This window comes from Miscanthus floridulus, chromosome 1, assembly GCF_019320115.1.
Source record: "Miscanthus floridulus cultivar M001 chromosome 1, ASM1932011v1, whole genome shotgun sequence".
Taxonomy (NCBI): domain Eukaryota; kingdom Viridiplantae; phylum Streptophyta; class Magnoliopsida; order Poales; family Poaceae; genus Miscanthus; species Miscanthus floridulus.
The window spans coordinates 153,630,951-153,702,197 of record NC_089580.1 but is presented as its reverse complement, the minus strand read 5'-3'; the positions used below and the strand labels follow the sequence as shown (position 1 = coordinate 153,702,197).

Here is a 71,247-nt window from a genome sequence, read left to right as displayed (position 1 = left end):
CACCATGTCGCTGCCTTGCGTTGCATTGCATCGTGTCTGCACTGCGCTATTCCACTTTGACCAGGTGGGTGTAGTCCGTGTGGCCTTGCATGCCATCATGACGCCATTAATGGCACCGCAGCATGCGAGCCATGACCTGTCACTGACGCGCTCGCTCATGCAATGCATTTGGGGCGACGATCCCTCAGCCATGGCACCCGCACCCCACCAAGACGCTCCCCAATTGATGTCTGATAGGTCCCATAGCTGTCCCATCCGCTCGCGTGCCCCTGCTTCTCTCTCTGCCACTGACGTCGCCTTGGGCCCATGAGCACGCTAGAAAGAAGTCACCTCTCTTCAATTTGCCTCGTCCGCACCTATGCTCTCTTGTCCTCTCACCGCCTGTGCCACCCACAGCCTTGATGATGGCCGGTTGGGCTACAATTTGGTGTTTCTGCCCTGGCAACACTACTAAATTTTGACCCTATTGCACCAGTCAATTTTTTATGTTATAGGTCTAAAATAGATGCAATAGTTCGGTTTCGCATCAATTTCTCGTTTGATGCCAGCCGATGCAAGTGGTCTTGATGCAATAGCCTTTCGCATTGGTTACTTGTGGTTGATGCGAGAAGCAGCTATTGCATCGTCCATCCGTTGTCTATTGCATCAAAATTGAGAGATGCAATAGCTTGTTGCATCCAAATCATGTTGATGCAATACATCTATTACAACAGCCAACGTTCGGTGCAATAGACTATATTGCATCGATATTAGGTTCGATGCAATAGAACCTATTGCATCACCATTTCAATCTGCAGATGGGTCAGCAATTGCCAAGAAATTCAAACTCAAATGCTAATGAATAGCTGCTCAGAGTAACCAAAATGATGAAAAATCAATTTGGTTTAAAACCAAAAGGGTAGACCTTTTCGTACAAACGCCCATATCTAGAGTGGTATGATTTGGTGGCCCTTCCTACAAACTACAGGCTTCCAAAATTTGCTAAGTTCACTGGTCAAGATAGCACAAGTATAATAGAACATGTCAGTCGATATCTTATTTAGTTGGGTGAAGCCTCTGTCGAAGAAGCATATCGAGTTTATTTCTTCTCTTTGTCCCTGTCAGGACCAGCTTTTACTTGGTTTTCATCACTAGTGGTTAATTCTATTACCAATTGGAGTGATCTTGAAAAGAATTTTTATACATATTTCTACATCGGGATGGGGGAAGAAAGATCACATTTTTGACAACTATAAAGCAAAGAGCTAATGAATCAGGTGTTGAGTTTCTTCAGAGGTTCCAAGAAACAAGAAACTTATGCTTTTCGTTGAATTTAACTAATGATCAGCTAGCTATGTTGGCCATTCAAGGAATGTTGCCAACATGGAGAGAGAAGTTGCTTGGGCAAGAATTTGATAATTTAGGCCAATTGGCTCAACGAGTGACATCACTTAATAGCCAATTTCAGAATATGCGTAGAGATATCCGATTCCAGAAGAATGTTGCAATCGCTGAAGCTTATAATCCATATTTAGTCGATGATGATGATGAAGAAGAGAAAATTATCGTAGCTAAATGGAATTGGGGTAAAAAGATAGTAATGGTTCCAAATCCTTGGGAAAAAGAAGTTGAAGAAAGTTATGATTTTAATGTTACAAAAGCAGACAAACTTTTTGATCTCTTGCTTGAGAAGGGACAGATTAAACAGCATGCCAATCATATGTCATATTACCTCCCGATCAGTTGAAGAATAAGAAGTTCTGCAAGTACCATAACACTACTTCTCATTCTACTAATGATTGCAGGATTTTTCGGCAGCATATTCAGAGCGCTATTCAACAAGGGAAGCTTAAATTTGATACAACTCGAAAAATGAAAGTTGATGATAATCCTTTCCCAAAGGATCAGAACATGGTTGATGCTAAGTTGTTCAAAGGGAAAGCTAAAGTTTTAACATCAGCTAGGGCAAGAGAAACTAGAATAGTTAATCCAAAGATGCAAATATTAGCTGATGAATATAGAGAAATTAAAAGGCGTCGTAACCAACAAAAGAGCCGATATGAGCAGGGAGAAACATCGAGAGATGGTGCGATGAGACCATGTGTTACATCTCAAATTCTATTGAATAAATGTCAACGGCAGAAGGAGAAAGATTATCAGCGCTGGTTAGAAGAGAAGAAATATCAACGTCAACAAGAAGAGAGATATGAAATAGAACAAGCTGAGTCACATTGGAATTGCCTTTTCTTCAGACATTGTTGAAACAAAGGTTTGAGATTGCCTACTAGAAATAATTGCCCAGAATATAGCGAACAATATTAGGAGTTTAGGCAATCTTAAATCAACCGTCGGTCTATCCATGATCGAATTGAATATCAATGTAATGATATGGATCGATGCTTAAAAAATAGAAGCATTCATGATCGGCTTGGAAAGCGAGTTGTTGATTAGAACTGGGCCAATTATGAAGAAGATGATGAAGAGTATGTCTGGCAAGAAGGACTGTGGTGTCTAGGAGGTTTAATAAGAAGTCAGAAGAGAAGAGTACAACGCCTAAGGAGCAGAGAATTAGAACAGGCTCAGAAATCTAGTAAACTATAAGTATGGCGTGCTAAACAAGTAGTCGATAAAGGTCGACCATCGGCTAATATTTAAATGGCTTTTCTTTTACTATCTGAATTTAAAGCTCCAGCAGATCAAGAAGTCTATTCAGATTTTGATGAATCAGAGTATGAAGAGATGACAGCCTAGTTGACATTGATACAACAAGCTATATTTGATAAACCAGTTAAGCATCGGCATTTGAAGGCTTTATATGTGAAATGTTTTGTTGATGGGAAGCCGATAAGTAAAATGTTGGTTGATGGAGGTGCCTCTGTTAATCTAATGCCTTATACTACTTTTCACAAGCTTGGTAAAGGACTAGAAGATCTGATTGAGACTGACATGATGCTTAAGGATTTTAGGGGTAATGCGTCCAAGACCAGGGGGCAATAAATGTTGAATTGACAATTTGAAGCAAGACTTTGCTCACTACATTCTTTATCATTGATGGAAAGGGTTCATACAGTTTACTCCTTCATCGTGATTGGATTCATGCCAATTGTTGTGTACCATTGACTATGCATCAATGCATGATTCAGTGCCATGGAGACAATGTTGAGCTAGTTCATGCTGATGATTCTGTGAGTACAACAATAGCTAATCCAATGTATTGGGAACTAGAAGATTTTGAGTGTTTTTCTGGCAAGCAATGGGAAAGATGCTTCATTAGAATCAATGATGAAGGCCAACAGCCGATCCAAGCAGTCAGCTCTGAAAGTTTGTTTTAATGGATAATCCAATAGATGGTATAGATGGTAAACTAGGACATGGCTTTATGTCAGACGATGAGTTAAAAGAAATAGAAATTAGTCCAGGAGATAAGCCTAGGCCAACATATGTAAGTGCAAAGTTGGATACTGAGTATAAACAAGAATTGATAGATTTATTAAAGGAATTTAAAGATTGTTTTGCTTGGTAATATTATGAAATGCCTGGTTTAGATCGGTCAATTGTTGAACATTGGTTGCCAATCAAACCTGGATATCGGCCATTTAAACAAGCTCCAAGGAGATTTAATCCAAATGTTCTTGATGATATTAAGAAGGAGACTAAAAGACTACTAGAAGAAAAATTTATCCAACCTTACCGATATGCAGATTGGATATCGAGTGTAGTTCCTATGTATAAGAAAAATGCGAAGTTGAGAGTTTGTATTGATTTCAAAGATTTGAACAAGACTACACCAATGGATGGTTATCCGATGTCAATAGCCGATATGTTGGTAGATACAGCGGCCGGACACAAGGTAATTAGTTTTATGGATGGTAATGTAGGTTATAATCAATTTTTTATGGCTAAAGAAGATATAGCAAAAACAGCCTTTAGGTGCCCCAGCGCAATCGACTTATTTGAATGGGTTGTTATGACTTTTGGATTGAAGAATGCTGGTGCAACTTATCAGAGGACAATGAATTATATTTTCCATAAGTTGATCGGCAAGATTGTTGAAATCTATATTGATGATGTGGTGGTGAAATCCAAAGGGTACAAAGAACATCTGGCTGATCTGCGGGAGACTTTGGAGTGCACAACAAAACATGGTTTAAAGATGAATCCTAATAAGTGTGCCTTTGTAGTGTCAGCTGGATAATTTTTTGGTTTTATGGTCCACGAGAGAGGAATTGAGATTAGTTAAAAAAGTATGAAAGCAATTGATGAGGCAATATCTTCAACTAATAAAATAGAATTACAATCTCTACTTGGTAAGATTAATTTCATTAGAAGGTTTATTTCAAATATGTCAAAAAGGATTATGTCATTTTCTCCTTTGTTGAAGTTAAAAAATGATCAAGAATTTAAATGGGGTGATGTACAACAAAAAGCGTTTCAGAAGATAAAAGAGTATATGAAATCTCTACCTGTGTTGGTTCCTCCTCAGCAAGGTAAGCCTTTTAAGTTGTACATGTCGGCCAATAGCCAAACGATTAGATCGGCCTTGATACAAGAGTTTGAGGGAAAGGAACGGGTTGTTTTCTATTTAAGTAGGAGACTTTTGGATCCGGAAACAAGATATTCTCCTATTGAAAAGTTATGCTTATGCTTATATTTCTCCTTCACTAAATTGCAATATTATTTATTATCAGCTGAGTGTACAGTTGTGTCTAAAGCTGATGTGATCAAACACATGTTGTCAATGCCGATATTAAATGGGAGAATGGGAAAGTGGATTCTTGCATTATCAGAATTTGACTCGAGGTATGAATCGGCTAAAGCAGTCAACGGGCAAGTGATGGCCAATTTTATTACTCAACACCATAAACCAAGCATTGGCTATGTGGAACCTATGCCTTGGACATTGTTCTTCGATGGATCATCATGCAAGCAAGGTGGTGGCATTGGTATTGTTATTATTTCACCTCGAGGGACAAGTTTTGAGTTTGCATTTCAAACCAAACCAATGACCACCAATAATCAAGCAGAATATGAAGCTATTCTTAAGGGACTTCAACTTCTTTAGGAAATAAAGGCCGAGTCAATTGAAATATTTGGAGATTCATAGTTAGTTATTAATCAGTTGATCGACCTATATGAATGTAAAGATGATATTCTGAAGGGATACCATGATAAATGTCGAAAGTTACTTGAGGGGTTTCCTCTTACTTCTCTTCAGCATATTTCAAGAGCACAGAATCAAGAGGCCAATCGGTTAGCTCAGAATGTGTCAGGCTATCGAAGGTTCCAAGAAATCTTAAGTAGTGAGACCTTGGTTAATAATTGGAGAGTTAAAATAGCCAATTACCTCAAGAATCCATCACAGAAGGTTACCAGAAAATTGAGATATAAATCGACTAAGTATGTTTTGTTGGATGATCAGTTGTATTACAAAACAGTCGATAGAGTTTTGCTTAAATATTAGGAGAAGTACAAAGCAAGAGTATTGATAGGAGAAGTACATGAAGGAATATGCGGAGCTCATCAATCATCTTATAAAATGAAATGGGTTATTGTAACACCCTAAAATTTGCTTCTTTGGAAATAGAGCTAAATTGATTTAATTTTGTATTTTTGTGCTCATAGAACATAGCAAAATAATAATTTTCATTAAATTAAAATTTATTATAGGGCTTAGCAGCATTGATGGTGCATTCATGCTAGTGCATTTGATTTATTTGGTTGAGTGATTTTGATTAAAATTCAAAATGGTTTGAATTGCCTTTGAAAATGAATTTGAAAATGGCTTTGAAACAAAAGAAAAGAAAAAGGGGAAATAAAAGAATTTAAAAGGTTGTAAAAATTTATTTTTGAAAGCCTACTAAAATTGTCCATTTTGATTTGAATTGAAAATTATATCTAAAATAATATTTGAATTTGGTTTTGGTTCAAGGTTCAAATGAATTCAAAACCTATTTGAAAAAATATTAGGAAAAATAATTTGGAAAAAGAAAAGAGCAAGCCCTCTCCCCTTCTGGCCCACGGCCTGCTCCAGCCCAGCCTCTCTCCTTCCCCCTCGGCCCATCTCCTGATCTTCTCTCGCGAAGCCTAGCAGCACGGCGTCTCCCTCTCTCCCGCGTGGCCCACACCAAGCCAGCCCAGCACCGCACCGCTCCTTTCCCTCTCTCTCGGTCACCGACCAGTGGGCCCTAGCTATTAGTCGTCCCCTACATCCAACCACATCGGACTCTACCGCGGCCGAGTCCATCTCCTCCCTATACCGCATTTGGCGTGCACCCCAAGCCGCGCTGGGCCTTAAATATCGATCTCCCGGCACCGCTCCTCCCTCACCTAACCCTATCTCGCTTTGCCTCGCCCCGAGCTAGCCTAGCACCGCTGCTTGGATCTTGCCATGTGGAGCTCGACGCCGTCGAGAAGCCTCCGTAGCTTCACCACCGCCCTGATCCCCTATCGAGCTACGTGTGGTGGTAAGGAACCTCTGAAGCCATCTTCCTCTCACTCTGCCGCTCTCTACTGCATGCACGACCTTGACGTCATTGCTGAGCCGCCTTCGCAACCCTCCCGCTACCCCTACACCCTCACGGTCATCTCTGAGGACCCCCATCGAGTTCGTGAGCTCGAGGTACGCATCTCCGTGCCCTCGCTTTGCTCAGCCATGGCCTGTAGGCCATGTACCCCATGCGCCTCTCATTGCTAACCATGGCGCCGCTGCCAAGTTCACCGCCGGCCATGCCAGTCCGCGCTCTCTCTCTCTGATCTATTCCTAGCCGTTCGAATATAGATCAATGGTCAAGATTAGATCACATTAATTCATACCCTTTCGGTCCACAGCATAGTGGTCGACTTAGTCCACTTTCCCATGTCAGTCGGTCCACGGTCAGCTCACCACCCCGATCCACTCCTGCATTGCCACGTGGCGCCCACATGGACAACGACCTAGTCAACCCTGCCAGCGCCAGCACTTTTGTGAAAAAGCCCCGAGTTTCCTTAAAAACAACCCGCGGTCCACCCTCTGTTGAAAGTATTTCAACATATGCCCTTAGATCTTCTATTTTAGCCCCTTAGTTTTTATTAAAATGAGGCCCGGTCTAGTTAATCTTTTATTTTAGTTTTCTTTTAGTTTAAATACGAAATTGATTTCCAAGTATTTATAAAAATGCCATTGATCTTATTTTATGCGTAGTTTCTCCGTTTTAACTCTGATTTGACCCGTTTAAGTTACGTTAGATTCGTAATTGTGTAATCTACATGTTTATACTATTGTTAAATATATTTTCAACTTTTAAAATTTGAGGTTAGATTTAATCTATTATTTTATTAAAGGAAATCTTATTTAATTCATAACTTTTTCGTTATAGCTCTGATTAGAGTGCTTTCTACGTCTGTGTGTTCATAGTAACGTGTAGAACATCTTTAAAACTTTTTTACCAATGGTTTATTATGTTTGGTGTATTGTTCTAATTTAGTTCTATTGTTTGCTTTGTGTATGATTGCATGGATGCTTGTGTGGTGCTTTATGATCATGTCCAGTCGGTGAGCTTTGCGTTGGTGATATAAAAGAAGTTGGTGATCCAGAAGAAGTCGTTTGGAGGTTACAATTCAATAGAAGAAGGATTTGAGTTTAAGGCAAGTATAGCATGGGATCTTCCTTGCTGTCCTATACACCTTTAATCATTTAATTCATACTACATGTGTCTACCTTGGCAACCGTAGTAATTTTCCTAGCTATTTAATATCCTGGATTCCTTGTCACCTATGGGGTATTGCATTGGTTAGTATGATGCTAGTGCTCAACTAAAGCCATGATCTTGTAACTTGACTAATTATATGCAATAAACTTTAAAAGATGTTTTTTAGCAACATGGAATAAGGGGGCTAGAGCATTAGGTTGTATTTATGGTGCTCTAGATTTCTCTCCCTAAGGACTTATCTGTAAGTGATCATCAGGGACTTACAGTATAGCTGTGAGGGCTATATGGCTCTGGCTTTAGCTTAGTATGAGGGCCTTTTCTAGCTTGTTAGTGGTTACCTTTATTGGCGTAAGAATGGCTTGATGAATCGGGTATAGGACAGCCTATGTCCCCTTGTGTATAGGCTCCATGTCATTGTGCCATCGGGAAGGGGGTTTCCTACATCTGTTTCCCGAGTGAATCTAACGGCCCTAACTTGTTAGACGAACCTTTGAAAGGCTTCATAGTGAACCCTACCGACCTTCCTTGGTAGTGGGTCAAGAGGCTTATCACCTTGGGCGAAAGGGTAAATCACGACTCATAGTGAAAGTGTAAAACCTCTGCAGAGTGTAAAACTGTTATATCAGCCGTGCTCACGGTCATGAGCGGCCTTAGAACCCTTACGGAATAAATGATGAACATCGATGATACTGATGATAAAGATGCTCACTAATGATTACTGTTTATGCTATTCATTATTCATGTTTACCTGATCATGCGTTTATATGGGCTTGTGATAAACTTGTTGCTACTCCTATGCTAAAATTATGACAATTAAAAGCTAATCGTAGTTAAACCAGTGTCAGCCTTTTGAGCCTCATGAACCCCATGTTATATTTGTTAAGTACGACATGTACTTACGCTTGCTTTATTCTTCAATTATTTGGATAAAAATCCCGGATGGGTACCAGATTGCTAGATTTTAGAGGAATTAGGCTTGTGATCAACTAGTCAGTTGTCCCTATGGAATTGGAGTCTCCACCCGAAGATCAGAGTTGTCTTTCCACTGTTTACTATCTAAGATTATATTCTTTATACTTAGTATGTTATATATTGAGCATTGTCTTTCGATATTACCCTTATTTGTAGCTATATGTGAGATTTGACTTCCTGGGTTCACATATGGTGTGTATCTGGTTTTGTTCTTAAAATCGTGCGCTGCAGTTATTCGCAGGTTTGGTTATTCCTGGCCAACAATATTAGAAGATTATTTTGAATATTACAAGGGGTGTTAGGATTGTTAGTGTTTTGGTAATGTTCAGAAATCGCCTGCATTAGCTATGAACCCAATAATTAAGCCATGGTCATTCCGAGGCTGGGGAATTGATTTAATTGGCCAGATTTTTTCACCTTCAAGTAGGGGGCATAAGTTTGTATCGGTAGCAACAGATTATTTTACTAAGTGGATTGAGGCGATTCCTTTTAAAACAGTAACTTCAAAGAATATGGTTGATTTTATCAGGGAGCATATTGTTTATCGTTTTGGGATTCCTCAAACCATTACTACTGATCAAGGGACAATGTTCACATAAGAAGAATTTAGAGATTTTACTGCCAGTATGGGAATTAAATTACTAAATTCTTCTCCTTATTATGCTCAAGCTAATGGCCAGGTAGAGGCATCTAATCAAATTTTGATTAAGTGGATTAAGAAGAAAATTGAAGAACAACCAAGGAAGTGGTACCTGACACTTAATGAAGCATTGTGGGCATATAGGATGGCTTGCCATGGAATGATTAAATCATCACCTTATGAGTTAGAATATGGGCATAATGCAGTTCTCCCTTGGAAGATTCAGATTGGATCAAGACATGTTACATTGGAAAATGATTTGACAGCCGAAGTCTATAAAAACCTTATGATGGATGATTTGGAGGACTTAAGTTGTCATCGTCTACGCACTTTTGAAAATATTGAGGCCAATAAATTAAGGGTTGCAAGGCATTATAATAAAAGGTCAAGAATAAACAGTTTTGTGAAGGAGGGTTAGTTTGGAAAGTAAGATTGCCGATTAGGTCTAAAGACAACAGGTTTGGCAAATGGTCGCCTAATTGGGAAGGTCATTATCAGATTCAACGTTATGTGCCTGACAATGCTTATATTTTGGAAATGGTAGAAGGGGAAGAGGAGTTTGATAGAGCAATCAATGGAAAATTCCTAAAGAAGTATTACCCAGGCGTTTGGATTAATACTTGATAGTCGATTTATTTAGTCATCAGCTCTAATAGCTGGTACCAGGAGGGTATCGCCTTTAGTTTAAAAAAAATTAACCAAAGGGGTAAAAGCCGATATGATATGTATCGCCTATAGAGCAAAAACACATATAAGGACAATCATGATTCATATTATGGTAGTTTCAGAGATAAATTCATAAGGAAAAGATAAAAACTTTGTTTATTCATTGTTTGCTCCTAGTACAGACTAATCGAACACTTTGTTCACAACATCTTGGGCTGGTGTGATATCCACAATGGCCGCCGCGGCGTCATCGAAGTCCTCAATCAGCTCCTTGTGCATGTCGGGATCATTGGCCATTGGGAAGCCCGGCTCCATGGTGCGAAGGTCATGCTCGGTCTAGACTTGCGCCACGGCCAAAGCCACCGCTACGCCACGACAAATGCCATGGAGGGCAATCTACTAGGCATGCACCGAGATGTCATGCAGATAGTTGATGAGCAGAGGGCCCCGGGCATCGATGGCCGTCGTAGCTCCATTCGCCGCCAGTTGGAGGTTTTCCAGCTGTACCATTAAGGCTAGCAATCAAAGAGGCAAGAAGATTGTGAAGAAAGGGGCAGTAAAGATAAGAATGAGGGTTTTCATGGAACTAAGGTTACTTGCCACCATGGCATCGGACTCGGCCAACCTCGCTCGAGCGGCGTTGGTTTCCTCCTCTACGGCGAGGACGGTGGCCTAGGAGGCCTCGAGATGGATCTCAAGCTGATCGTTTTCCTGAGTTGCCTCAGAATAACGGTCCTTGGTAGCCCTCCACTCTTAGAGGATCACCGGGCGTCATCACCGGTGTATGAGTTGGAGGAGTCCGATGACGAGTCCGACGTGGGGGCAGCAGCAGGCGCGACATTTGGGGGCTCACTGACCCTAGGAGGAGGAGGAAAGAGTCTGTTATTCAAGACAAATCAGTGGGCAAGTTAGAGGATGATTCATTACCATGAGCAGAGGGCATTTGGTATTACCTCATGCAGTGGAGGCGCTGGTTCATTGGCATCTCCTTTTCTAGGATCTCCTTTGTTGCACGCTTGCCACGGTTATCTTCGTCGGCTATGGGTGCGGGTTTAGATCTTGAGAGGAGGAGAAGAGGAAACCGCTACAGGGTTCTTGAAGGTAGAAGGACACAAGAGAATGAGAACAGTTGTGGGTGTAGATGTGTTTGAGGCCGAAGCCCTTGACTAGTATTTATAGCCACAAAGGTGAGACGATAGAAGTCTTGGGATGTGTGAAAGCAACCCCAATTGATGGAAGGGGAAGCGTCGCTTCACTAATACCGAGGGGAACACGGCGTTGATGACTGAGAAGGAATTCGAAGGGTTTTGTGATAAAAGCCATTTTTAGATTTAGTTAAGTCAGAGTAAAGTCATAAATTGGAAATCGGCTAATTCAAATCGGCCCTTCTAGCCGAACCAAAAAGTACAATTATCATCAGATTTGCTTGTATTTTTGCTAAGATAGATAGGTATACTCAAGCAAGCACTTGATAATTAATAGGCCTAGTTGGACATAGGCATTTACAGTAAGAACACTGAACATATGTAGAAAACCAAGACATCAGCAGAAAACCAACCAGTGCCACCTCCTAGTTCTTTTCATCAGCATTGGCCTAACTAGATCTGCAATGCTACAATGTTCCTTGTATACCTCATATTCAAGCAAGGACCAAAATAGTGAAGGAAATAGGAAAAGGCGAGAAAGGAGACCTACGGATCGGATCTGTCGCCTCTGCCATGGCACACAATGGACATGGACACCAATGTCACGTGCTCCACCAGGAAGACCCGCTGCCTAGCCTCCAGAAGGATGCCTGAGCCACCATAGCACACCGGGGATCCACCGCCACCGCAAATCCAACGGGCATAGATTTGGTCCACCTGCAGGGGATACATCCAATATAGAAGTCAACCTGTTCACATAGAGAACATATACTACTATTAGGACTCCAAAGACATGTCAACACAACCAGGCGTCTAGCGCGATGGTGAAGACGGTCTACTCCTTGATCTGGGTATCGGGTTCGACTCCCAGGTCTCATGGTTTTTTTAGTTTAAATTTATTAAACCCTGGCAACAACAAGTGACACGCAAGCCATCGGACCCATAGGTCAGATGGAGATGGAGAAAGGTCCCACAGGTACATGTGACATGTGAGTCATCGAGTCCCACAGTTACATGTGACACGCAAGCCATCGGGTCCCACAGGTCGGATGGAGATGGAGAATGGTCCCACAGGTACACGTGAGACATAAGCCGTCGAGTCCCACAGGTCGGATGCTAAAGGGTCCCAAAGGTACACGTCGGGTAGAGAAAGGACTGAGCGGAGACTTTTTTGATGAACTGCAAGCGTCATGGATGAGTAACTATAGGTCCCATAGGTACACGTTGGATGGAGAAGGGTCCCATAGGTACACGTCGCATGAAGATATGTTCGAGCCGAGACTTTTATGATGAATTACAAGCGTCACGGATGAGTAACTATAGGTCTCATAGGTACATGTCAGATGGAGAAAGTACTGTGTGGAGATCTATAATGAAGCCGTTCATTACATATCGAATATTGTTTGTCATAGATGTGTAATTAGTTCAATGACGAAGCCCTATTTGTCATAGTTTTAAAGGAGATCATCACAGTTGAGTCACACTAGTGATCTGTGATGAAACCCTACGCTCTTCTATGATGGTTTTTGTGATGATGCCTGATTTCATCCTAGAAAAGGAGGGTTGCAGGATCGTCATCGATGATCTATGACGAAACCAAAATCTTCGTCATAAAAAGTGATCTTCTATGACAATTTTGCATTCGTCATTAAGATTTTCGTCATAGAAGTGGATATTTCTAGTAGTGCCCCTTAGGCCCACCTATCACCCTCTCCTTCCTACGTTGGTTCTCCACCACCTTAGGGTTTTCATCTACGTCGTTCTTTCAAGTCGGTTTGATCCAAGGGCTCAAGATTGATGCTCCTCCCTATATATCAGCCCCTGCCACCCCCTAGGGCATCCTCCATCATTCAAGCAGTCATTCAATCAAGAGATCAAACCATAATCATCCTCAAAGCTCCACCATATTCTAGGGCATAGCTAGCTAGGCTAGATCTATAGGGAGGCAAGCTTCGCTTGGATTCCTAATCTTATCAAAAGCATGGCTTGGTATAGCCCCTTGTATCATCTTTTGTATCTTCCATTATTCATATGTTTGCTACAATTGATTCGACATTGTTCTTAATATTATTCATGTTCCTAATTATCGTGTTCATTGTTTACTTTGATTATATGCTTAGTATGGCTAGATTATCATCATGTTCAAGCATAAGTTCATATAGCGCTCGCTCTAAAGTACAAGGGGTGAGTAGTCAACATTGTGTAAGCATGGTGCTTATACATTATTTACCTACGGATGCACCCTATATTCTGGGCCATGTGGTAGATCGCATGTGTACACTCCTGTTGAGTCCTTTGTAGTCCACTCCCCGAATATAGATCAAGTAGGATCTAGTTACGAAGGAAGTCATGCTCTATTCTTGATCTTCCTTAGTAATATCCCTTATGTGTAGATATGAAGTTGATCTTAGCCATGATTATTAAGTGTAATTGCACTAATCAACGTATGCTTTGACTTGTAATTAAGAATGACTTAGGAATTATTCCTCTAATATCTACTTAGTCATGCTAATGCCATAGAAAGGAGTACTCTGAGTGATCAATTATCATTTACCATTCATATAACATTTATCTCTTGACTTACCCTTGTTGTGAGTAGAAGTTTGGTTATGGTTTATTTCTCCATCATGTGTATAAGTTATCAATATATTCCTTTGCCCGTCTTTCCCTGTGGTAAAATATAAATAACGATACCAAGAATACTCCCGTGTGAAATGCTATAATGGTATATTATCTGTGTGCTTGCAGATACCTTCATATATATATTCTTTCTAGTCACAATAAAATACTTAAGTACTTCTTAGTATCATTTTAGAAGTGACGCTAGGTAGTACTAACAAGCATTTATGCCATCACAGCTAGGGATGACAACTTAGCAAAAGTGATGTTAAGAAATGTCAATAATATTATGTGTCTAGTTAAACAAGTGACATGTTAATAAATACCAACAAGTATTTCTGGTGCCGTTGCTGGGGACTAGACTCAACTCTGTTCTTAGTAGCGACGCTAAGGAATGTCAACAAAGACTGATTTCTCAAATCGGTCAAGCTAGTTGTGAACAAAAATTGTAGCACACATATAAAGATGGAGTGTTGATTCCTTAACCATTAATACATCAAAATCCTCATTGGTGGAGGATGTGTGCTGGTTTAGCTCACTATGAGCAATGATGTGCCCCTCAGAGCCGATTGAGCTATGACCAATCGAGCTACCAGTAAGGCAGGACCGATTAAGCCAGTTTTGGTTAAACTTGCTAATCAAGTCTAACAAAAGGGTAAGGCATCAGTAGAGCAAGTGTATGTGTTAAGGGACAAGAAAGTTCTCACTAATCCTATAGAAAAGGCCGCTGAGCAAATTATCATCAAAATCAATTATGTAGATGTTCCCGGTGTTGTTGATCTGGTCCCTACTGGTGTTGATGAGCTTTCTGGAGATCAAGATGACTTTACACCATAGAGTGCTACTTTCCAAAAGCTAGCGAACCACGTGAATCACCTCAAGCAACTGCATGTGAAGGGCCACATTAATGGCAAACCGGTCAACAATATGTTGGTGGATAATGGAGCCATGGCGAATCTAATGCCGTATTCACTTTATAAGAAGCTTAGCGGATCTGATGAGGAATTGATTAAGACCAAGAGGATGGTCAAAGGTATTGGAGGAAAACCTATTTTGGCCAAGGGATTGGCTTTAATGAAGCTTACCATCGGGAGCAAAACATTGGCCACCGTCTTCTTTGTTGTAGAGGTGCAAGGGAGCTACAATTTGATTCTTGGGCGTAAATGGATTCATGGCAATCGATGTGTGCCTTCTAGCTGGCATCAGTTCCTCATTTAGTGGGTGAACAATGAAGTTGAGATCATCCATGCGGACTCATCGGCTTATACCATGGCCGATGCCCCTTTGCTTAGGGGGCATGATGATATGATTCGCTTGCCATGGAGAGACCTTGCTGGTTTTGAGTCACTAGAGGCGGTTTTGTTCCCGTTTCTCTAGAGACGATTGATGATCAACTCCATATCATCATGTAGTATAAATTTTGTTTGGACTGGGGATTGCGTCGGCCAACCCATGTGAGCAAATTGTCGTTGGGTTTGGCATTAGACCACGGCCGACGTATGTAGGACAAAATTGAGAAGCCGATTATAAATAAGTTAATCGCGCTTTTCATGAATTTTCTATCAACACCACCGGTTCTTCGTGCATCTAGGAGTGGAGCTCCATTCACATTATAAATTATTACCAAAGAGGGTGTATTGGTGTTCGTTGATTCAAGAAGACAAAAGGAAAGGATGTGTTATCATCTATATTGATTGATGTCTTCATGATCCTATGATAAGGTATGCCCATATTGAAAAATTATGCTTGTCACTATACTATGCTTGTGCTAAGATGAGACATTATCTTTTGTTAAGTACATGTGTTGTTGCATGCCAGGCCGATATGATAAAGCACATGTTATATCGGCCAATCATCAGTTGTAGGATAGGCAAGTGGGCATATGCTTTGATTGAATATGACTTGACTTTTGAACTATTGAGAACATTAAAAGTCAAGTCCTTGTTGATTTTATTGTTGAGCATGGAACTGATTTAGGATATGAGATCAATTACCTGTTTGCTACCCATGGAGGCTTTATTTCAATTAATCGGCTTGCAAAGAGGGCCAAGGTGTTGGCATAATCATTTTTTTCTTACAATGGTGTTGTTTGAGACATTAAGCCGATTAAAATTATATTTGCACCAACATTCAAGCCGAATGTGAAGTTCTTTTATTCGGCTTGGAGATAGTGCATTCCATGGAGGTGAAACATGTTAAGGCCTTTAGTGATTCCTTGCTGGTGGTACAGCAAAAGGGGTCACTACTTGATATGCATCTTGATATTTTCCTTGACATTATAAATACATTTGCTGAATTTTGAATTCGGCATATTCCAAGGCATGAGGATTTAAAGGCCAACATGTTAGCTCAACAAGCATCTAGCTTTAGCGTCGGTGGATGTAAATTTCACATCAAAGAAAAGTCGATGCAAGAAAATTCATTTGTTTTGTATGCAGGAGCAACAAAATTGGCTCAGCCAACTCCTAGAGTCGCCCTAGCCGAGTTGCAGGGTCGGCCAAGCCGACTACCAGGGCCAGCCAGGCCGGTTTGACCAGTGGGGTCCCAAATCGGCTTGTCTCAAACTCCAGCGATGTTAGAGGCGATTTGGATGCTTGGAGAACTCCCATTATGGATTAATTAAGTAATCCAAGTGCTAAAGTTGATAAGAATTTTTGGCAAATGGCATGCAACAGTATTATGATCAATGATGACTTAATTGACTTTTTGTCGAATGCTTGCCATTGACATGCTTGAATTTAGGATGTTGATGCCCACTTGAAGCTTGCCACTTTAACACATCCTATTGTCAAGTTATGGTGTTTGGGAGTTCGACCTTTTAGTCTATTTAAGCAATATTGTGGTTCGGACTTGTTATGGACCGAATTCATTAATTATATTCTGCTTTGGAAGAACATAGAGGCTAGATGTTGGCTCCACCAAACCCAATTTCATATTTAAGATCGAGAAAGATTATGGATGATGACAATTGCTCGGTGCATATGCAAGAATTTGATGAAAACAGCTGAGGACATCATTTTGAAAAGTTCAAGATAGCAAACAGAAGATATCAGTGAAGGCAGAAAATAGAATTTGTCACCTCAAAGCTGAAATTGAGTTTGAGACTGACGAAGGTGTTTTTAATACGCAAGCTTTACTAAAAACAGGAGGGCATATGTTGACACCCAAAAGTGTCCAAAGTGTATAATGGACTCCTCCGTCAAGGAAACAGCTTCTTCAGGGCCTGACCAGCCAGAGTCGTCTTAGCCGACTCCCTTGACCAACTTCCTCAAGTGCAAGAATGGACTTCACCATTGCGTTCCTCTCGTCGAGCTGATCGAAAAACATATATGGTTCGCCTCGTTTGGAGTCCGGATGAATTAATTATGAATTTTGGAATCTTTTTACCCGAATTTCCCACGGCCAAGTCGGCTTAACCGAGTCCCCTAGTCGACTAAGCCAACTCTCCCGCCCGAAAACAGGACCTCGGGCCCATGGAAGTCGGCTTAGCCGACTTTGTCAGGTCTAGAATGGATCCAAACACGTTTTGACGTGATTTGGAAGGGGTTTCGATTCCTTGAGGGATAAGGCCACCCCCAGCTTATTAATATAAGGTCCACGGCCGATTAAGGTGCCCAACACATGCAATCCTACCAAAAACCAATCTACTACCTGTCTTTTACCCTATCTTCCCCTCTACTTCTCCTCGTTCTTCATCGGCGTTGCATGGATGGTGGATCGACGATGGTGAAGCTCTAGAGCGGCCAGGCCGGCTAGAGCAGCCCATAGCCGTTGCATGCCCCAACAGGGTCCCTTCCGGGCGTGTGAGGTTTCGGGTCTCAAGAGACCTTGCTGGCATGTCTTGCGTATCGCGCTCCCGGTGAGGCTCCTCCGGCGACGTGTCTTGCGTATAGCGCTCATCGCCGGAGGCACAAGGTCCAGGTGTGGACATCCCCTAGGCGCTGGCCGATCTAAAAATCGGCTAGGCCCTATATCGAGCGATCTATCTTCTTATCGAGTGTGTGACATAATTAAGCGTCAACAGTATGGTGCACATAAACCTCTTCAACAGAAACGCACAAACTGGAAGGACCATCATGAATGTTTATTTTACTGCTTGATTGACTGCTTGTGTATGGATTCACAGAAGTCCTCTTACTTATGAGGCTCCATGTTGTGTGCTGTTATGTTACCTCCTTATTTTCATTGACGTCCTTATGTTCACATTACGTTGTGCTAAGTTTTGTGTCCATTGAAATCGTGGAGACAATCGATTATGAACGATTTAGAAATATATATATATATATGTTGGCACTCCAATCTCAAAAGGACCAGCCCTGGCAATTGTTGGCCACTGTAGCAGAGCAAGGGAAAGCCTAAGACTTAATTAAAATCCGCGGAGCAAGAACCGTTTCCCTGGCGCCATAGTATGGCACGATAGCGCAATAAGAAGCCAAAAAAAAAAGGCCTTACAATCTCTTGGCTCTGGCTGCTTGTTGTGACTAAAAGGAGCTGTCGCCTTCATCGACATGACTGGCGAGGATGCGTTGGCATTGTTAACCACCAGGACATGACTACCGAAAGGCGAAAGCTAGTTGTCTCCTTCAGTCTTTGATTATCAGCACTGTAGCGCGGATCGTGGTCCGAAAGCTACTTAGATGGTTGGCATTCGTTTTGGCACTAGGAATTACTGTTTATTAATATTGCATGATACCTCATCTGCCTCCGAATCAGCGCATGTCTAAATGGATGTTTACATAGACGGTGCTACATGCTCGCATTCGAACTCGTCGTCATTTTACAAAAACAGTCATGGGTAGTGGGAGGGAAGATCTAGGGAGTGCCAACAAATTTAGGTGGCCTAGTAGGTAATCTGCTAGAGTGAATTTTTTTACTCCTCACTATAAAATTAGGGATAAGTAGTCTAACAAGTAGTGTTGCTGGAGATGCTCTTAGTCACAACACATTACAGTCATCCACCTAGATCGAGTACGAGCGGAAGTCTTTAAAAGAGCATAAGTTTTTAAGGTACAGTGTGCGGAATGTGCCATCCTGTATACATCTACGTAACGTCAGTTCTCCTACCACTCCTGGTCCTCGGCGGACTCAGGTGCATAGAACAACCCGTAGGCCGGGGCTACACTACCTGCAAAACTTAAGTAATTACAGGACGAGTACTAAAATGTATTCCGCAGGAATATAGTACAAGGAAGTATGTATTTGGTTTAGTACCAAGGATTGCATTGGTTTTGCATAAAAGCATTTTACACAGGAATGTAAAGGTGAACCTTACAGCTAAGCAAATGACAAGCATAGCATGGTTCAAAGGCATTGTAAGCAATTAAGCAATTGGACCTCAATCTTCCACAAGTCCTTGTTCAACTCTAAACCGTATTTACAAGCAGCAGTTGGACCTTATCGTAAACAAAATCGATCGGACAAACAGTCTGTTCGTTTGGCTGTGCCTTATCGTAAACGATCGTAAATTTTTAGCCGGAACAGTATTTTTCTCTCACACAAACCAGCCAGCAGTAATTCTTCACGAACCAGCAATGATATGAACCAGCCAACCGAACAGGCTGAAAACCTGCCATAGTAGGAGTATGTCTGTGGCCGGGCACGCACAGAGGCACGCACAGACGCACAGAGCCAAATGTGTACCCCCTCCTCTAGTGACTCCCCTTCATTCATCCACTACGCCACTATGGATTTTTAGGGGCGGCTCCAGGGCATCTATAGCAACGGTTTGGCCAGCCGTCTCTACCAGGGGCGGAGCTACAGGGTATGCTGTATATGCTACAGCATACCCTGCGTTGCTACGATGTACATGAGTAAATATACGTATTTTGTTTAAAAAAAAAGAGAAAACAACACCGCGAGTAGCATCTGTCGTTGCGTCAGCGACATCAGGCCGGCCCAGTAGTCACGGCCCAACCCAGCAACGGAAACAGATAGGTCTCGTACAATTCGCGTCGCTTGACTCGCCGGCTCGCCGCCACTCGTGTCGTTCGGTTTTCCCCATCGGCAGACCGCAGACGGCAGTTGCCCAGATCGGAGATCGCCTGATCGTCACCTTCGACTCCGGGATCGCCAGGCATCGAGCAAGTTTGTTCAGGACGCAAAGCACGAAGGCATCGCCAGCCATTCAGGACGCAAGCACCAACAGACGCAATCACGCAAAGCACCAAATAGCCGCAAAGTAAGTATATTTTATTAGATGTGACTTCCAATTTTTTTAGTTGTAATTTGCAATGATGATCCATGCAAATTTTTGATTCAGTTCACTCAAGAAATTATTTGGCGTTGTTGTTCTTTGTAAAATTCATGCAGTTATGAAGAGAGACGGGGACATTGCATCTCTTTATCGGAAGCATGAAGCAAAAAGGAAGGCAGCGGCGGCGGCAGCGGCTGCTACTTCTAATCATTCTCCTAATTCGATTGTACCTGTGGTGGAACAGCAGACTCGTGAGAGAGTAGTTGAGGAAACTGAAAATAATGTGGTACCGCCACCGCCACGACCACAACCGCCTTCAGCTCAACCGGTTTATGATATCAATCGTCTTCCACATGATCCAGGTGAAAGACGTCCCATTCGTAGTTATCCAGTTAAGGATCAAGATGCAATTCGAAGAGCATATATTACTAAAGGTCCATTTAAACCCTTTGCACATGATTTTCCGAAAACATGGATTTCAGGACAAAATCGCCAATTCAATTTTTGTTGGATGTACAATCATGAATGGCTTGAGTATAGTATTAAGAAGGATGCTGCATTTTGCTTTATATGCTACTTGTTTAAGAAGGGCAGTGGGTCGGAGGCATTTACTGTTGATGGCTGGAATAATTGGAATATAGGAGAGCCTGCACTTCTCAAACATTTGGGTTCCAAGACACATATTGCAGCTCAAGAGAGGTACATTGGCTTTATAAATCCCAAGGTAGCAATTGATTATAATATTCAGAAGTGGAGTGATGAGGATCTTCGACTTTATAAGAAACGATTGACATTTTCACTTAGGTGTATCAAGTTTCTTTTGCATCAAGGGTTGGCATTTCGTGGACATGATAAAAGTAAAGAATCTAGCAACAGAGGGAACTTCATTGAACTTTTGAAATTTCTTGCTGGAAATAGTGAAGAAGTCAACAAGTATGTTTTGGACAATGCTCCAGGTAATTGTACCTTAACTAGCCCGGACATACAAAAGCAAATTATTCACTGTTGTGCCCTAGAAACTAGAAAGAAAATAATTGAAGAACTTGGTGATGAGCCCTTTGCAATTTTAGCCGATGAGTCTAGTGATATATCACATAAAGAACAACTAGCTCTTTGCTTGCGTTATGTTGATAAATTGGGAAGGCCATGTGAGCATTTTATTGGAGTTGTTCATGTAGATGATACTACCTCTCTATCACTGAAGAGTGCAATTGAAGCTTTACTTGTTAGTCATGGCTTGAGTTTGACTCAAATCCGTGGTCAAGGATATGATGGGGCTAGCAATATGAAAGGAGATATTAAAGGGCTGAAAACATTGATCATGCAAGATTCACCTTCTGCTTATTATATTCATTGTTTTGCTCATCAACTCCAATTGGTTCTTGTGGCTGTTGCTAAGGGAAATACAGATTGCAGCTCCTTTTTTGATCAAGTATCTATCTTATTGAATATTATTGGGGTTTCTTGTAAGCGTCATGACATGCTTAGAAAAGCTAGGCTTGAGAATATCAAGAAAGCACTTGACTGTGGTGAAATTGAATCTGGAACTGGATTACATCAAGAAATGGGTTTGTCTAGGCCTGGAGATACTCGATGGGGATCTCATTACAAAACTATATGCAGCATCCTTACTATGTATGAATCAATCCATGATGTACTGGTTGATCTTGGGGATGATCCTACATATAAGGATGATTGGACCAAAATACATTTTGTGATGGGAGCATTTGAGACCTTTGAGTTTGTTTTCTTTGTACATTTAATGTATATTATTCTTGGATACACGAATGAGTTATCTGAGTGTCTACAAAGAAGGGAGCAAGATATTCTCAATGCAATATCACTTGTTAATGTGGCAAAGAAAAGAATGCAACAATTGAGGTCTGATGGTTGGAATACTTTTCTTGAGAAGGTCACCTCATTTTGTGATAAACATGGTGTTGATGTTCCTGCTATGGATGGTGTTTATGTTCCTTATGGAAAATCAACAAGGAAAGCTCGTGCTCGAAAGCAAACCAATGATGATCACTTCAGAAGAGAAGTATATATTGGTGTCATTGATCAAATAAGTCAAGAACTTGATAATCGGTTTGATGAGATCAATATGGAGTTGTTGTCTTGTATGGTGGCATTCAATCCTTCTAAATCGTTTGAGTCTTTTGATGCGCAGAAGCTACGCAGACTAGCTGAGTTCTACCCAAAGGACTTCTCAAAAAATAATTTGCGCAGACTTGAATTGCAGCTAGATAATTATATTGATGACATCAAGCAGGATGATAGATTCAAAGGTCTAGAAAATATTGTTGATCTCTCAGTTAAGCTTGTTCAAACGAAGAGACATAAAGTGTATGATATGGTTTATGAGCTTCTCAAATTGGTGCTGCTTCTACCTGTGGCAACAGCAAGTGTTGAAAGGGTATTTTCTGCATTGGTTTTAGTGAAAACAAAAACCCGAAACAAGATGGGAGATAGTCTTCTGGATGATTGTCTCGTCACTTTCATTGAGCGAGATATTTTCTTTGAAGTTGATGAAGATGACATAATTGAGACATTTATGTCCCTTCGAACGCGTCGAATAAACTCATCAGCAAGATAACATTGTAAGTCTCTAGTGCTCTATATGAATATATTTGAATTATCAGTTTGGCTTTTGAAACTATTTATATTGTATTTAGTGGATATGATTTCTAATTAATCCATGATTTTAAACCTTATTACAACCTTATTACCGAATTGGAAAGTGGATGTTCTGAATTGCGTATGAAATTTTTTGAGAAGCATACCCTGACCCAAAATTCTAGATTCGCCACTGGTCTCTACCAAACCGTTGCGACAAATGGTGGAGCTGCCCTTACAAATTCAATTTGTAGAGGCAGCTGCTGATTTGTATAGAGCCTCTCCTACAAATCATTTTCCAAAAACCACGATTTTAGGTCTCAAAATAGCAAAAAATAATAATAATTCAGAGAGGCCCCCACCGGTCAACCACCAACAGTATGCCAAGTCGCGCCATTTTTTGCGTGTAAATCCCGCACTTCACGATCGGTGGGACACGACCTCCCCGTCATGCGTACTCTCCTCTACCACTGCACCTCACAATCGCTTATGTCTACATTAGATTTTGGTTCCCCACATATTATCCTAAATCGAGCTTAAATTGATTGTTTGAGGCCCTAAATGAATTCAAATGAAAAAGTTATTAACTACAAAGTTTCATAACTTTTTGAGATCTATAACTTTCATTTTGGTAGTTTCTACATCTGAGGTCGTTTACAAAATTTGAATTTCAAATTTAAGAAATTCAAACCTAGTTTTCCTTAGCAAGATGAATTCAAATAAAAAAGTTATCAACTATAAAGTTTCATAACTTTTTAAGATCTATAACTTTTGTTTTTGTTGTTTGTCCATCCGAGGTCGTTTAAAAATTTTAAATTTTAAATTTTAGGAAATTCAAACGTAGTTTTCCTTGACGAGATGATTTCCAATCAAAACGTTGTCAACTACAAAGTTGTATAACTTTTTAGGATCTATAACTTTTATTTTGGTTTAGTTTTCCTTGACAAAATGAATTCAAATAAAAAGTTATCAACTATAAAGTTCTATAACTTTCTGAGATCTACAAGTTTTATTTTGGTCATTTGTTCATCCGACATAGTAGTAGTAATATTGTTTACAGATTTTACATTTCCCTCTTATAGCTTATGAAACTATAAGAGGGATATGTAAAATATGTGAACAATGTTACTACCACTTTATCGGATGAAGAAATGATTAAAATAAAAGTTGTAGATCTTGATGAGTTCTACAACTTTTATGTTTATGACTTTTTAAGCTGAAATTATTTAATATTTCAAAATATCGTTTGAAGTTGATATTTTTTAAAATTCAAATAGATAAAACATAGTCATATGAAAAGATCAAAATAATAGCTGTAAGAAGATAATAATTTGATAGATCATGATTTTAGAAAATTTTAGAAAAAAAATCATCAAATTTGAAGTTAGTACAAGGGAGAAAGATTAGTTACAAGTTTTAGCCAGAGATTAAAAAAAGAAATCAGACTTCTTCACCAATGTCAAAATTAAATTTCAAACACCATTTTAAAGTAGTAAATGATTTCAAATAAAACAATTGTAAATAACAAAGATTCATAACTTTTCGAGATCGACAACTTTTATTTTGGTCATTTCTCCATCTAAGGTCGTTTTTGAAAAAAAAATTCAAATTTTAGTACTTAATTTTTTACTATTTGGCGTCTACAAATAGAGCCATTTGTAGAGACAGCTAATAACAGCAACAACCCCTATTAATCGATTGAGCCGCCCCTAAAAAAATATAACATTGCTACAAATCCTTTTTTTAGCAGTGATCCTGCAACGTGGTGACATAGTTTTTGAATAGCTAGCGTAAGCCACGGGCAATGACGACATGCATGCTACAAGAAGAAAAAGCTAGGATCGCTACCAAATGTTTGAGACGCCGAGTGAAGTGGGGCTGCAGCTAGACCATATGTATGAGCAAGAGAAAAAGTTCTCTTTTTCTTAAAAAAAAGACCAAAGTTCTACCAAACATGACCTAAGTTCTCAAAACATATGCTATCTAGTTTGACTAGGCGTCATACTACAATACAACTCCATGGTATGCTGGTGGTGGTGGTGATGCTACCGAAATTTATAGTTCATTTTGGCTTTATCATCATAAATCAAACTTCTCTAATTTTTTATTGAGTCTCGATCTAGAAGCTTCGCTAACTTTTTATTAACACTATGTCATATAGTATTTGTAGGGGCGGTTTGGCCAGCCGACCCTACCCAAGCGCCTCTACAAATCATGTATTTATAGGGGCGGTTTCCAGATCGTCCCTACAAATCGATTTGTAGAGGCGGCTGGTGTTATCAGTCGCCCATATAAATCAATTTTGTAGGGGCGGCTGGTAACACCATTCGCTTTGTAGGGGCGGCTATAATACCAGCCGCCCCTATAATACCTGTTTGTAGGAGCGGTTCAGTATAGAACCGCCCCTACAGTACATTTTTCAGCCAAAAAAATTCAAATTTATAATTCACATTCGATCAGAACATATATTTTTCATGCACAACTCCATCATGACTTATCTTCTTCTACGATTGTACTGAAACTCAATGACAATACACATTTATTTATACCAGATTATAACAAATATTCCATGACTTTTAGGTGGACAATTTAGTACAGATAAATAAAACAAAAAAAACTCATCTATTAAATTTTCCAGTAATTGTAATAACATTTCATAGTGACTATGATTTTTATGTGAAAGACCACATAATAACAAAATCAATGACGCTCAGATCTAGCAATCGAACATCACAAAATCAGAAGCTTCTAATAATCCTTCCACTTGCAGAGTTGCAGTCAGACATCAGGTCAATGTAGCACTAAAGCAAACTGAAAACGAAATTCGTAATTCAACAGGTCACACATGACATATCTATTTAAGGGCAGCAGCAGTAATAATTCAGCTTAAGCTAGAGATCGGATGCATACCGGAGCTAGTGGCTAGCCTGAGACAGAAGTACTTTGTTCCCATCATTATTATATACAAGAAAGATGCTTTAATCAGCAAACCAAATTAATCATGTGGAGATGTTAGGGTTTCTAAGCATCATACGTGATGATGTGCTCGAAATCTTTTTAAATTTTTATCATGGCACCCGCATGCGATATCTTGACTTGTCGACAAGTTTCATGAATTTCAGACTCCGTTTTCATTTAATAGAATTTAAAAACTATTTGCTCGCAAGTTCGTGGTCATGTCTCGACGTGAAGATGTGTGAAATTTTTGGTCTGTTTTTGGATACGGCCTCAACTAACACTTACTAACATGAATATCATTTTTGCATTCATGAATTGCCATTATTCGACACACTTGCAGTTCAAATTTGCATTTGTCGAAAAAATTCAAAGAAATTAAATAAACTAAAGAAATATAGCAAAATTTCATAAAATTGTGCCAACTTTCAACATGTAGTCTCATTTTATGTAGGGAGGCTCGATAAAAAGTTTGAAGACCAAAATTAAAAAAAAAAAATAAGTTTGCCTAGTGTGCCAGCTAGACACTAGGCAAACTGGCCTCTTTGCCTAATGTCTCATGGAAGACACTAGGCAAACTTATTTTTTATAGTGTTTGCCTAGTGTTGGGTTATCGACACTCGGCAACGAACTCCAGGTAATTTCTGTTTTATTCGTTGCTTATTGATTTTTACATACCTTTGCCTTTTACCTAGACAAGCCGGAAAAGGTTTCCCGAAGGAACCACCGTCCACGTCACCTAGATTTTTCCCTAACGTTGGATCTCGGTTTCGATGGACCAGATCTGCTCAATCGTACCCGTGGAGCTTCTGCCCGAAACAACCAGCCACGTCACCCAATTTGTTCTCCTCCGTCAGCTCTTCCATCCAACGGCCCAGATCGCTTGGAGCTGATTTCGCCGGGAGCGTCTTCTCGCGCTTCTCCTTGGCTTCTCCCGCTTCTCCTCTGCTTTCCCGCTTCTCTTCTGAATCCATAGAACCAAATATATACCCTAGCTTCCGCTTCCCCATACAGCTTCTCGCCCCCTCCTCTCTCTCCTCTTCACGCTCTCTCGCTCTCCCCGACTCTCTCCGACGCGGGCGCGGACAGGGCGGCGGCGCGAGCGGGAGGCGTCGGCGGCGTCCTCCCCCCCACCCCCTCCTCCTCAGCATTCCCTCGTCTGCCTCTTACCTCTGTTTCTCCCTCCCCTTCCCCTCTCTCTCTCCCCTTCTCGGTCGAGACGGCGGCAGGCGCGAGCGCGGTGGCGGCCGCGGCGCGGCGGCGCCCCCTGTGGGTTCTCGGCCGACGCGGGTGGTGCCCGGCGGCCCCTTCCCTCTCCCTCATCCTCTGCGCGGGCTCCTCAACGCCTTCTCCTGCCGATGAACCTGTGCTCGTCTGGTTGCCGAAACCCTAGCTACCTCTATGCGTGCTGCAGATTGGTCACATGCTTATTACTTCTTCTGATCTGCTTCTGTCTTTGTTTTCGGGATTGATTTCAGCTGCCTTCCTTGTTGTCGTTCTTAGGGTTCGTCTATGATTGTACAGGTACAAAGGGAGGGAGTCCAGCGTCTTCAAGACAACATGTACAGATTTGTTAATTACTGTGATTTCGATTTGGTAAGCAATTTCGATAAGGTTGTTACAGCATCTTGGTTGACCATGAACACTAATTAGCTTTGAGGTGTTCTGGACAGACCTAAAAGCCATTGGTATCTGGTAGATTAATTTGCACAGCAATTACCACAAAAAAAGGGCATGCTCTTGTCTTAGTTGCACAATCAGTTGGCCTCCTTTTCCTTTCCTTTCCATCTTACAATAAGTTCAGTGCATCTTACAATCAGTTAAACGTGTTTACCAAATGCTCAACGTTAGGCTTTCGATTAGTTTAGTTTACCATATGACAACTGAGCCATGCGCTAGGAATAGCTGCTGTAAACAATTATTAAGAATTATTTCCTATGTACTTTGTATCCGTGAATCCTCATCTTGTACTTAGAAATTTTGAAGCCATACATTTTAGATGCATTCATCTATTGCGCAATACAAATCTTCCTTTAGATTTCCTTCGGATTTCTGATAGGTTCCTCAAAGAGGTGTATTTTCCAAATTGTATTGTTGGTATGAACAGGTTTTGTATTCTTACATTGCATACTATAGGTTTTCCTTCGCATTTTAGCTACGCTGCTCAAATAGGCGTACTTTTTCCTCTTGGGTTTTTTTTGTGTTGACTTCCTCTAAATCAGATTTTGTATTGTTGGTGCCAACAGACTACGTGTATATATAATGGTTCCTTCTATCCATGCCACCGCATATAGTTCAAAAATATCTGAATCGAAGTACATTTCACACTAAAGTAGATTTGTATTGTTTAGTGGCAGAGCTACATGTACGCCATAAAGGGCCATGGCCCTACTTAGGAATTGATTTTTTTTCAGCATGGTACATGATGATAGTTACCAAGTAATGGAAATTGCCATGTCAGACAAAAAACCCTCTTCAGTTCTCTTCCTGCTGTTACATTGCAGAAAAAAGAGGTTACACATTCCTGTAGTGGAAATGAGTTTTGCATCCTCATTAGTTGTTTCCCATTATGATTGTTTTTCCCCTGTTGGATGACCAGCTCACCAGCAGGACCAGGAAAATTTCGCAGACAACTCTTTGGTGACAACGCAGTCAACAAAAATGTAACTCCATACAACTTCTGTTTTTTGCTCCCCACTTATCCCACCATATTGAAACCCACCAAATTAATTTACCTCTTTTCTGCAGGAAACCATTGTACATACTCTGAATGAGATCGGTCCAGTCTGTTGGTCGCAAAACAATCTCATATTGCTTGGTCTTTATTTTCTGTCTCTTGATCATAAATATGTTCTTTTGGCCTATCCTCATCGGTACATATCATCTGTAATATATGCATAGCCATGCTTGAACCTACTGACATGCTATTTTCTTAAGTATATTCAAGATCGTTCTTGCACGGGGGCGTGGCCCGCCACTATAGTTTTACAAATCCAAGCTCTAAATGCTCAAAGACATAGTCCGCATATCAGCTTTTTTGTGCGATCGATTTGCAGAGTGCAGATCATCTTCTACGTGTGCATATGCCATACATCTTACAATCATTAGTTCAAGCCACTGTAACCTTGAAATAACTCTCTTTTACCTTCCTCTATGCATCGTTTTAGAAAGGTAAACTTGAACGATTGAAACTCTTCTATTCCTATTTTTGTCTAATATGTCATATGTGCAGGGTGATATTATTTGCCCCTTAATGGAAGGAACGGTGCCCATGCCTACTCAGTGGTGCACATCTTCCAGACCCAAGAGAGTATGCCTACTACATATCCAACCCTTCAGGTAATAAACCACACCCTTGTATATTCATGACCTATTTGTCAGTATTTTATTTTCTCCTCAATCCGTTATCACAGCCTCTATTTCCCTGCTGCGATATACGTGTTCGATTGCAGCAAACTCAAGGATCAACGCCACCGGGGCAAGGGCCGAGTGCCGCTGCTGCCTGCAGTGGTCCTCACAATGGTAAAGGCAGTTGGGCTTCCTAGCAAGGCAATTATTACTTGCTGAAACTGCAAATATCAGGGTACTTCAATTTTTAATGCATTTCTGAGCTAAGGCTATGTATTAGCTTCGTCTGAACTATAGCTATGCACTTTGCTATCTGAAATATGACATTGCTTTTCCTTAGTATCAACTCTGCAGCCAATTTCCATTTGGATGGGTAATTCCGTTTTCTGTTAACTGCTCAGGTTTAGTTCACTTAGATTTCTCCCTTCATGATGGTACATGATTCCAGCCTGTTGCTTTCAACTTGGTAACATTTTCATAGTACCCTAATATTTTGAGTTCAGATTAGATTTGTGAGATAGATTCACTAATAGTCTAATACAGTTACCTTCACAGGCTTAGTAGTGTTCTGCCATTCGGCTCATCAGTCGAAGCAATGCCTGCAGCTTAATACAATCAGGTGCAACAACTATGTTTACTGGTCAAGATCCTTACTCAGTTTTCATTTACGGTTCTATGGATAAAAATAATAATGGCTACATAATTTTTTAAGACATGTTTCAGATTGCGCTTTGAAATTGAGTCCTCCTTTTAACCATAAAAGTGTTTCTATGTTAAACCAACATTTTTTTCCCAAAATAATAGTCCTTCCAATATTATATCACAAAAGTCCTTTTCAGGACTATTACAAAATGATCAACATCATATAATTTCCAATAAATACCTAAATTGACAAGATAATACCATTTCATTTGATTTTGTATTTGGATTACCTACGAGATTGAATGCACTAGCTGCTTGTGTTTTTAGAGTTTTGTTGCTATCAATCTAAGTGTGATCTGCATACCCATTGTAAGTCTCTGTGATAAGGGAAAAAAAGGATCAGCCTCTCAATCCACAGACTGATTAAGGATCAACCTCTCAGTCCACAAACTGATTGAAGCTGCCATCTAAGGCGTTTTGTTTTTTCACATTTGAATTATTGATTTTTTTTGGTACCGAAGTGCCTGTTCTGTTTGCTTTCTCATGCAGTCTTTAGAGTGAGTGCAGTATGTTCCGTATTTTTACCTTCTCCTTACTCGACACATATCTACATCTATTTTTTTCTGATCCAGTGTGCTCCTTGTTTCATCCCTGGTGGTTAGGTTTGGTGTTTTCTTTCCAAATTGAAGGGGGAATTGGTAGCGTGCCCAGTGCCCTGAATCCACAGGTGAGCAGCAAAGCTCTAAAATGCTTCTTATTTTTATGGATACTGCAATAATAAGTACAATGTGTATCATGCCATTCCATTGTAGTGACCATTACTGGCTTTTCCATATTCGCACGACAGGCGAATATCCATGCTTGATATTCCAACGAATAAATAAGATCGTAACAACAGCAGTTGACATTCGACTATTTCCATTCTATATCGGCTACGATCGTTGTTATCAATTTCTTTTTTTTCTCTCCTAACGTATTTTCCACAACCTGTACAGACAAAAACAAAGACTTTATCACTGTTATTTCTATGATCGACAAAGGAACTAGCTAATCATTCTTTGGTTTATCCAAAACCTTTTATTGTCCCTGAGACTTCTTTTGTCAACATACTTACAGCTACATACTGTACTGACTACACTCCTATTCGTTTTTTAAATGCTATAAAATGCAGAAGCTTAGCACTACTACATCATTTTGCAACATGGAAGTGACTCCTGTTGGCTCAAAGACTTTGATGCCCAACACACTATGTCCAGTTTGTATATGACAAGGGCTCCTCAGGAAACGACTCCTACCTGGTCAACAGCTATGTATTAGTATGTCGTTCATCTCCAGAACTATAAATACACCTGCTTAAATGCTACTTATCTTTGGTCTGTACTATGCCACTAAAACCATGCCTTTCTACTTAGATACTTCTTTTTTTTGTTCCGTGCTAGGTCACTAAGTGCATGCCTTCGAAGAATCGTTTTAATCTATTTCTAATATATTTGGCCCACTACATTTTCAATATGTTTACAAATTCCTCTACGATTTGTGCTACATCTGCTATACACGTATTGATCCTATGTATCACAGCACGCCATACAAGCCTTCGCTGTAAATCGTGTTGCTTCATCGATTATTGCCAATAGTACCATATCTTCTGAATGATACGAGCCTTCAGATAAAAAAAACATAGTTAGATTCCTTCATCCCATCTACACATATGTTTCCTATATATATCACTACGTTGTACTTACCCACGCGCGCAAGGGCGCGCGCCCTGTGCTAGTACTTTAACATTGGGGGTCAAATGTTGTAGGCCCAACTGCTAGAAGAAAGGAGGCTTCGCGAGGAGATGGAAGCGAGGGCGGTGGAAGAGCGGGAGGCCCAACGACAGAGGATAGAGGAGCTGGTGGGGTTCGTGTCCACTCTTGGCGCCGCTATGGGGCGGACCATGCCAGCTAGCCTAGTCTTGCCACTTCCTCAAGCAGCTACTCCTGTGAGTACCAATATATTACTTATTATGTTCCAACCTGACATAGGGCACACTAGAAAAAATATGCAATCTCAAACATACAATATGGTGTTGGTGGTGACGGCGGTTGTTGTTGTGGTGTGGTGGTGGCAGTTGTGGTGTTCGGGTGGTGGTGGTGTTGGTGGCGGTGTATTGATATGTATGTTCTTGACGGTCATCGTGCCGTTTGTTTTCTTGCAGGGTTTGAAAACCTCTCCGTGCAGGGGAGGTTCTGCCGAAATTTTTTATTGACGGTATCCTTTTCATTTTTTTCAGCATCAATCGGGCGTGGCATCGAATCAAATTGGAGGGTCGCCGGCTTCACAGATTGGAGCGTCGCCGGCACCACAGCTTGAGCCGAATCAAGTGGAAGGGTCGCCGGCTTCACAGATTGGAGCGTCGCCGGCACCACAGCTTGAGCCGAATCAAGTGGAAGGGTCGCCTGGAGCATCAAACCACGGGCCTCTTCACCCTTGACAATCGTCGTGATCAGCTTGTTGTGAACTTTGTTAAGAAATTTGGTTGTGCACTTATGAACTTGTGAACTTGTGGCACATTTGGACTTTTGGTATGAACATGTGATATATGTGAACATGTGGTTCTTATTTATGATTCATGTGATATATTTGTGGTGTTTGAATATGATTTATATTTGTGTCGCAAATGGAATAATCAAAAAAAAAATTCAGCTTCTGGTTACTTTGCCTAGTGTCAGGGGTCTGACACTAGGCAAAGGGGCCACACGTGGCACACCTGGGAACAGGTTTTGCCTAGTGTCAGGAAACTGACACTAGGCAAAGTAGGCAGTTTGCCTAGTGTCGGAGGCCTGACACTAGGCAAAGCTTGGCATATTTGCCTAGTGTAGGCGGCCTGACACTAGGCAAAGCTTGACATATTTGCCTAGTGTCGGACGCCTGGCACTAGGCAAACCTTGCATACTTTGCCGAGTGTCAGACCTCCGACACTAGACAAAACGTCCGTTACGATTTCCACCGTCAGTGGAATACTTTTGCCGAGTGGTGTCCTTGACACTAGGCAAACACTTTGCCGAGTGTCCGAGGTTTGACACTCGGCAAAGTGCTCTTTGCCTAGTCCGCCTCTGCCAACCCTTGTTTGCCTAGTGTGACACTAGACAAACTGATTGCCTAGTGTTTCTGGGCCTTTGCCTAGTGCCTGCGGCACTAGGCAAATCCCGCGATTCCAGTAGTGCTCGATCTGTCCTATTTCTAAGCTGCAGTCGTCTCCCGTCTCCATATATACCAGCATCCGATAAGCCGAACAGACAAATATGAGAAGATGTTAGACTTCTCACAGTGCCGAGCCCAAAAATCTTCTTGTGGTATAGTGCTTTTTTTTAGAATTTCATGCGGTATAGTGCTTAACGGTATATAGAATAAAGAATTGAACAAATTAAATTACTTTATCCTTATGGGCTGATGGAATTGGGCAGGACAAAAGGCCGTCAGGGGACACATTAGTTGGGCCCCTGCTAGCCTCCCTCAGTATGCATAAGCCCACAAACAGCCAGGAGTAGGTTTATTAGACGTTTTGTTCTTCTCCAGAGGACATTAACCTATGGCGAGAGGTGCTGAGAAATTAAGCTATGGCGAGCGCCATATGTGATCTTATGGGAAGCTCTACCCTGGCTCTCGATCGATGGCGGCACATCTACGGTAACCGGCCTTCGTGTTGTTTATCTCAATTGCGCAAGATAAGTTTTTCCTTTTTTAACGCATGCACAGTAGCGGTTTCTTTCGTCGCATTTTTAAGTCCATAAGCTCTCACAGATTTCTATGGCTTTTAACGCGGCCACGCCACACGGCTGCTGAAGCTGCAGCAGTAGCCGCCACAGTAAATACACGCTACAGTAAATGTCAGATCACAGCCACAGGCCTTGATTACGCTGTGCACAGTGATCACTTTTGTACCTATATTCATTATTACGCTGTGAGGAAGCAGCAGATGCCAAACCTAATAGAGGCAAAAGAGGGCCAGGCTAATAATGACGACCCTGAGCGCGACGGTGAACGCCGACTCGCGGGCTACACACAACACGTCGACGGCGACGGTGACGTACGGCTGCCGGTGCAACATGACAGGCGACGGACTGGCCCGCGCTCTCGCTCTGTCTTTTTGCAGGATGTACTACGCGCGCGCTGCCTGCAGGCTGCAGCTGCAGTTGCGACCACACCACAATGACCAGCGGAAATCAGCTCTTTGCTGAATATTTTTATGTATGTCGAGTATATTTCTTCAGGCACTCGGCAAACAAGTTATTTATTGAGTGCTGCGAAAAAAATACTCGGCAAAATAATTGCACTTGGCAAACGATACAAAAAAACACTTGGTAAAGTTCGACACTCGGCAAACTAGAAAAAAAAAACATTTGGCAAAATTAGGCACTCGGCAAAGAAACATGTTTGCCGAGTGTAATTGTCTGGAACTCGACAAAGAAATATGTTTGCAGAGTGTAACTATTTGGCACTCGGCAAATAATTTCATATTTTTTCTCTTCTAACCTTGAAACTTTTTCTACTCTCTCCACATACAACATGTTATTCCATGTTAAAATTTGGTATATATGTGTGGATCTGTTTGCTATATTTAATTAATTTATTGCATTTCAAGGAATTTTTCGGTATAAGTCAAATTTGAACAGAAAGTGATTCAAATAATAGAATAAAATGAGTAGAAAAATGATATCATGTTATTGAGTCCAGTGTGAGGCCTTACCCGGGAAATGAAAAGAATTTTTGAACATCTTGTTCAGGAAACACGACCATGAACGTGTGGCCAAATGGTTTTTAAATTCTAAAAAAAGCAAACGAAGTCTGAAATTCATGAGATTTGTCATGATATGATGATATCATACGTGGAGGCTGTGGTAAAAAGTTGGGAAGGTTTCGCACAATTTGTCACATACGATGTTTACAAACCGAAGCATCTCGGAAGAAGAATCGTAGCGTTTAGAAGAAAACGGTAAGATTTAGAGTCAAAATGACGGTCGAATTGGGGTTTGACTTCAAAACTTCTTGTATAGGAAATAGAGAACATAGATTGTTTCATGTGAAATTTTTGTAATTTTTTTGATCCGTTTGATAATTTTAATTTATTAAGTGCAATTATGGAATTTTAATTGATATAAATTAAATTTGAGCTGTAACCGCATAAAATAATAGAATCATATTAGTAGAAAATCATATATATATTGTTGAGTCAATTTGACAAGGTATTTTCAAAGTGCATCGAACAAAAAAGGAAAAAACACGTTATGGAAAATAAGGAAATGAAAAAATAACTAATATATTTGTCGAGTGCCCAAAACCCTAGACACTCGGCAAAGACAGCTTTACTGAGTGTCCTCGATCCGATACTCGGCAAACTCGGCGTTATAAAGTCTCCCGACCCTCTCCTGGTGCCGCCCCCTCTCCTTCCTTTCTCTCTCTCCCTTATCTCTTCTAGAGAACACGTATACAGGAAAAGGAGATGAGGCATCGGCCTCCTAGGTTGGCTCAGGCGGGCCCATACCCGTGCCCTAGTGCTCACCGGTGTTGGTGGCCGGTCGGCGGCGGTCTTATGGCTAGGGCCGACGGTGGTGGCCCCAGTGCCTGCATCGGGGCGATGCTGTCCGTGTCCACCGCGGGGGACGCTGACACGTCCAGGCTCAGCCACCTCCACATCGTCTCGCTGCTCTGCTCTCACCGCCGCCTCGCTCTCCCATCTCGTCGACTCGCCGCGCCCATGCCAGGCCCCTCCTTCGTCGGCTCCGGTTCCGCCCTCGTCTCCCGGCTCCGCATGGCTTCCGTGGTCTCTCGTCCGCCGCGCTGCCGGCGCCCTCCGTCGCCATGGCCGTCTCCGCAGTGGCGGCGCTGCTTGACTCCGTCGCTGGCTACGGCGGGGACCTCCGCGAGCATGCCGTGGCCGCGCTAGCTGCCCTGGCGTCCTCGGACACTGCGCAGCCTTCCCTGGCGCAGGAGGCCGGTGCCGTGGTGCCGCACCTATGCCGCTCGCTCGAGTCCGCCAACGGCGTTGTCACGGGACGCGTGCGCGGCCGTGGCCGCGCGCGGCAGGGGTGGCGACACTCCTGTCCGCCTACGAAGGCGGCACCCTGGTGGCGCAGGCTGCGGCGCCCGGGGTGCTCCACAACCTCACGGTGTTCCCAGACCTCCTCCCGGTGTTCCGCGGCGAGAGCGGCGCGGTGCGTGGTGGCGGCACAGTTTCGGGAAATGGGAAATGGGCGTGGTGGTGGCGGCGGCGGGGGTGGGGGTGGGGGGGGGGGCAGGGGGAGCCAAGGGCGTGCGGCGGTGGTTTTTTTTATATTTTTCGAAAAGTCTTTGCCGAGTGTCCGTTTTAGCACTCGACAAAGTGCTCGACAAAAAACACTCGGCAAAGACAGCTTTGGCGAGTCTTTGTTTGCCGAGTGCCATTTGACGAGTGTAACACTCGGCAAATCCTTTGCCGTGTGTTTTTTAGGCTTTGCCGAGTGCCCTGGGCACTCAGCAAACCTACTATTTCCCTCCATCCCAAAAGTATATAATCCTGCTTTTCAAATCTTATCTTAAAAAAATTATAATTATAGAGTTAGATATCACCTTTTTAATAGGACCCACAATTAAAAATATTCCTACGTGACAAAAAAAACTACTATCCATGAGAAGAACATTTTAGAAGACAACCATTTATACAATGACAGAGAAGAGGTAATTGCGTAATTTTACACCTACACTAATCTTACCTTGAAAAGCAAGATTTACATTTTGACAGTATATAGACCAAGTACTCTCCTGCCATGCATCTCTAATCTAAAAAAAGTAACTGTCTGAACTTTTGTTTCTTGTTTTCTGTCGTCTTTTCATCGCGCGTACAAATGGCACTGTGGATTAAAAAATGAATAGACAACTGGGGGAGGAGGAGCTGCTGGATGATCGTAATTGTCTGCGTCCCCCACATGTCCAGGAAACATGAATAGGCAACTTGTTTTCTGTCGTCTTCACTAGATCGCCCATTTAAATGGTGGATATATTATATATATAAATAAATAAATAAACAAAGACTATGTAGGCCAGTAGAGTAGATAAATAAATAAACAAAGACTAGACAACTCGATAGGAGCTGACGATTGAACAACTGTAGGTGCGTGTGTTTTTAGAAATAAAATATTAATGCAAACAATTTTTCCCCATATTTATGAGACTTTGTGGTAGTTGTAGTAGGTAGCCTTTTGGTTTCCCCAAGAGAGAGATGCCTCTGGTCCGTCCGTCCGCGTGACCGCGTGGCATGACAATTCCTTTTCAACCAGTAATCTTCTTCTTATCATGTGTACGTTTCCCCGGCCGGGCGGCCCCTGGCCCTGATAGGAATCCTCTGGAGGACATGCATCGTGGCCTCATTTCTGCGACGTACTTGTTCCTGCCTTCCTGGGCCGCTGCTGTTGCGGCGCTGCACCATACCCAAACACGTGCGGAAAAGCGTGCGCCACACCGGCTGGTTCACGTACTTAGTTGCTGCTGTACGTGTATTTATATTAAGCTCTCGCACAACAGTCGCCACACAGTACATTCTCACATACAGGCAGCTAGCTAGACTCTAGCTAGCTATAATGGAGCATCAGGAGCTGGACCTTGAGCTCAGCCTCCAGCCCTTCTCGGCGGCGGCGGTGGCGGCGGATCCTCCGGGATTCTTCGTCTGCACCTACTGCGACCGCAAGTTCTACAGCTCGCAGGCGCTCGGCGGCCACCAGAACGCGCACAAGTACGAGCGCACCCTAGCCAAGCGCCGCCGGGAGATCGCCGCCGCCATGCGCGCGCACGGCGCCCGGCCGGCCGACGCCACCACCTCCAGGCAGATGGAAGGGCATCAAGCGCCTGCAGTGCAATCTGCCGCCTTGCAGCGCGGCAAGAGCAGCTCTCTGGAGCACGGCGTCGTCGAGCGCGCCGACGAGTTGGACTTGTCTCTCAAGCTATGATGATTAATTTGTGCATGTCTCGCTTAATTTTTAGCCTTTTGCTGCACCTCTGTATCTTCTTTTTCTTTTTTCCCCTTTTTATTTAGTGTACGTTCGATATATATGGGGATATAGCCAGCAGCTAGCCCTCTATATCTCTCTTCTCTTTGCTGGCTTAACTTTGCCGCCTGTGTTTTCCAATATGATTTAGTTTCTCCAGCTGCATGCACGTTACTTATTGTTGCCTCTTGCATATATAAATTCAATCGAATCGATGGAATTTCTTGTCATGGAAAAGGAAGGAGGACAAGCAGATTTACCCACTCGTTTCTCTTAATTTATTCTTCCCAGATTTGTTGATTAATTTTCTCACGGTACGTACCTAATCAAACAATTTTGGGTGTGGAGGCCAGGGCTTCTTCGTTCGAGTGATTCCAGGTTGTTCCACTCGATCGATTTATGGGCAACTGCTAATTTTCTCTACTACACTATACCATGCATGTGTTCTCTTGATAAGTCGATACATATGTACCAGTTATTTGGGCATATTATTTGTTTAGGATTGTGGATTCCGCACACATTAAACTCCAAAGCCAAACATTTCAGTTCTTCTAGAAATTGATTATCAAAATCCAAAGCCAAACATCTTCTACCACTTTAATCGTCCACACAATTTGATGTGAATAATTGGTTATTAGCATTTGTTGATTACGGAGGATAGATATTCAAAGTTTGCTAGCAGTAGAGAGATGTTATATGGATATTTCTCCACATTGGATCCCATCCTAGCCAATCCCTAACATGTGCTAATATTTCTTACTATTTTATTATTCTGTAGTGGATCCACCACACGGCCACCTCAGGACGTGTCACAAAGAGTAAACCGTAATTTATAACTTAAGCTAGAGAGATCCAAATTGGGTGAAACCAATTTTATTAGTTTTGTCTTGTTGTGCTCTACATGTTAGAATCATAAAATTTGTTGTTTGACACCTTTTTATTTATTGTTTTTATTTACCTAGAAAAATACCTTTTTAAGCTTCCAAAAATGATATCTTGGGCCATAAGTATCAAAAATTCATGAAACCAATTTTCAGGGTTTTCTAGTGACTTACTCTAGCTCAGAAACATATAATTTCCGCTGTTTGGCCGACTTTTATATGTTGTACTATTTTTCTAGTAAATTGTATGTTTAACTTGTATTGTTTGTATCCTAAATTTTGTATATATATATATATATATATATATATATATATATATATATATATATATGTGAGGAATTTAGGTGATATGCTATTCACAGCATATGTGTGCTGCTGTATTTTTCTAGGAATTAAATTTATACAGCAGCTGGCCTTTTGACTTTTTGTACATTGTTGATTATATAAATATAAGGTGAATATGGTAATGATAGAAAAGGAATGCAATTTCAAACTTATCTATGCATGCTACTTGATGCTTGCCCAACTTTTACCCTTTTTGATAAATGATTGATGATCATGCTATAGTGTTTTGTGAACCCCTGTTGATGTGCTAAAAATACATAAAACTAATATGCCTAGGTGAATTAAAAATAATTGCCATCTCTACCAGAGAAGAGATATGCACCTACTCAGTAAAAAGAATTAAAATTTGATTACCATCTTGCCATTTCTATGATGTATGTTTAGTAGTAGATCCTTGATCAAGATTGACATGGCTAAATTTAGTGTTACCCACATCAACCCTAGTGTTTTTGTTTGATACTAAACTTAATTAGTTCTTGATAAATAAATGTTACGGTATTGTCTTATTGCTATCTTAGTATGACAAATTCGTGTGATGTTTAGTTGGCACTTTATTCATCCATGTGCCTTCGTCAATTTTGTTATGACCTTATACTTGTCCTTGTTTGCAATCGCGTGATGTTTTGGTTTTGCTCTTTCTCATATGCATGCATTGCATCTTTGTATATATTATATAGGTACGCTAGATGTATGACGAAAGGGTGAAGAACATGGTGCTGAAACCAACCAAAAGGCGATGTTGGTGAACGGATCTAGAAGATGGGAGGACCCTGGGAATACATGTCGGGCAAGAGATGCTCGATAAGCGAATATCATCTAACAAACACTGACTTATTGTTGAACCCTAGGCAAAGCCCCAGTGCATTCTAAGCTTTCTACCTCTCTTTTAAAATACACTTGAGTTTATATTTTGTATTGTGCATTAAGTATAGGAGTTGAATTGAAACCCGTTGCTGCATGTCTTACCTTGTCTACAATATATATACCTGTATCATTACTAGTATGTATAGGTCGCTCTATGCTTAGCTATGCTTAGACCGGTAGCAGTCGGGCGATTCCTATAGCCTGCGAGACATAGGTGGCTACTCTAACACGGTTGACTATATTTGCTATCGTGAAAAACAACCAGGTGATAATGGATAACTAGAGACCGGACGGGATCCGGTGCTATATATTATGGTTGTTGTTGATGCCGGCTAGGCATGTATTCTTTGATCCTGTCTGTGTCATTTAAGGACCGCTTCGTTGTTGGACCTTGGTTGAGATTGAAGGTACCAAACACATAATAGGGGCCTGAGTGACCGTGAAGCCGATTAGCTCATTCGGGTTGAGTATATTGGACTGTTAGCATTGCTGGGAGGAGAGCCTAAAGGAAGGGGACTGTTTCAAGACCATGTTTGCTACGGGCTTCGGGCTTACGGAAATTCATGTGAGGATGCAGGATCATGAGTTTTGCAAAACGGTCCAAACTCACCGCCGAATGGAGTGAACGGTGACCCACGCGAGCTAATGTGGGCTCGTACGGATGTGTGTTTGGGATTGCCCAGCTAGATGTAATCGATTCGAATCGCCATCTCTCCCAGTTAGTGAGAAACTTGGTCACTGTCCGGCAGTTGTAGTAACTGATGAAACATGATGGTTCTGTTGGTCATGATAATTGAATATGGTTACTACTGTGATACTTATTAATCAAATAATTGTTACCGGATAGATGCAAACTTACCTATAATTGGCTTCATTGAACTTGATGCTAAAAATTTGAAAGTAAGGACTTACATAGGAAGCTCTTTTGCAAAAGATTATGCTATCCAACTAGCTCCACTAAATAAACCATGCATATCTTTGGAGTCTTCATTTTTCTTCTGTCGGGTAAGTCTTGCTGAGTACAATTGAGTACTCAGGGTTTTATCCCACCCTGTTGCAGGTGAGTGTTATGTCTGCTGAAGGTGGTGATTAAGTACCGGTGGGCTCGGCTATTCTGTATTTGCTTCTCATCTATGCTTTTGTTGGAGGGTGTCATCAGAGCTAGCAATATGATTCAAAATTATGATTTGGTAATCATTACAAAGTTATGTTGTTTTAACCTAATGGATTTGAAACTGAACTTGTATTAATTACTTATGACCCTATTGTAATATTATTTCCGCTGCAAACTCTGTGTACGTGATATGTATTTGCTTAATCAAGTACGATCTTGGTTATGAAGTTGATTTATCGAGGCCTTCGTGGTACTCGACAGACTACCGTGTCTATATAAGTGATGGTATGCGCGTTTCAACGTGTTTAACGGGATAGTCATACTTAATCTTGTATAAATTGGACGGTTCTATCACATGAACAAGAACATATAAATAATATATAGATTAAAGAAAGATTTATATGAAATTGGCCATCAACAGGATGACAATAGTACCTCTTGTTTTGGGCATTTTGTCATAGCCCTTACCTTTTCCTTTCGGATCCTTGCTTAGTTTATTTATGTTCACCGGATCAATGTGCTTCATAAATTAATCAACTAGAAAACCAAACAAGTAACTTTCTTTTTTAGAAGAGTCGGCCCCTCTTTATTCAACAAAATATGAATTACAAACTCTATTAGGAGTTACAAACCAAACATGTCTTCCTACCGATAAATTAATAGAGCCTCTAGCTAGATTATGAGCATCAGTGTTCTTCATGAACAAATTCTACTCTTGTCAAGCTCTCCCTCCTGGACTTTATCTGCTACAATTGGACCATATATATCTTCCAAAACCTTCACCATGTATACTTCTCACCGCATTGGCACAGTCACTTGCCACCCTGAAGGTATGAAGACTAATGTCGCTGGCAAGAGCCAGTCCCTCGTGGCAGGCTACTGCTTCAACTGCCTCTGCCTCGGTACAACCCTCCAACACCAGTGCAGACGCTCCCAAGAAGTTACCATCTTCGTCCCGGGCACAACAGCTGTAGAAGCCTTGCATGAGTTTTTGGAGGTCATCCACGTTGATCTTCACAAAACCACTCGGTGGTCTGATCCAGTGCGGTGCTGGACCCCCAACCGCTTGCTTCTCCTTGTTCCTTGGCCTAATCGTCTCTAGCTCAATGTTGAATCTTTTAACAAACCTATGTGTGGAGAAAGGGCTATGAAGTTGGTTCTCATGTAATGCCTTGCGTCTCGCATGCCAGATCGCAAAAGGCGAACCACCACCCTTGAGATTTCCTCAGGTTTAAGTGACTTCATCACCTTGGCTAACCAAGCCCGGGCATCAGGAGTTTGAACCTGGCACAAGAATTGTGTAATTTCCCTCTCCATAGCACATACACATTTGGCTAAGTCGCAATCAAGTAGGGTGTGCCCCAAGAATTAGCTTCGCCACATAATGAGCTAGCACCCCCATCTGGCACCATGTTTTTGTGGTGTCAGACGTCTCCCGTCGATATAGAGAGCCTAGCCAAACACCAAAGGGGAACATGGATTTTTTATGGAACTTAAATTTTCCATAACTCGCACCATTCCTTCTACAGCGCCCTGGAATCGAACTTTTGCTCGATCTATCCTATTTCTAAGCTGCAGTCGTCTCCCGTCTCCATATATACCAGCATCCGATAAGCCGAACAGACAAATATGCGAAGATGTTAGACTTCTCATAGTGCTAAGCCCAAAAATCTTCTTGTGGTATAGTGCTTTTTTTTAGAATTTCGTGCGGTATATCATCCAGATTGGTTAGCAAACCCTATTCTCGTTCGAAAAAAGAATAAAGAATGGAGAATGTGCGTTGATTATACTGATCTTAACAAACACTGCCCTAAAGACCCCTTTGGCTTGCCTCGGATAGACGAGGTTGTAGACTCTACCGCCGGCTGCGAACTACTCTCTTTCCTTGACTGTTACTCCGACTATCATCAGATCTCCCTCAAGGAAGAAGACCAGATAAAGACGTTGTTCATTACACCTTTCGGTGCATACTGTTACAAAACTATGTCCTTCGGACTCAAGAATGCTGGGGCTACCTATCAAAGGGCCATTCAGATGTGCCTCGACCAGCAGATCGGTCGCAACGTCGAAGCCTACATCGATGACGTGGTCGTCAAAACCAAGACAGCCGACAACCTTATCACCGACCTCGAAGAAACTTTCGCCAATTTGAACAAGTACCGATGGAAGTTGAACCCTTCAAAGTGCATCTTTGGAGTTCCATCCGGTATACTGCTGGGCTACATCTTCAGTGCTCGAGGCATCGAGCCTAATTCGGACAAGGTCTCCGCCATCACCAATATGAAATGGCCGACATGTGTCAAGGATATACAAAAGCTTACATGTTGTATGGCTGCTTTAAGCCGCTTCATATCACGCCTCGACGAAAAAGGGCTACCTTTCTTCAAACTCCTCAAGGCCTCCAAGCACTTTTCCTGGTCGGAGGAGGCAGACTCAGCTTTCGAGCAGCTCAAGTTGTTCTTGACGAAGCCGCCGATCATGACAGCGCCAAGGCTAGATGAGACTCTGCTCATATACATCACCGCCACCTCTCGCGTCGTGAGTACAGCTATCGTCGTCGAACGCGAGGAAGCCGGACACGCTTATAGGGTGCAACGTCCGGTCTACTTTATCAATGAAGTACTCAATGAGCCAAAAACTCGTTATTCTCAGGTACAAAAGTTGTTATACGCAATTCTGATTACGTCATGCAAGCTCCGGCATTACTTCGAATACAAGATCGCCGTGGTCACGGAGTTTCCCCTAGGGGACATTCTTCGCAACAAAGAAGCCAATGGCCGCATCATTAAATGGGCTGTTGAGCTCGGCACCTATTCCATTGAATTTAGAAGCAGACCTACCATTAAGTCGTAGGCGCTCGCTGACTTCGTCGCTGAATGGACCGAGATCCAAGAGCCCAGCGCCGCCGCTTGCCCTGAGCATTGGGTGATATACTTTGATGGCGCCCTTAACATCAACGGTGCCGGTGCGGGCATTCTGTTCATTACGCCGACCAAGGATAAGCTACGTTATGTTCTTCGGATACACTTCCCGGCCTCCAACAACGCTGCGGAATACGAAGCATGTCTCCAACGTCGCGCTCGGTGTCAAACGCCTCATGGTGTATGGAGACTCCATGCTGGTTATCAACCAGCTCAACAAAGACTGGTCCTGTTCCAGTGAGAAGATGGACGCATACTGCACCGAAATCAGGAAGCTTGAAGGGAAGTTCTACGGTATCGAGTACCACCACATGGTACGAGATCAAAATCAACCTGCCGACCAGCTCTCAAAAATAGGTTCGTCTCGCGCCGCAGTTCCGCCGAGGGTCTTCGTGCAAGATCTCCTAGTTCCATCCATTAAAGAAGAAAAGGAAGTTGAGGAGGTTCCCCCTGCCGAGCAGTTGGTACTTGCGGTGCCTTCGCTAGTCACCGATTGGAGGGAGCAATTCATCAAGTACCTCACCAACTCTGAAGTACCCGCCGACAAGACCGACACCGAACACCTAATTCGCCGAAGTATGCACTACATGTTGGTAGACGGTAACTTGATGAGGAAGAGTGCCAAGAAAGGGATATTGTAGAAGTGCGTCCCTCAAGACGAAGGAGTGAAGCTGCTTCATGAAATTCATTCTGGTTCCTGTGGCAATCACGCGGCCTCGAGAAACCTGGTCGGCAAAGCTTTCTGAGTTGGCTTTTACTGGCCCACGACCATCTCCGACGCAGAAGACCTCGTCCGACGCTGTGAAGGATGTCAGTTCTTCGCCAAGCAAATACACGTACCGGCACAGGAATTGCAGACCATCCCAGCTTCTTGACCTTTCGCATGCTGGGGACTGGACATGATTGGGCCCTTCAAGCTAGCGCCAGGAGGTTTCAGGTATGTATACGTCGCCATTGATAAGTTCTCCAAGTGGATCGAGTACAAACCGCTCGTTTCAGCTACTGCAAAGAAAGCAGTTGACCTCTTTGAAGATATCATACACAGGTTTGGTCTCCCGAACAGCATTATCACCGACCTCGGAACCATGTTTACCGGCCATCATTTTTGGGACTTCTATGAAGGCCGGTGCATCTCCGTTAAATACGTTTCCGTTGCTCATCCTAGAGCTAATGGCCAGGTTGAGCGGGCTAATGGTATGATCCTTGACGCCCTCAAAAAGAGGCTATATCAGAAAGAAGAAAAGCATCCGGGCAGATGGCTCAAAGAGCTTCCGGCTATGGTCTAGGGACTGCGCACTCAAGCTAGTCGTAGTACCGGTGTGTCTCCATATTTTTTGGTCTATGGCTCAGAGGCCATACTAGAAGCAGATGTTGCCTTCCGAGCACCCAGGGTGGAAAATTATGTTGAAGAGCAGGCCACGGCTGTTCGGACAGAGGACGTTGACCGGGCTGAGGAAGAACGCCTGATCACCTGCGTCCGCACAGCCAAGTATCTAGAAGATCTATGAAGGTACTATAACTGCAATGTAAAAGGTCGTTCATTCTCCGTCGGTGACCTCGTTCTCCGTAGAAAACAAAAGACCGAGGGGTTGCACAAGCTTTCTTCCCCTTGGGAAGGGCCCTACTTCGTCAAAGAGGTCACCCGACCAGGATCTTATCGCTTATGTGACTTAGATGGGATTGATGTTCCAAACTCATGGCACATCGAGCACCTTATACGTTTCTACCCTTGAAATGCTCTAGATATGTACTCTCCATTTTATGATGAATAAAGTTTTTGTCTTCATGATTTGTCTCCATTTTTTCCCTTTAACTTTCGATCTTCGCGTACGGTCGCCGAAGCATTACGATACTCCATAACAATCTCCAAAATCGCCGAACAGTTTTCTCCAAAATCGCCGAACAGTTTTCTCCAAAATCGCCGAACGGTTTTCTCCAAAATCGCCGAACAGTTTTCTCCAAAATCGCCGAACCGTTTTCTCCAAAATCGCCGAACAGTTTTCTCCAAAATCGCTGAACGGTTTTCTCCAAAATCGCCGAACGGTTTTCTCCAAAATCGCCGAATAGTTTTCTCCAAAATCGCCGAACAATTTCTCCAAATTGCCGACCACGATTTCGCCGAATAAAGTTCTCCAAATCTCAAAAATCTCCGAACAGTTTTCTCCAAAAAACGCCGAACGTTTTCTCCAAAATGCCGACACATTTTCGCCAAAAAACGCCGAATAATTTTATCCAAACACGTCTCCTCCAAATCACCAACGTGTCTCGCCACATGTTTTTCTCCAAACCGCCGAATAATTCGCTGTGAACCTTTAAAGATATTTCGCCGATCAGCGAGCAGCCTACTTTCTTTTCTGTTCTCTTCAGAGAAGACCCAGCCTCCGATCTCTCCCTACACGCGCCACGGGCTCCGCGCTCTGCGTTATGGGTGGTCGGCTGTGGTTCCTTGGTCACGCCTATTTTTCCTTCACGTGCACGGGCTCTGCGCTCGACGTTATAGATTATGGGCTATCCGAGGCCGAGAGCTCAGAGTAGGATTTATTGCTTGGTTGACGTTTATGCCATCTACAGTCATTTCGATAACTGCCGAGTAGCATACGTTTCGCTCTTTTCTCTATGGAGAAGGCCCAGTTTCTGATCTCTCCCTACAAGTGCAACGGGCTCCACGCTCTGCGTTATGGGTGGTCGGCTACAGTTCCTTGGTCACGCCTGTTCCCCGTACACGTGCTCGGGCTCCGCCCTCGACATCATGGACTATGGGCTAGCTAAGGCCATGGGGGTTAGTAGCAAACTAACTACTCGGACTCCACTTATACTCCGTATAAATATCTTATGGTCATAACTACGAAGATTTTTTCGCCGAAATACAATCTAACTCTATACCCATGCACTTTATAACATTTATCGTATATAAGTGTTCTTGCGCTTTCGCGCGTTCTAATTGCATTGCGCAGAAATTACACATGATGTCAGCCAAGCAGATCATTAGGCTACGTCACTACTATCTGTCTCACCAAACAGATCTATGTCGCCGGCCAGTTTCTTCGCTACGTCCTCCACCTCATCCTCCAGCTTCTGGGTCTCCGCATCGCTCAGTCCTTCGGCGAAACCGCCCCCTATCGACTGAACGTCGATGGTTGGGTAGTGGGACCGAGCAACCGCAAGGACATGAGTAGCAACGGTTACAATGGCGTCGCGGTTGAAGATCTTGAAATTCTCCCACGCTGCCTTGCACCTCTGGATGATGGTATTTGACCCTTGCCTTCTACCGTCAAGTCGGGGTGCCATTTCTGGGTCGACGCAGTCAAGCACTGATTTGATTCCGGCAACTACGGCGTCAAATTTGTTCCTCTGGGTACGAGCGTCTTGCTCCAACACATCGAATTATGCCTTGAGCCTCCGATGGTAGTCTGCATGCATTTTGAAGTTCCATCAGGGAAGACATTAACCTCAGCAGAAAACCCGACCACGGGGTACTCACTGTCCAGCTCCTCGATCAGTTTGTTCGCTCGCTCTGTCTCCTTCGCTTTCTCCTCCCGGAGTTGCTCGAGGGTCTGGCGCAGTTGACCGAGCACCGCGTCTTGTTCTACAAGTACGTCATTCATCAACAAAAGTAATTGTATCCAACTATGTGAGGCATTTTTGTGGATCGAACGTACCTCTCTTCTCCTCAGAGACTTTTTGCAGCCTTTCCAATTGCTCGGAAGCATCTTTAAGTTGTGTAGAGGCAGTGATCAGCTGCTCGGACTTGCTCCGAAGTTGTTCTTTCGCAGTCGCCAGTTGTCTAGATAGGACCCCCTTCTGGTATTCTAGGTCCCACGCGTTGGACTCGGCAAGGTCTCGCTCGCGCTGGGCCCTTTGAATATTCTTCTCCAAAAGATTCATCGCCTCTTTGAGTTTTTTGTTCTCCTCGGCGAGGGGCTCCATCCTCTTAATCAACTAGTAACGGTGCTCGGCAGTTCGAGTTATCCCCTGGAAATGCACAATGACAATGACAGATGGAAATAAATAATGACAACAAAGAATTTTTGGGATTCAGTATCAACCTCGATTTGTTTTACTACTCCGCCGAGGGCGGATTTCAGCCTCCTCATTTCTCTAGGGGTGTCCTCTTCCTCGACAACTACCACTTCGTCACCGCGCTTGCGAAGGATCCAGACGGATTGGGTTCGAGGCTCATCACGAATGATCTCCTCGACCTCGTCCTCCTCTTCCACAGTAGTAGGGCTCACCGCAGGGGGGCTCTGTGGCCGGACAGTGGGTCCGAGCATGACTTGCGACCCCTCAGGGGCACCGTTAGCTCCTCGGGTGCCCCTGGTCTCGCCGACCCAAACTCTGCTGCCTCGCTGGCCACTACAGTTTCAGCTCCTGAGGGTCCGGCGCTACCCGATGTTGTTTCGGGCATTGTTGCCGAGCCGGCCTTTACTGACGTTGGTCCCTCACCGTCTCTAGTTCCACCTGCAGCGGTTGTTGTTTGTTCCGCTGGTCGCCGAGCATTAGGGGACCCTGACACGGGGGCGGCAGGCGCTACCTCCGCCTCAGGATCAGCTTGAGACTGCTTGTCAGTCTGGGCGGGTGACTTCGAATTCTCCATGTGCCTTGCGCTACATCAGAACATTTGGTCAATCGCCCAAAAAACAGAGGTCAAATAGCAAAACAATAACAATGCGAGGTTACTTACTGTTTGGTCTACCGGTGTGCTTTTTTGAATCGGTTAGGCCTGTTCGAGCCCTCGGGTGCGGCTGTGGGTTTGACCTCCGTAGTATCGGGTGGAGGTCTATCCTCCTCTATAGTTGGCCTCTGCTCTGCTTGTTGTTCCGGTGTTTGTTCTATCTGTACCACTGGGTTTAGCTCCGTCTGATGCTCGGGGACTCCCGTCGCCTGCTGCTCGGGGACTTCATCGCTTCCCCTTGGTTGCTCCTCCACGCATGTTCTGCGTGAAGTTGTTTGCACGCTTGGGGGAGGAGGAACTGTATTGTCATCGTTATCAGACCACTCCATCACCACGGCCCTCCGCGGACGGTTGGTCTGGTCGCCGCCCAGTGATATACCGCCCGGTTTGTGGGGAGCGGTCATCGCCGTTTTCCTCTTCTTCCGGGCCGGCTCGTCTGCCGCTGCCCGTTTTCCCTGAGATTTCTCCGATAACGGGGGGGACGCGCCATATGATCAACATCTGAATCTCTGGATTCTGATGAGATACCGACGGAACTATCTTCAGGGTTTTCTATTGGTCGGACGTCCACCACTGGCGGCCATTCAGCTCTCGGCACGTCAGAAAAGTATACTTCTCTGTCCTACGAATGGATCTTTGCATAAGTAAGTCAGTTCCCTACTCGGCGAATCGACAATTGTACAATGCAGGGCAAGATTATTACCTGAGGAGGAGGGTTGGTATAGTTGAAGGCCTTCGTTTCTTTCGGCCAGCTAAATGAGGCGCTGGAGGTGAATAGTTCTATGGCGAGGCATATTACTTCTTTCCTTGATAGCCGTTCAGGTCTCTCCCGGGTTCTGTCATCGTCGCCCTTGTAGTCAAAAGTAGGGTAGGCCCTTTCCTTGCAAGGCTGGACACGGCGTACTATGAAGCTTGCCGCCACAAGTTCACCTCTCAACTCCACCCTTTGAATCAAGTCAAGGAGCTCCTTCACTTGCTCCATATCGACACTCCTTGGTCTCTCCGACCAGCTTCTTTGGTTCTCCAGGATATGGTGGACGTCGCAGCGGACGGCCGGGTGGTTCTGTTTCATGTAAAACCACTTGGCATTCCACCCTTTCAAGGAAGTGTTCAGTGGTACGCTAATATAATCGTTGGCCATTCCGTCCCGGAGCTGCAGATATACGCCGCCGACCACCTTGGAGCCGCCGCCGCCTTTCTTCTTTAACCAAAATAAATGTCTAAAGAGGTTGAAGTGCGGAAGAATCCCAAGAAACGCCTCACAAAAGTGAATAAAGATCGAGATGTGTAGTATAGTGTTGGGGTGGAGATTGCACAGACTGATCGACCAAACTACCAACAGATCTCGCAAGAAAGGATGAATAGGGAACCCCAATCCACGCCAAAAATAATCTTCAAAGACTACAACTTCGTCGGTGTTAGGCATTGGAAAGGGCTCACCAACGGCTGGACGCCATCCGCCGGTGACGCAGTCAGGAAGCACGCCCGCCGTCACCATTCTTTCGAGCTCCGCTTCTCTAGTGCGCGACGACGTCCACTCTTCGTCGCGGCTGGCTCCGCTTCCCACCTTCTTTGGGCTTGTTTTCTTCGGGTTCGCGGCTCTCCTCTTCGGCGCCATCGCTCAGATCTGGATACGGTCTGGCGACGGTAGCGTTTGTGGCTATGAATCTGGAGGTGTGGTGGCTGAGATGGAAGATGAAATGGCAAAGTGGCAAAGGTGGGAGAATGGGGGGTGGCGGTACTGTTACAAAGCACTTTCCCCACTTTTATGACTCTAAGGGTTTTTGGGAAACCGTTCCCACGAACTACGCCGCTGCGATTTCTCCGATGCGCCAAATGGGCCGTTACATGGGCTTCCGTGCAAACCGTAGCCCACGGCGTTCATTTATCGCTGCATTCAGTTGCTCCTCGCCTAAATATCGCCGACTTCTCCGCCATTTATTGAGGCTCAGTAACTGACACTGTCCAGCTGTTACTCCGATTTTTCCTCCACGGTTGGATTACTCCTATAACTCCGCCTGCAGCTCGGGGACTGGTGGTTTTTTCCGTTGGTTTTAGGTTGTTTCTCTTTTTCTGACCCTAGCACCACATGACTGCGTCACCTACTGTCAGGCTCGGGGACTAAGTGGGCACACTTCACCTTGCGGTGAATGTGCTGTGTGACTTTTTGGGTCACGCCCAGGGACTGGCTGCCTGCTCGGCTGGTTTCCTAGTTTTCTTCTAGTTTCTGACCCTGGCACCACATGACTACATCATCTGCTGTCAGTCTCGGGGACTAAGTGGGCACACTTCACCTCGTGGTGAGTGTGCGGGTATTTTTCTCGAAGACTGCGTGACTATAGAGGAAGATTGAATCCTGCAATTTTGTTCGGACTCTAAGTGGGCACACTTGGTTCATTGCGGAGAAATTTTCGATTCTGTACTTGAGCTCCTTACACCCTTATGGCAAGCCGTACTCAGGTCGTGCTACTCTGCAACGGTTCACACTGTTCAGCGATGGTTCACTCTGCTCGGCGATAGGTCCTGCTGCTCTGCAACAGTTCACACTGCTCGGCGACGGTTCACTCTGCTCGGCGACAGGTCGCGTTGCTCTGCAACGTTTCGCACTGCTCGGCGTCGGTTCACGCTACTCGGTAGTTAAGCATGGTGGTTGGACCATAAGCTTAACTGCTCGGCATCATTTGCAACTGCTCGGACAAGCTCAAGGCGGCGTTGCACAACGGGTACAAGGTGCTCGGGGACTAGCTGTGGGGTGTATGACCCCGGATACCCACGGCAGACCACATGGGCTGCGCCCCTTGGGGTGGCCCAACCCACAAGAAGAAGCCTTTACGGGGCACGACTCTGCTCGGTGCCTTCCGCAAGACATCGGAAAGATATCCTGAAGATACTACGAGTTCTGTTAGGATATGTATGATCCCAAGTTTCCTGTAATCAGTTATTACTTTCTGATTATCTCTTAGATCTAACCGACTTGTAACCCTGCCTCCCGGACTATATAAGGCGGGCAGGGACCCCCTCTAAAATCACGGCATATCATACGATAGCTAATACAAACCAACAGACCACAGGAGTAAGGTATTATGTCATACTGACGGCCTGAACCTGTCTAACTCGTGTGTCTCTGTTGCCTTCTTGTTCTTGATCTCACGCTCCTCTACCTATCAATCTATCTTCGTGGGATACCTCTCGGAGGACTGCCGATGATAATATGTCGACACTAGCCAAACGCCAAAGGGGAACATGGATTTTTTATGGAACTTAAATTTTCCATAACTCGCACCATTCCTTCTACAGCGCCCTGGAATCGAACTTTTGCTCGATCTGTCCTATTTCTAAGCTGCAGTCGTCCCCCGTCTCCATATATACCAGCAGGCCCGTACCTATGTTTTTGTGGCCCTGGTGCAAAACATAAAGTGGGGCCTATATTTATAAAATGCAAATAGCCAAAGTGCACGTAGACTTCCTCATGTAATACCATAAGTATTCGTACAAAACGATTAAATGACGAATCTTACTTACTGATAACTTCTTAGCTTCTATTAAAAAGCATCATTCGTCTAGTATTCTTCGAAATGAAATCTTCAATTATATCCTCATACTTAATCTTCTCTAGAACATCATTTTCAAGCACAATTGTCGCCAATCCATTTAGCCTTTCTTGTTTCATAGTACTGCACATGTAGGTCTTTAGCAACTTCAATTTGGAAAAGCTTCGTTCTGCGGATGCAACTGTTATAGGAATAGTTAACAAAATTCTGTATGCAACAAGGGCATTAGGAAAACAGCCCATCCGTTTCACAAACTTCAGAATATCAAGAGGGCCCATGTCTTCCTTTGGAATGAAATATTGGAGAAACTTTAACTCCACATGTAATTCTTTGCCATCAATATCAGAATGGTCACCACTCTTAAGTGCAGCCTCAAGACGAGCACAAGAAGACAACAAACTCTTGTCATCTAAGGAACATAATTTCTTTGAAGTAAACAAAAAACCAAAAGTTTTTTCGTACCCCTGGTATTGTTCGAACCTCTTTGTAAGTGAAGCAATAGCTTGATCAACAATGGATAGAAAATAATTGATTCTAATTGACTCCTCTGTAGATTGTGAAGCAATAGATTCATCTTCAGGTGTCTCATCAAATTGTCGTTTCCTTTTGATTTTACGCTTGGTACGGAATGTTGGTTCAACATCCATCTCGCGTGCAATTTCTTTTGCAAATTCTAATGCATTTGGAAAACCAGTTTCTCTATACTTAGTGAAGAATGAAATCAACCCCTGCACTTTCTCAATAGCAATATCAATAAGCATATCCTTTGCTTGTAATTGTTTGCTGACCAAATTAATAGCAGATAATACTTCATACCAGATAACTATTGCCACTATAAATTCAAAGTCACCAAGTTCATTGGTCGCTAAGGATTTAGCTTCAGTACATATTGCTGCATCATTATCAGTATCTGATACTTCTAGTAAAGCTTCTCGTATATCCTGCATTTGGAACCTTATAGCCTTAACACTGTCAACACGACTCTCCCAGCGAGTTGCTGACAATGGCTTGAGAGTGAATCCTGATATGTTATCTTTCAAAATTTGCCATCTCTTAGTGGACTTAGCAAATATTGTATAGATACGTTGTATGATTCCAAAAAAATCTTTTGCTTTACCGCAACTCTTTGCCATATCACATAGTGCTAAATTAAGACTATGACAGCCACAAGCAGAATAAAAGGCTCGAGGATTGATCTCCAAAACTTTCTTTTGTACCCCTATATTTTTCCCTTTCATATTTGATCCATTGTCGTATCCTTGTCCTCTCACATTGTCTATATCAAGGTCAAGATTCTTCAATTCATTTTGTAAAACATCAAATAACCCTTGGCCTGTAGTATCATTAATATCCAGAAAACCTAAGAACGATTCCTCAATACAAATAGAATCTGAAGATGTGTCAACATATCTTATGATCAAAGACATTTGTTCTTGGTGGCTTATATCAGGGGTACAATCAAGGATAACTGAGAAATACTTTGATTCCATTATTTTTCTAATTATTTCAGACCTGATAGAAGCAGCAAGCAAATCTATTACCTCATTCTGGATGCCATGACCAAGGTAATGTGTATGGATATCATCATTTGTTATGCGTTGAACATGCTCCTGAATAACCGGATCAAATTCAGCCATCATTTCAACCATGCCTAGGAAATTGCCATTGCTGTCCTGATACAGCTTGCTATTGGTGCCACGAAATGCTAAGTTATGCTTTGCAAGGAATTTTGCAATCAAAATAATTCTGAACAAAACCTTCCTCCAATGTTCCTTTTCCTTCTCAATTTCTCTATGAGCAACTTTATCAATAGTTTGGTTGTTATCAAATCTGAGACGCATGTCGTACCAAGAGGCCATATTTGTAATATGATCTGCACTAGTTTCATGATCTTTAAGTCGAGTGCCAACATGTGACCAATCACTCAGACCTTCATTTGCTAGCTGACTCCTTAAATGCCCCTTTCTTAATAGCTTGCAACAAAAACAGAATACTCTATCAAGCTCTTTGGAATATACCAGCCATTCTCTATCACAAGTTTCCCCATTTGATAAAATTCTAGTATATAATGCTACAGAAAACCTCCTTGATAACCTATCTTTAGGACCTTTCTGAATAGACAAGTCCCTTTTAGGACCCTTTTGGACCAAAATATCAACCTGTTTTTGATCTAGTCCATCCCAATATCTTGGATCAAATATGTTAGGCTGAAAAGGAACCCTCAAATCATTGTCACTTTCAATACTAGCTGATCCATCAAGGGTAGCATCAACACCATCCACATTGTTGGGATTAACTTGCACTGATTCAGTTTCTAAAGTGTGAGCCTCAACGTTGTCTGTGTTATCACCATGATTTCCATCACTGTGTGCCCGAGGAGTTTCACCTTGTGCACTAGTTTGACAGTTCTTAACAACAAATCTATCAATAGCACCCTTTTGAGTCTAAGCAAATTGTTCAAGCCTTTGTTTCTTCTTGCGCTTTTCATTACCTGACTCATATTTTCTATTTCTAGAAGACATGATAAATAAATAGGCCTCCCTGTTTCATGAATTACAAAGCAACAAAGCTAAATTAACAAATCATTGGCCCGATTGCACACAAATCATTGAGCCGGTCACCACATAGGCAGTTAGGCACATACCTGCACACTGCACAGATAGTAGATTGATGGTTGATTCTTGTCCTGGGCTCCTGGCGACTCGAGCACTCAGCGAGATTGCGGCGGCCGGCGGCGCTGAGGCGAAGGTGAGAAGCGCGGTTCCTACTTCCTCGATGGTCACGTCACGGGTGTCAGGCGATCTGGATTAGAATTCTAATCGGTAGGCCTGCTAATCGGACCGGCAACAGAATCTCAAAAGTCGCATGAACATGGGTGCCATCAGCTCCAGGCCCGTATATCATCAGATTCTCAAAAGCTAACAGAGGCCACCAGAGGGAGGTCAGGTCACGTTGTTGAACATGGGGGCCCCAAAAATTTGGAGGCCTGGTGCAGTCGGCCCAGTTGCCATGCATGATATACGGGCCTGTATACCAGCATCCGATAAGCCGAACAGACAAATATGAGAAGATGTTAGACTTCTCATAGTGCCGAGCCCAAAAATCTTCTTGTGGTATAGTGCTTTTTTTTAGAATTTCGTGCGGTATAGTGCTTAACGGTATAGAATAAAGAATTGAACAAATTAAATTACTTTATCCTTATGGGCTGATGGAATTGGGCAGGACAAAAGGCCGTCAGGGGACACATTAGTTGGGCCCCTGCTAGCCTCCCCAGTATGCATAAGCCCACAAACAGCCAGGAGTAGGTTTATTAGACGTTTTGTTCTTCTCCAGAGGACATTAACCTATGGCGAGAGGTGCTGAGAAATTAAGCTATGGCGAGCGCCATATGTGATCTTATGGGAAGCTCTACCCTGGCTCTCGATCGATGGCGGCACATCTACGGTTACCGGCCTTCGTGTTGTTTATCTCAATTGCGCAAGATAAGTTTTTCCTTTTTTAACGCATGCACAGTAGCGGTTTCTTTCATCGCAGGTCGAGTTTTTTTTAAGTCCATAAGCTCTCACAGATTTCTATGGCTTTTAACGCGGCCACGCCACACGGCTGCTGAAGCTGCAGCAGTAGCCGCCACAGTAAAACGTCTAACATCTTCTCATATGTTGCACAGTGATCACTTTTGTACCTATATTCATTATTACGCTGAGAGGAAGCAGCAGATGCCAAACCTAATAGAGGCAAAAGAGGGCCAGGCTAATAATGACGACCCTGAGCGCGACGGTGAACGCCGACTCGCGGGCTACACACAACACGTCGACGGCGACGGTGACGTACGGCTGCCGGTGCAACATGACAGGCGACGGACTGGCCCGCGCTCTCGCTCTGTCTTTTTGCAGGATGTACTACGCGCGCGCTGCCTGCAGGCTGCAGCTGCCGTTGCGACCACACCACAATCACTAGCGGAAATCAGATCTTTGCCGAATGTTTTTATGTTTGTCGAGTATATTTTTTTGGATACTCGGCAAACAAGTTATTTATCGAGTGCTGCGAAAAAATACTCGGCAAAATAATTGCATTTGACAAACCATACAAAAAATACTCGGCAAAGTTTGACACTCGGCAAATTAGAAAAAAAACATTCGGCAAAATTAGGCACTCGGCAAAGAAATATGTTTGCCGAGTGTAATTGTCTGGCACTCGACAAAGAAATATGTTTGCCGAGTGTAACTATTTGGCACTCGGCAAATAATTTCATTTTTTCTCTTCTAACCCTGAAACTTTTTCTACTCCACATACAACATGTTATTCCATGTTAAAATTTGGTATATATGTGTGGATCTGTTTGCTATATTTAATTAATTTATTGCATTTTAAGGAATTTTTTTGGTATAAGTCAAATTTGAACAACAAGTGATTCAAATAATAGAATAAAATGAGTAGAAAAATGATATCATGTTATTGAGTCCGGTGTGAGGCCTTACCCGGGAAATGAAAAGAATTTTCGAACATCTTGTTCAGGAAACACGACCATGAAGTGTGGCCGAATGGTTTTTAAATTCTAAAAAAAGCAAACGAAGTCTGAAATTCATGAGATTTGTCATGATATGATGATATCATACGTGGAGGCTGTGGTAAAAAGTTGGGAAGGTTTCGCACAATTTGTCACGTACGATGTTTACAATCCGAAGCATCTCAGAAAAAAAATCGTAGCGTTTAGAATGAATCGGTAAGATTTAGAGTCAAAATGACGGTCGAATTGGGGTTTGACTTCAAAACTTTTTGTATAGGAAATAGAGAACATAGATTGTTTCATGTGAAATTTTTGTAATTTTTTGGATCCGTTTGATAATTTTAATTTATTAAGTGCAATTATGGAATTTTAATTGATATAAATTAAATTTGAGCTGTAACTACATAAAATAATGGAATCATATTCGTAGAAAAATCATATATATATTGTTGAGTCAATTTGACACGGTATTTTCAAAGTGCATCGAACAAAAAAGGAAAAAAACATGTTATAGAAAATAAGGAAATGAAAAAATAACTAATATATTTGCCGAGTGCCCAAAACCCTAGACACTCGGCAAAGACAGCTTTACCGAGTGTCCTCGATCCGACACTCGGCAAACTCGGCGTTACAAAGTCTCCCGGCCCTCTCCTGGTGCCGCCCCCTCTCCTCCCTTTCTCTCTCTCCCTTATCTCTTCTAGAGAACACGCATACAGGAAAAGGAGAGGAGGCGTCGGCCTCTTGGGTTGGCTCAGGCGGGCCCGCACCCACGCCCCAGTGCTCACCGGTGTTGGTGGCTGGTCGGTGGTGGTCTTATGGCCAGGGCCGGCGGTGGTGGCCCAGTGCCCGCATCGGCGTGCTGCTGTTCGTGTCCGCCACGGGGGACGCCGACGCGCCCAGGCTCAGCCACCTCCACACCGTCTCGCTGCTCTCCTCTCACCACCGCCTCGCTCTCCCAGCTCACCGCCAACACTCGTCTCCTCGCCGCGCCCGCGCTAGGGCCCTCCTTCGCTGGCTCTGGTTCTGCCCTCGTCTCCCGGCTCCGCATGGGTTCCGTGGCCTCTCGTCCGCCGCGCTGCCGGCGCCCTCCGCGGCCACGGCCGTCTCCGCAGTGGCGGCGCTGCTTGACTCCATCGTTGGCTACGACGGGGACCTCCGCGAGCGTGCCGTGGCCGCGCTAGCCGCCCTGGCGTCCTCTGACGCCGCGTGGCCTTCCCTGGCGCAGGAGGCGGGCGCTGTGGTGCCACACCTGTGCCACTCGCTCGAGTCCGCTAACGGCATTGTCGCGGGACACGTGCGCGGCCGTGGCCACGCGCGGCGGGGTGGCAGCACTCCTGTCCGCCTGCGCCGGCGGCACCTTGGTGGCACAGGCTGCGGTGCCCAAGGTGCTCCACAACCTCGCGGTGTTCCCAGACCTCCTCCCGGCGTTCCGCGACGAGAGCAGCGTGGTGCGTGGTGGCGGCACAGTTCCGGGAAATGGGAAATGGGCATGGTGGTGGCGGCAGCGGGGGTGGGGGGGGCAGGGGGAGCTGCGAGCGTGCGGCGGTGGTTTTTTTATATTTTTTGAAAATTCTTTGCCGAGTGTTTGTTTTAGCACTCGACAAAGTGCTCGACAAAAAACACTCGGCAAAGACAGTTTTGGCGAATCTTTGTTTGCCGAGTGCCATTTGCCGAGTGTAACACTCGACAAATCCTTTGCCGAGTGTTTTTTAGGCTTTGCCGAGTGCCCTGGGCACTCGGCAAACATACTGTTTCCGGTAGTGCTTCCTCCGTCCCAAAAGTATATAATCCTGCTTTTCAAATCTTATCTTAAAAAAATTATAATTATAGAGTTAGATATCACATTTTTAATAGGACCCACAATTCAAAATATTCCTACGTGACAAAAAAAAACTATTATCCATGAGAAGAATATTTTAGAAGACAACCATTTATACAATGACAGAGAAGAGGTAAATGCGTAATTTTACACCTACACTAATCTTTCGTCGAAAAGCAAGATTTACATTTTGACAGTATATAGACCACGAGTACTCTCCTGCCATGCATCTCTAATCTAAAAAAAGTAACTGTCTGAACTTTTGTTTCTTGTTATCTGTCGTCTTTTCATCGCGCGTACAAATGGCACTGTGGATTAAAAAATGAATAGACAACTGGGGGAGGAGGAGCTGCTGGATGATCGTAATTGTCTGCGTCCCCCACATGTCCAGGAAACATGAATAGGCAACTTGTTTTCTGTCGTCTTCACTAGATCGCCCATTTAAATGGTGGATATATTATATATATATAAATAAATAAATAAACAAAGACTATGTATACCAGTAGAGTAGATAAATAAATAAACAAAGACTAGACAACTCGATAGGAGCTGATGATTGAACACTGTAGGTGCGTGTGTTTGTAGAAATAAAATATTAATGCAAACAATTTTTCCCCATATTTATGAGACTTTGTGGTAGTTGTAGTAGGTAGCCTTTTGGTTTCCCCAAGAGAGAGATGCCTCTGGTCCGTCCGTCCGCGTGACCGCGTGGCATGACATTTCCTTTTCAACCAGACCCGTTTCGTACCGCTCCGTAGTGCTTCGGCCTACACTGTCCATATACTGTAGCGTGGCAGAAGAAGCAAGAAGGTCGAACTTCACTGGTCCCGTGAACAGTAACCACGCTACAGTGAGAGGGAAAAGGTAGGAAGAGAAAACAGCTCCGATGCTACAGTACTACTATAGGTTCGTTGCAGGGGTGTCAGCCGGAGCCGGAGCTGCCGGGAGCGGTACCAAACGGGGCCGTGTGTACGTTTCCCCGGCCGGGCGGCCCCTGGCCCTCATAGGAATCCTCTGGAGGACATGCATCGTGGCCTGATTTCTGCGACTTGTTCCTGCCTTCCTGGGCCGCTGCTGTTGCGGCGCTGCACCATGCCCAAACACGTGCGGAAAAGCGTGCGCCACGCCGGCCGGTTCACGTACGTTAGTTGCTGCTGTACGTGTATTTAATCCCCGGGCCGCCGCCCGGTTAACGGCCACAATCCATGTGTAGGAATGAGTACAGTTTTATATTAAGCTCTCGCACAACAGTCGCCACACAGTACACTCTCACATACAGGCAGCTAGCTAGACTCTAGCTAGCTATAATGGAGCATCAGGAGCTGGACCTTGAGCTCAGCCTCCAGCCCTTCTCGGCGGCGGCGGTGGCGGCGGCGGATCCTCCGGGATTCTTCGTCTGCACCTACTGCGACCGCAAGTTCTACAGCTCGCAGGCGCTCGGCGGCCACCAGAACGCGCACAAGTACGAGCGCACCCTCGCCAAGCGCCGCCGGGAGATCGCCGCCGCCATGCGCGCGCACGGCGCCCGGCCGGCCGACGCCACCACCTCCAGGCAGATGGAAGAGCATCAAGCGCCTGCAGTGCAATCTGCCGCCTTGCAGCGCGGCAAGAGCAGCTCTCTGGAGCACGGCGGCGTCGAGCGCACCGACGAGTTGGACTTGTCTCTCAAGCTATGATGATTAATTTGTGCATGTCTCGCTTAATTTTTAGCCTTTTGCTGCACCTCCTCTGTATCTTCTTTTTCTTTTTTTCCCCTTTGTTATTTAGTGTACGTTCGATATATATGGGGATATAGCCAGCAGCTAGCCCTCTATATCTCTCTTCTCTTTGCTGGCTTAACTTTGCCGCCTGTGTTTTCCAATATGATTTAGTTTCTCCAGCTGCATGCACGTTACTTATTGTTGCCTCTTGCATATATAAATTCAATCGAATCGATGGAATTTCTTGTCATGGAAAAGGAAGGAGGACAAGCAGATTTACCCACTCGTTTCTCTTAATTTATTCTTCCCAGATTTGTTGATTAATTTTCTCACGGTACGTACCTAATCAAACAATTTTGGGTGTGGAGGCCAGGGCTTCTTCGTTCGAGTGATTCCAGGTTGTTCCACTCGATCGATTTATGGGCAACTGCTAATTTTCTCTACTACACTATACCATGCATGTGTTCTCTTGATAAGTCGATACATATGTACCAGTTATTTGGGCATATTATTTGTTTAGGATTGTGGATTCCGCACACATTAAACTCCAAAGCCAAACATTTCAGTTCTTCTAGAAATTGATTATCAAAATCCAAAGCCAAACATCTTCTACCACTTTAATCGTCCACACAATTTGATGTGAATAATTGGTTATTAGCATTTGTTGATTACGGAGGATAGATATTCAAAGTTTGCTAGCAGTAGAGAGATGTTATATGGATATTTCTCCACATTGGATCCCATCCTAGCCAATCCCTAACATGTGCTAATATTTCTTAGGCCTTGTTTAGATTGCAAGTTTTTTCACTCTCTCTCCATCACATCAAATCTTTGGACACATGCATGGAGTATTAAATGTAGATAAAAAATAACTAATTACACAGTTTGATTGTAAATTACGAGACCAATCTTTTGAGCCTAGTTAGGTCATGATTGGACAATAATTGTCAAATACAAACGAAAGTGCTACAGTGCCCACTACTGATTCATAACCTCAGTCTAAACCAGGCCTTACTATTTTATTATTCTGTAGTGGATCCACCACACGGCCACCTCAGGACGTGTCACAAAGAGTAAACCGTAATTCTCTTGGTAAATACTTTGAGAATAGCGAAGATCACCTAGGCCCAGAAAGTTTGTACATAGCCTGCTGCTGCTGCTGCTGCTGCTATATATTATATATATTATTAAACCGCAAAAGCATATATATATGTGTACCATGTCCGCTTGTGTATTACTGCTCCCTCGGTAATCTTCGTTTAAAATTAATGTCATATAATTTTAACTTAGCTAGCTAATGTGTCGGCCACCTGTCATCGTAAAATCATGCTCCGTATATTATTATTGGACACGAGTTGTTCTAACTCGTATAACATAAATACGGATCATAAGTCCGGGTCATATACGGGACATAGAGGGGCGCGCGATAGCATTTTTGGAAGTAAAAAAAGAAGATGAATGAAAAAATAATCACTTCACTCTTTAATATTAACTATATATAGATATATAGATACATATACATAGAAATAATATATTAGCATCTATAATAAAATGAATCCACTATCAAAAAGTATTTCATGATATATGTAATGGATATAGTTTGATATAATAGATGTTTATCATTTTTCTTTAAATTTAGTCAGAATTAAAGAAGTTTGACTAAAAACAAAAATGACTTACAATTTGAAAAAGGGGGTACACTGTTCAGATTCTAGTTTACTTTTAAACATGGTTGGCTACCTTATAAATATGCTTATTAGTTACTTTTAGATATTTTCCTATATTTTCCATTAATTATATGCATTATACATGGACTGATTCACGACAAATTGCGTGCACTTGTCTTCATTCTTTGGATGCCCGTTGCCATATTTTTTACCCTTTTGTCTCAATGCAGAGTGGTGATAACGAATATGGATATATACATACATACATGGAAAATAAAAATGTAAGTATATGGAATCAGATGACAAATAAGTCAACTTTAATTTGCACTACTAAAAATGATTTAAAGAGGCGATTAATTATTTCCACTGCATCTATAAATCGCTAGGAGGGTCCACACTACTGGAAACTCGAATACTTCTGTGGGTGATTAATTTTTCTGTGCGTTTTTCTCTATACACACAGAAAAATTCGTAATTTTTCTGCGCGTTTCAAAAATCCCGACAGAAATATTCGAAAACCCACAGAAAAATTGCGTGATTTTTCTGTGCGTGTCAATACACACAGAAAAATTGACATTATTCTGTCGGTCTTTTCAAAACTCACAGAAAAACTATATACACGCACAGAAAAACTATATAAAAATGATCTGCGTCAATACACCCAGACGCGGCCGCCCATCCCTATCCTAAACGCGCCGCCCGCACCCGCCCGAGACCACGCCCGCACTCCCGTCGCTCCTAGGTCTCGCAGCGGCCACCCCCTCCTCTCTTGCACCGTCGCGGCGGCCACCCCCTCCTCCACTACAACTCCTCCCCTCCCTTCCCTCGGAAGACGACGGTGGCTGCCCGTGCAAGGCCAGATGGCGGCACCTCCACCCCCAGATCTGCATCCTGCCGCACCAAGGAGCTTCGCCGCCCGCCACCCCTAGATCTGCCTCCCCCTCCTCTCTTCCACCGTTGCGGCGGCGACCGCCGCCCCTAGATCTTACGCGGGAGATCTTGTCGTCCTGGGGCCTGGGCTAGGGTTACCGCCCCCATTTCACGCCTCTCCTTCCTCCTCTGGTTTGGTGCGCTCTCTCCTCTTCCTCCCCATCGAGCTCGCTTGACCTATACGGTCAACCTCCACCGGTGGATTCGTGTTGGTCTTCCAGTGCTCCGACAGTATATCTCACCTGCCCCCATCTCCTGCCCCTCTCTGTGCGGTGATTTATGTTGAATCGTTTATGGATTTTGTTTGTCATCCACTGATATTAAGGTTCATGTTCTTAGATACTTAGATCTGGGCGACATTTTTGTTGATCTACATGTTTACATTTTCTTTCGTCTTGTTCTGCCCTCAGATCTGTGTGATGTGCACCTCTTATTTGTTGTACACATGTGTTGTCGCCTAGATTTTGCACATGATGATGCCTAGTCCGATTTACAAACTGAGCAAAGTGCCTTGGTAGATGATGTTTACTTAACCCTAGGCGCTGGAGGAGCACCCTATGGTGTGGCAGGCGCGTCTTGCTTAAGTCCATAGCTCTGATTCTAGTGAGGGTTCTTTGTGCTGAAGCATCTAGAATTTATGACACTGATGTTCAATCTCTTGATATGGTTGTGATGTTCAAACTCTTAATATCTATTTGGCCAATGATGCAACATGAAAAATAAACTCTGAGGTGGCTGCAATTTGTTTTTTGTGCATTCTGTATGATTCTCATGACTGTCATCAAACCATGGGACTTGATCTTAGTTTTCTTCTATCTGTTTTTTTGCCTTGGCAGCCACCTATGATTGAGTATCTGGAAATTGTACCAACATATCGTTAAGCTGAGGCCTCACTTACTTTGCCAATGATGATATCATATTAAGCATGCCAAGAACTGATGACCTTGAGCTTGTGTTGAGGTACTGGAACTTTGTTTCTTACTCTGTTTGTTTCTTATGCTCCAAGCTCAAGGTCAACCGAGGAGCAACTGATATCTGAGGCCAATGTGTTGAATACTACATCATTTGATCACCATCTTATTATTGGTATTTTGTGTACCTGGGCTACATGCCACGCACAGGTCACTGGTTTTGCGTGCTAATCTACGCTAACTATTTAAGACTGAGACTTTGAGTACTATAAGTGGGTCCTAACTCTAGTGGAACTGTTAATACCTGCACCTTGTCATCATGTTTTGTTCAGCGCTCGTGACCTGTTTTTTTTTCTTCTTCTTATTATTTTGAGATATCATCACTTCTTTGTGCTAGTATATAACTGATCTGTTCCTTTGCACTGCCTTACTTTCTCAAGCCTTCTCGTGTTGATTATTTGTTGAAGGCAATGCTTAATTCAATATATTTGTAAAAGCTGGGTCCTTTAGATGGTGCTTTTGTTGTAACATAGGAATATTATGGGTTCAACTTCTCACACGGAATATTATGGGTTCAACTTCTAGAAGAATGTTCTTCTCCTCTATTGTTAGTTCAAACCGTTGTCTTGGTGGAGGTGGATCCCTCTCATCCGGTCTCCTTGGGTGTCTCCTAGGATTGTTTCTTTGGCTGCTCCAGTTACCAGATTTGGCACCCCATCCATCTGCTTTCCAGTCCTTGTTACTAGAATCAGCTGTCTCTTTCCATTGAGCAGTACCTTGTGAGTTCTCAGCAGGCACAACATTCCAGTCATCCCAAGAATCTGATTGCTTAGCATCTAAATTGCCCACTGGTGTTACAACTTACAAATGGTTCGATTTCATTCTCTGATCACTAGTGTGCCGACAGATTGGCACAGTCATTTGGTTTCTTTATTACATGAATCGAGTAAAGCATGCTCCTAGTGTTTATAATTGTCCAATTAATAAACTGAAGTCAACTGATATAGAAAGTTTGTGGTATACATACCATGATCTGTATCTTGCTTTATATGTTATTACTTATTAGTTCTTGGTAGTGCCATCCTCATGATTTGTATGTGAGTCATTGATGAGCCTCTATGATCAGACTGTACACTTCTACTAGTGCATACCTTACTAATTTTGAATTGGCCTAACATTGTTCCAGCCTTTTCAGAGTCTGAGATTGGCACTTGATTTGTATCATAGCTGTCTTTAGTGTTTTTCTTAGTGTATGGTAGATGTGCTGATACAAGCATTGCTGATATAAACCATGCAGTCTAGTGTTCATGCTGCTGTACTTAGGTTTGCAGCTTGACATCTAGAAGTTAGCTGCCAAGTTACTACCACTTTCACTTTCTCTTGATTGTTTTCATCCAGCCTTTTAACATTCTTAAAATTGTTTGGCGCTGTGTGAAATGGTTGAGTATTTGTGTGCATGCTCTCTTTGGTTTACTTCCATTTGCAATGTGTTCTGATGTCCTTATTTGTAATGCCATGTCTTCATTTAATAGAGAATGATATAGTGCACTGACCATTTGTCCAAAATCTGAACACTTTTAGGCATGGGAATGAGTTTGCACCTACTGTCGGATTCTTTCTCACTACACACCCATCTGAGGTACTTCTTCCTATTGGCCTGAAGCATGTGTATTGATAGGAGAGAGGTTATTTGTACCGAGTATTCTTTATAGGATTAAAATGCATTCTATTCTTTGAGTTATTGACAGTTCATCACCTGTATGCTAAGGAAAATTGTCCTTTTTTATATATTTGGGATGAACTGTTGAATTGATCAATAAATCTACTAGATTATGACTCGTGTTTCTTTTATTATGTTTCGGCAGGAGGTATCAAATAAGATAGTGAATCATAACGTAATATGCTTTATAATTATCTTAACCTTCCATTTTTGTATGTTAATTTTCAAGCATTTCTTTTATTTTCACTTACTAAACAGAAAAGATGCATTAGCTATAGTATTGTGCAACTAGTTAATCCATTTGAAGTAATGCATACCACATTCCATGCACTGATATATAAAATGCACTTGGAAGTGTTATGAAATAATAGAAGCTACACTAGTACAGAAATAGGCTTTACTCCCGGTTGGGAAACCCCTTCAGTCCCGGTTTCCCAACCGGGAGCACGAATCCGGGACTAAAGGGCCCCTCCTTTAGTCCCGGTTGGTAAGACCAACCGAGACTAAAGAGGCCTCCCGGCCTGGCCACGTGGGGCGGCCCTTTAGTCCCGGTTGGTATTACCAACCGGGACTAAAGGTTTCCTTTTTTTCTTTTTTTTGTTTCTATTTTCAATTGATGATTCATTTTGGTTTTCGAATAGGTTTTCGAATACGCATTCTACGCTGCTAGTAATATACGTAATCTACACGTTTATAATGTTCAAACATTTTGTACAAACTAAAGTATGAAACTAACATATATATTACATGCATATACATATATTGTATGTTATTTTATGTACATATAATATGTATATATATATATATTACAAATAAAGCTTGCATTGTATATTCTATCATATCCTTGGGATAACAAATTCACTCCATCTGGTTTGGCTTCCATGTTTCGTTGACGTCATTGTAGAACTCACCGGCGGGGTTGAGGACCTGGTCATTAAGAAATCCTACTATGGTCTCTTGAATTGCTTTCAGTTGGTCACGTCGTATGACTTTTTCCTTCAACTATAGAGTCTTCAATAAAAGTTAAAGGAAAAGTATTAATATATATATGTGTTGGTCACGTGATTACTTATATATATGAGCAACAAAAGAAATTGTGAATATATGAATATATTTATATAATGTACTTTGACGATCTCTTCAGGAATTCTTTTTGCGTACGCCATGATGAACTCGCAAACATAGTATCCGCAGTAGTTGTTCCCCTGTTCTTGCCTCAGAACCCACTTTTACGAGAAAAAAGATCCGGTGAATAGAAAGCATGCATGGTGTTAATTGAATTATATATATATATAGCTAGTACTTACTTTGTGTGCGATTACATCCAGTGGCGCTTTGCAATGTTTCATGTGGTGTTCCTCAATGAAACTTTTCCAAACACTGCGCCCAATAAAATAAAAAATTAATTTGGCCTTTAATAATTGTCGCAGTTAAGAGATCGGGGTATATATAGTTGCTAGAGAGACCAAATTACCCTTGGATAATATCTATCATGTCTTGGTACTCTGTTTGCTCTTTTCTTAACGAGTCTAAGATGCTCAACCGACTATTGGCCATATCGATGACCATCAATATCCAATGATTGCTGCATATGTTTTTATACACAAATATGATCGACATTAACTAGAGTCAACATATATATATGGGAGATAGCTTAGCTAGTAAGCAAATAATTGAACAAATGTCCATATGATCGACATTAATTATTTAACACTCACTTGAAGTTGTAGGGGAAGAGTATGTTCTTGTTTTGTTGGTTCACTAAGAACCTCATGAGATTTTTCTCGAGTTTAGCTTTCCATTGAGCCGGGGGGTTAGGGTGTTTGAATATGACATTTGGATCAACGAAACCAACATCATTATCCTTTCTCTTTTTGAGTTCTATCATCTCATATCTGCATATATAAAAATATAGTGTGAGGATATATAATTTATATATATACATGTAGCTTTATATATATACACTTTAATAGTAGAAAATAATCACACTTACAGACAATAGCAGCTAATGAGACTTTTGTCGAGAGAGTCCAGGTGGCATAGTTGATGTAATTCTACAAACTCGACATATATAACGTCATCGCCACGGAAGTAATGTTGGTTTCTAACTCTGACAGGAACAAAGGCCTCTCCCCGTTCACACGCCGCCATGTACCACTTGTTTAGCAGGTACATTTGCGTACCCAGTTCACCTAAGGCCTCAAGGTTGTATAGACTCTTTCCACGTTCAAATTTCTTCTAAGGATCCACTTTTGGAGCAGATGGTCCTTCAGCGAGCACTTGGGCAAGGTCCAAACCAGTTTCCTCATAAAACCGAGCCAGCTCCTCAAAATCGATGTCTAAGTCTAAGTTCGAACCATATTCATTACGAACGACAAGAGGGGGGACTGATTGTTGCGATTGTTGTCCGAGTTGTGCAACACCTTTCCCTGGTCTAGTCTTTTTCTGCGCCGCCTCAAATGACTTGGTGAGAGAGCGGTCGTAGTCCGATTTTGGCAGGGTGTTTTGAGATTCCCGCTTTTTCTGGTCCACCTTCTTTCTTAGAAGATCTGGAGGTAGGTAGAAGTACGGTTTCTCTGGGTTCTCCCTCGTTTCTCGTTGCTTTTTCACTTTTTCGAAGGAACCATCCACATCTTTTTGTACTACAGCATTTAAATCCTTTTCACTTTTCTCGTAAGATAGTTTTTGGGGAATAACTGGATTAGATGAGGCTTTCTTCTCTGCCGGCTGGTGGGCCAACGGCTTCGTTTGTGGGACGGACCTCTTAGGAGCTGGCTTCTTCTTAGTCATCAAGGGAGGCAGGGAAGCCATTGGAGACCTCCTTGGAGGTGGCGGTGGTGGCGGCGTTGCCACCTGATTGCCCGAAGCACTATGATGATCTGGAGATTGGATAATTGGACTTAGGTTGGCGGAGACCCTGCTGTGTGAGTACAAAAAAGAATAATTAGGTATAAGAAATTGTTATTTTTAATCATGCATGTCAATAGAAAATTAGTGAAAAAAATTTCGTTCACTTTTGTCCGTACCTATTGTCTGGCAATTGAGGAAGCGACGGTGGACTAGAGACCCCAGGAATAATGATGTAGCGCTTGCGCCATAGTATGAATGTCTTCTCTACTTCTCCTAGAGTCTTCTCCCCATCACCTCCTAGAATGTCAAGAGCCAGATCACTAAAACCTTTGTTAACTCTATCCACTGAGACGCTAACATATCCAGGTGGTATTATTGCCCCATGGATTCTTGGTGTCTTGGTAGGATCTGGAGGAGAAAAAACACCGAGAGCCACCATGTTTGTGGCATTCTCTTTTGGAATATGTAGCTCACATGATGTAAATGGTGCAGTGATGTCATCCATTGGGAAACATAGCATTGCGTCATCTTGATTTGGCAACTCCGTGGAAGCGCAGTTGCTTTTCAACTGATCAGGGGGCCTAATATTAATGTTGATTCCTGGATCTAATGCCTGCCTTTGGGCACTCATTGTTATTTGCACTTGCTTTATGATTTCGTCCTGCATTCTAGCTTGCATGTTTTTTTTGCGCTCTTGTGCTTGAAGCAACGCCTCCCGTGACTCACGAACATATTCCTCCAACCTGCTAATCCACGTTGCTTCCTCATCCTTCCTTCTCTACCGGCTTCTGTAGGTATCTCTATCGTTAGGGAAACCATGCTCCCAAGAAATGTTTCGTCCTAAACCTCTTGTCCGGCCACTGTGTTCAGCAGTCCTAATGGCATACGTCAGTTTATCCTTCTCTCTATTGGGCCTGAACGCACCAATAGCTTTAGCTTGTAGAGCATAAGATAATCTTTGTGTTGCTCTTTCGAGTTTTGGGCCATGAACCAGCTTCCCGGTCTCTAGGTCCAGTCTTCCCCCATGAGCGAAAAACCAATTCTTCGCGCGTTTGGGCCAATTGAGTGATTATGGTGTGATACCATTGGCAAGAATGTCCGCTTCCATTTTCCCACTTGGGAATGGTAGTCGCATAGCCACCAGATCCCATGCCATGGTGGTATACCTTCTGTCGGGTATTCTCTTGGTTCCTTCTCACCCGTTCCTCACCCTCTTCCGATGTCTTGTACTATATAAAATCATTCCAGTAGGGCCTCAACTTTGTGAGTGGGCCCCTAGTATTGAAATTGGGCGTTAGGTTCTTCTTGACATATTTTGTGTATAGGGATTTCTTCCAAGACTGGAATTGTGTGGCCATCTTCTTCATAGCCCACTTTCGAACTAGCTCCTTCAATTCATCATCGTTAATATCATCATAATCATCCGCTTGCAACGTGAAATGTTGAAGGATATCATCCCAAATTAAATTCTTATCAAGATTAGAGACAAAACTAACATGAGGCTCGTTGATCTTTTGCTTCCATTCATGGGCACTGATCGGAAGTCTGTCCCTTACAAGGTACCCATAGTGTTGCATGAATTTCCTTGCATGTGGACCAAGTGGTTCGCCTGTCTCGATATTGAATTCTGATATTATGTAGCACCCCTCCAATGGCATTTTCGGGCCTCGAATATTTTTTCTTTTCACCGTTGTGGTCGTCGATCCAGAGGGCTACGTATAAAAAAAAGAATAAATAAATATCATGTGTACACATAATAGATGATAGATATTCAAATATATATATACAATATTCAAATATATATATAAATATATATACCTCACCAGTATTTTCTTGCACAATATTTTCTTGGTTATCTTCAAGAGCCAGGTATTGACTCCCGTCATCTACATCCTGCTGGTCACCATCGGCAAATTGAGTGCCGGTGTTGATAATATTCATCATTTCTTCATCCATGTTGTCTCTTGGGGCAGCCATCTAGCTTTTACTCCACTAGATATATCTATAAAAAATAAAACATGTTTCAATAAATAACCATCCATACTAGTTGACCTTGCTTACGTGATCATCTCGACGAGCATTTCTCCACCGGACAGCACCGTACTTGGCCAAGGAAGAGCTCCGATTCTACGAGGAAGGGAACACGGTCTTCCACGACCGTTGCCGCTCTCCCTCATAGAATCAAACCTCCTCCTTGACGTCCGTTACCGCTCGGCAGAGAACATGCTCGCCGAGATGAACAGGGTCCACAAATTCAACTAATACGGATTTTCTACAATTTTCTAACTATTTTCTAAGTTTTTCATTTCATGGAAAAATTAATTCTAAAAAATAAAAGGCATGATTTCTAAGTATTTCATTTCATGGAAAAAAATAATTCTAAGTGACCTGCTCGATATCGACGAGCTCACGGGCGTTTAGGTTGCCGAGGATAGTAACATTTGTAGATGACATTTGTAGGTCTGAAGTTATCAAATATCCATCAAATTATAGCTCAAAAATATGTTTCAATAAATAACCATCCGTACTAGTTGACCTTGCTTACGTGATCATCTCGGCGAGCATTTTTCCACCGGACGGCACCGTACTTGGCCAAGAAAGAGCTCCGATTCTACGAGGAATGGAACACGGTCTTCCACGACCATTGCCGATCTCCCACGTAGAATCAAAGCTCCTCCTTGACGTCCGTTATCGCTTGGCAGAGAACATGCTCATCGAGATGAACACGGTCCGCAAGTTCAACTAGTACGGGTTTTCTACAATTTTCTAACTATTTTCTAAGTTTTTTATTTCATGGAAAAATTAATTCTAAAAAATAAAAGGCATGATTTCTAAGTATTTCATTTCATGGAAAAAATAATTCTAAGTGACCTGCTCGATATCGGTGAGCTCGCGGACGATTAGGTTGCCGAGGAGAGTAACATTTGTAGATGACATTTGTAGGTCTGAAGTTATCAAATATCCATCAAATTATAGCTCAAAAACATGTTTCAATAAATAACCATCTATACTAGTTGACCTTGCTTATGTGATCATCTCGGCGAGCATTTTTCCACCAGACGGCACCGTACTTGGCCAAGGAAGAGCTCCGATTCTACGAGGAAGGGAACACGGTCTTCCACGACCGTTGATGCTCTCCCTCGTAGAATCAAAGCTCCTCCTTGACGTCCGTTACCACTCGGCAGAGAACATGCTCGCCAAGCTAAACACGGTCCGCAAGTTCAACTAGTACAGATTTTCTACAATTTTCTAACTATTTTCTAAGTTTTTCATTTCATGGAAAATTTAATTCTAAGATAACATAAGCCACCGCTTTGTCGATCCGATCC

At 42.9% G+C, this 71,247-nt stretch overlaps 5 protein-coding genes and 2 long non-coding RNA genes across 9 annotated transcripts; 5 read left to right on the top strand and 2 right to left on the bottom strand.

The window, feature by feature from the left end:
• Positions 1-14,657: 14,657 nt before the first annotated feature.
• LOC136465715 (uncharacterized) lies at positions 14,658-22,498 on the top strand. The gene is made up of 3 exons (XM_066464342.1): positions 14,658-14,868; positions 20,019-20,264; positions 20,385-22,498. Exons 1-3 carry the CDS (start codon positions 14,658-14,660, stop codon positions 22,496-22,498), a joined length of 2,571 nt encoding a protein of 856 aa, XP_066320439.1.
• Positions 22,499-26,498: 4,000 nt separating this feature from the next.
• On the top strand, positions 26,499-31,234 carry LOC136498338 (uncharacterized). Of its 3 annotated transcripts, XR_010769586.1 has the most exons (9): positions 26,499-27,069; positions 28,073-28,136; positions 28,222-28,812; positions 28,926-29,056; positions 29,223-29,287; positions 29,377-29,440; positions 30,126-30,190; positions 30,635-30,779; positions 30,903-31,234. It is a non-coding gene; the product is annotated as an uncharacterized lncRNA (long non-coding RNA). The 3 variants fall into 3 exon arrangements; XR_010769575.1 differs by having other exon boundaries at positions 30,635-31,234; XR_010769597.1 differs by lacking the exon at positions 28,073-28,136 and having other exon boundaries at positions 28,706-28,812; positions 30,635-31,234.
• Positions 31,235-31,242: 8 nt separating this feature from the next.
• On the top strand, positions 31,243-32,071 carry LOC136498330 (uncharacterized). The gene is made up of 2 exons (XR_010769567.1): positions 31,243-31,447; positions 31,739-32,071. It is a non-coding gene; the product is annotated as an uncharacterized lncRNA (long non-coding RNA).
• Positions 32,072-37,054: 4,983 nt separating this feature from the next.
• LOC136498323 (zinc finger protein 2-like) lies at positions 37,055-37,427 on the top strand. The gene has a single exon (XM_066494270.1). It carries the CDS (start codon positions 37,062-37,064, stop codon positions 37,425-37,427), a length of 366 nt encoding a protein of 121 aa, XP_066350367.1. The 5' UTR covers positions 37,055-37,061.
• Positions 37,428-46,920: 9,493 nt separating this feature from the next.
• LOC136465707 (uncharacterized) lies at positions 46,921-47,518 on the bottom strand. Its single transcript, XM_066464336.1, has 2 exons — positions 47,251-47,518; positions 46,921-47,177 (listed from the first exon to the last, which is right to left on the bottom strand). The coding sequence occupies exons 1-2, from the start codon at positions 47,516-47,518 to the stop codon at positions 46,921-46,923; spliced, it is 525 nt and encodes a 174-aa protein (XP_066320433.1).
• A 4,277-nt stretch (positions 47,519-51,795) lies between these two features.
• Positions 51,796-54,829, bottom strand: LOC136465696 (uncharacterized). The gene is made up of 5 exons (XM_066464332.1): positions 54,663-54,829; positions 54,459-54,616; positions 54,306-54,355; positions 53,850-54,222; positions 51,796-53,723 (listed from the first exon to the last, which is right to left on the bottom strand). The coding sequence occupies exons 1-5, from the start codon at positions 54,827-54,829 to the stop codon at positions 51,796-51,798; spliced, it is 2,676 nt and encodes an 891-aa protein (XP_066320429.1).
• A 4,533-nt stretch (positions 54,830-59,362) lies between these two features.
• On the top strand, positions 59,363-60,015 carry LOC136498316 (zinc finger protein 2-like). Its single transcript, XM_066494257.1, has one exon. It carries the CDS (start codon positions 59,448-59,450, stop codon positions 59,814-59,816), a length of 369 nt encoding a protein of 122 aa, XP_066350354.1. The 5' UTR covers positions 59,363-59,447; the 3' UTR covers positions 59,817-60,015.
• The last annotated feature ends 11,232 nt before the right edge of the window (positions 60,016-71,247 follow it).

What these genes read in the sequence shown, in the direction of transcription:
- LOC136498316 (XM_066494257.1), top strand. Translation starts at nt 59,448, where the DNA reads ATGGAGCATCAGGAGCTGGACCTTGAGCTCAGCCTCCAGCCCTTCTCG.
- LOC136498323 (XM_066494270.1), top strand. Translation starts at nt 37,062, where the DNA reads ATGGAGCATCAGGAGCTGGACCTTGAGCTCAGCCTCCAGCCCTTCTCG.
- LOC136465707 (XM_066464336.1), bottom strand. Translation starts at nt 47,518, where the DNA reads ATGGAGCCCCTCGCCGAGGAGAACAAAAAACTCAAAGAGGCGATGAAT. An exon ending in AGTCTCTGAGGAGAAGAGAG is followed by an intron (nt 47,178 to 47,250) that starts GTACGTTCGATC and finishes ACGTACTTGTAG; the next exon opens with AACAAGACGCGGTGCTCGGT.
- LOC136465715 (XM_066464342.1), top strand. Translation starts at nt 14,658, where the DNA reads ATGGCGAATCTAATGCCGTATTCACTTTATAAGAAGCTTAGCGGATCT. An exon ending in CTACAATTTGATTCTTGGGC is followed by an intron (nt 14,869 to 20,018) that starts GTAAATGGATTC and finishes AAATTCATGCAG; the next exon opens with TTATGAAGAGAGACGGGGAC. An exon ending in TCGTCTTCCACATGATCCAG is followed by an intron (nt 20,265 to 20,384) that starts GTGAAAGACGTC and finishes CATGGATTTCAG; the next exon opens with GACAAAATCGCCAATTCAAT.
- LOC136465696 (XM_066464332.1), bottom strand. Translation starts at nt 54,829, where the DNA reads ATGCATGGCAACTGGGCCGACTGCACCAGGCCTCCAAATTTTTGGGGC. An exon ending in CATGCGACTTTTGAGATTCT is followed by an intron (nt 54,617 to 54,662) that starts GTTGCCGGTCCG and finishes ATTCTAATCCAG; the next exon opens with ATCGCCTGACACCCGTGACG. An exon ending in AAATAGAAAATATGAGTCAG is followed by an intron (nt 54,223 to 54,305) that starts GTAATGAAAAGC and finishes TTTGTTGTTAAG; the next exon opens with AACTGTCAAACTAGTGCACA.